At 41.3% G+C, this 65,231-nt stretch overlaps 1 protein-coding gene across 1 annotated transcript; it reads right to left on the minus strand.

Moving 5' to 3' along the window:
- Window positions 1-2,055: 2,055 nt before the first annotated feature.
- Window positions 2,056-33,653, minus strand: PGM2 (phosphoglucomutase 2). The gene is made up of 14 exons (XM_063135137.1): window positions 33,501-33,653; window positions 27,433-27,600; window positions 25,640-25,746; window positions 24,010-24,094; window positions 21,976-22,059; window positions 21,537-21,730; window positions 19,317-19,506; window positions 18,740-18,837; window positions 16,474-16,654; window positions 16,281-16,374; window positions 7,303-7,432; window positions 7,029-7,218; window positions 5,313-5,446; window positions 2,056-2,261 (listed from the first exon to the last, which is right to left on the minus strand). The coding sequence occupies exons 1-14, from the start codon at window positions 33,567-33,569 to the stop codon at window positions 2,159-2,161; spliced, it is 1,827 nt and encodes a 608-aa protein (XP_062991207.1). The 5' UTR covers window positions 33,570-33,653; the 3' UTR covers window positions 2,056-2,158.
- Between the last annotated feature and the right edge of the window lie 31,578 nt (window positions 33,654-65,231).

Below are 65,231 nucleotides of genomic sequence, written 5' to 3' on the forward strand. Positions count from 1 at the left end.
TACTTTGCCTGCTTTCTTTCCCAATCCATCTACACCTCTTGAGTCTTCCTTGCATACTCTCGATGTAAGAAGGGCTCTTGCTTTTTATAAAGACAGGACAGAGACATTTAGAAAAACAAAGCAACTGTTTATTTGTTATGGTGAGCCTTCTAAGGGACTCCCTGTCTCCTGCCAACGACTGTCACGCTGGATAGTGGAGACAATAGAATTGGCCTACTCTATTGCTAAATTAGAGTTAGTGAAACCTGTAACAGCTCATTCTACCAGAGCTGTTTCAACGTCGGTGGCTTTCACCAGAGGTGTTCCACTGACTGAAGTCTGTAAAGCCGCAACGTGGTCCACTCCATCCACGTTTGTCAAGCACTACAGTTTGGACACCCGTGCGAGGCAGGACTGCTCATTTGGGAGGACAGTGCTTTCAGAGATCTTCAGATGATGCACCAACCCACCTCCAAAGGTATGTCAGCTTGCTATTCGCCCATATGTGTGATGCATAGAGACCACGAAGAAGAAATGCAGGTTGCTTACCTGTAACTGTAGTTCTTCGAGTGGTCATCTATGCATTCACACAACCCACCCACCATCCCCACTTGGTGGTGTGAGACTTACAAATGACACTGTTTTATTGTGGAATGTACCTTATTTTATTTACTCTCATGTTTATGGGGGCACAACGTCGGACTCCTGTAAACTGAGGTAAGGGCGGGAACCCCATGGACATGCGCGGTAGCGTGGGGGAGGGGTTCCCGCCAAAAACGTTCCACTCAGCTAGAGAAGGTTCCGGTCTGGTCTCTGCGCAGGCGCAAAGCCCATATGTGTGATGCATAGATGACCACTCGAAGAACTACAGTTACAGGTAAGCAACCTGCATTTATGTATTTTGTACCTATCACTTGGTTCCAATAATATATCATGTAGATTTATGCACCAGGCTACAGAGCAAAAACACCAGTATGCTTAGTTGTTGAATTAAAGGGAAAGGCACAGGGGGTGGGAAAGAATGAATTTGTACTATAGATAGTTCTGCCTTCAGTTGGAGGGACCAGTCATGGAAACCAGTGGTTGGCTTCCTAAAGAGAAAGACCTATCATCTTGTTTTTCACCTAACAGTGAAAAGAATGGGGAAAACAGATAACTTAAGCAATATGATAGCATAGACCACCTCTTGCAAAACTATTCATTTCCAAAAGAATAAGATATTAGCACTGGCCCAATGCTTATTTGATGTTGCTAGAATTCCCAAAATGGCTAGCAGTTCTCCATAATTGCAGGAATACACATCTTGCAATGTTAAACCCTGTCAATGTTTTGTTACCATTTAAATATGCTGCCAATAAATGTTCTGCCTTTGCAGAATTATCTCTACTCTTGTTTCACTACACATTGACGGATAAGAAATATGGTAAGCCTGTGCTATTACAGTTTTATCTAAATGCCTGTTCACACGATGGAGTGTCCCAGTTTTTGGATACAATGATTTATTGTGTCTGATCCCACAAACCATTTATTTATGGTTATATTTACAGCATTTATTATTATAGCTCTAGAGCACTTCTAGTAACAAGGCACTGTACATAAAACAAGAGACACAGACCTTGCTCTCATGCTTACAATTTAAGAAGTAAGACATCCAAGGGAAGGGAGCAAAGTAGAAAAAGTGTGAGAGAGAGAATACAAGAGAGTGAAGAAGTAACTTGTCAACTAGCATTTAAATACATTAACAGAAGGTGCCAGATGGCTGTAATGAGGTAAAGGAAGCAAGCATTATAGACCACAAGATTTACAAATGGCAGAGTTCATGTGCTGTAATGCAACATCTTTAACATAGACTCTCCAGCCATCCCTAGAATGTTTTCTGTACCTCCAATGTATGCTATGGCATGGAATGTTGACTGTGTTAATATGCACTATTTTACTGAAACAAAGTTCAATTTTACCAGGAAATTGGTTGATTGAAAAACAATATATCAAGGAAAGACATACTTTCCCTTCTTAAATGTATGCAAATGTATGAAACATACACACATTTCTCAAAGGGATGAGATTACAGTCAAGTTTGTTAAATCATAGTTCTTTAATAAAATAGCTGCTTTACACATATTGACTAATTAACCATAAAAAGAATTCTGTTTGTATAGAACTAAAACAGACAGATGTATTACTCTGGCTTGGACTGCAGCTTATTCTTCTCTGGTTCAAAGAAATATTTTTCAATAGCATTGACCAGTTCATCCAGTTCTTTTTTCAACTTTTCAAAGTCACTAAAACAAAACAAAAAAGACAAGCTATAATAATTTTTTATTACCAGGTTTTCAAGATGCCTCAGTACAGAAGTTTTCATCTCTCCCTATAAAGCGGAAAGTGTGTGTGTGTAACATATTTATTTATTTATTTATTTATCATACTTATACCCCGCTCCTCAGCCAAAAAAGGCTCTCGGAGTGGCTTACACTTAGCAAAAAAGTTTACCTACTTCCACATATGCTACTGCCTTAATACTGTTCACCTAGACAGGTCTTCATGTACATACGTAGATCAGAAAAAAAATCTAAAAACATGAATTTTGGGGTTTTAAGTATTTTTAAAGAATTTAATAAAAACCTAGGTTTATGCCTATAACTCCCAGCATGCCTTGGGCAGAATTCCCAGCATGCCTTTGGTGGGAGGCCAGACTTACTGGCCTTTGGTGATTCTTAAAGTCAGGCAACTCAATTCCACATAAAAGGGAACAACCTACATAAATGGGCTGCATCCCTTTGCTGTGCCTCCTCCCACCTGCCATGTGTGGTTTTAAAATCATAACTAGATACAACACCGTGTCTGAGAGGCTGAACTCTGGACATGCTCAAAGGCACCCCGTCCTGATATTGCTGTTTTCTCAGAAACTGAGGGAAGCACAGGCGCAGTCTTCACCCTTAAGAGGGAGAGAGGAAAGGGAAGCACTCTGTGCATGCCTAGAAACAAGCTTGACGAAGGGGGGCAAGTGCGTGGCCCAGTCCCAGCCCTTCAGTACAGGCTCCTGGTGGAGCACACGGCTGAGGCAGTCCCAGAAGGATTTGAGGACATGGGCACCTGAGGGCTGCCAAAGGCATGCTAGGAGGTGTAGTACACTGCATGTCGCTGGGAGGTGTAGTACACGGCATGTCGCTATCTCTCAGTCCTAACTCAGCCCCCACTTTCCTGACCTCTCGCTAATTGTCTTTGTTCTCCTTCTAACTGACTTTCTCCGACTGCCACTAACCCCCGCACACATTCCATTCTAGCCTGAGCTGTCAGTCATGCCTTCATTCACTCTTCTGTTTCAATAGCAAGGTCAGGCTTTTACATAGAAATCATAAACTTTATTCAGTAATTCTTGCATCTGTCTTTGTGGTTTAGTTATATCGGGGGGGGGGGGGATGCAGCATAAAAAATCTCATCAAGTTAAAAGGCCTAGCACCGGCCTGCTACTTTAGGATGATTACCTCCCGGACATATGTCTTAGGGGGCCCAAGCAATGCTGGGTAGAAACTTGAAATTTGGCACCTTGATAGGTTTGGCTGTACAATATACCAGAAAAATCTAAAAACATTAAATTTTGGATTTTAAGTATTTTTTAAAGAATTTAATAAAAAACTGAGGCTTATGCCTACAACTCCCAGCATGCCTTGGGTGGAACTCTCATGAGTCTTCTCTTGCCACCAAACTATGATTCATGGTCATGACCAGTACAAATTGCTATTATTCTTTCAGGACATTCCATAAATAAAATTTCTTCGGCAGGAGATATTGAAAATTGTTTTGTCCTCTATGTGACTCCATAGCAGTGGCATGTTATAAACACTATTCACGGACCCGAACAACGCTGGGCATATCAGCTAGTTCATAATGAAGAAAAGTAGTGTGATTGAATTTCTAGATCTGCCTCTTACACTTCTGTTAGAAATTAAGGCCGGATCTACACCAAGCAGGATATAGCACTATAGAAGTGGTATGAAAACAGTATGTAAGAGGCAGGAGCCACACTACTGCTTTACAGCGGTATTGAAGTGCACTGACAACTGTTGGGGCCCACTGACACATACCATATAGAGCTTTCATACCACTTTTATATTGCTATATCCTGCTTGGTGTAGATCCGGCCTAAGACTGCAGTTAGAATTAAACAACACATTTAAACTTCCACATAGACTTCAATAAATTAGGAAGTAAGGAAAAAAAGGTTGAGTAACACCTTTCACACATTCTATAAAGCATGACAGGAGTGCAGATATTGTTATTAACATTTATAAATCAACCTTCCCTTACCTAGGTGAGCAGTTTGCTTAACATGTTTGCAAACTCCAGAAGATGGAGTTAGCATGGCCCTGTAGTCCTGTCTCCCAAAGTAATTCAGTGGGATGTCTTATTCATCTGTGTTATGCCTTAAGGGCAGGGACTTGGAAGCAATGATCTTCAGATACATTCCAGTTCTGTAACTCTCAGTACTAGGCTAAGATTCAAAGAATACATGTGCATGCATGGAGGTAAACCACTTGTTCAATTTTGTTAAGTTATTTTTTATGCAAGAGACCCCATTGCTGAAGAGGCACAAAATATTGTTCAGTTTAAGTAGCTTATCGTACTGCCAACCCAGCAATGTAAATCAAGAGTGGCAGAGGATAATTTATTTCCCCCTTTGGGTAATTTTCCAGTCATGCAGCCCTATTTTACATGTGGTCTTACCTAGCAAGATTACCATTCAACCAAAAGCTAACATTTTCAAGCTCCCTTATTTATCACATTTGTATCCCACTCTTCATCCAAGCAGCTGAGGGCAGCATAAATCAGGTTATCCCATTTTATCTTTATATTCACAACTATCCCATGAAGATGAGATAAAACATGACTTTCCCAAGGTCAGAGTGAGCTTCGTAGCTAAGTAGAGAGCTGAGGTCAGGTCGCCTGGTTCCTGTTCAACCACTGCAGCACTGCCTCCCTACTTAAAATAGACCAGTTAACCCTTAATATATTTTAACCACTCTTTTGACTCACTGTTAAGTACAAGGATAGAGTTATTACCACTTTATACTTATGGGTCAAGTATGCTTCTGAACTTTGGTGGTAGTTGGGATAACACAAATGGGTATAGCGGGTATTCCATGGTTGGAATACAATGGAGAGGGATCTTGTGGATATAACATCAGATAGTAGGCTGCGAGACAAATTACCTTATCTCAAAACAGTGCTACTCTAAATATAATGAAGTCCTTAAAACAGCTACTCTATGACAACATCTATAGAATCCAATATTTAATAATAAATTGCTACAAAATAATATTTCCAAACTATACCTGTTTCCTGGAGGTGCACAAAGCTCTGCGTAGTATTTGATCTTGGGTTCAGTCCCACTAGTTCGCATAGTAGCCACACATCCATTATTAAACGTAAATGTTATCATTTGACTGCTTTTACTTGAAGGGAGCACCTAACACCAGAGAACATAACTTCATCAGAATTTTTGCCACTTGATTGTATCAAATTTAGATGCATTGAAATGACAAGTCGTAAAAGATCAGTTTTGAAATAGGGAAGGCTTGGGATGGATAAAGGAAATACTAACCTTTTCCCAACTCTTCCTTATGAGGATCTTAAGCAGTGGGGAGATCAAGAACTACTTTCCCCCCTTAGGTTAAGAAATTTGTATGATTGGGCACTGAGATGCCAAATATGACATACACCCTTAAAGGCAAATATCTTTCTCCCCTAGAACATACTGTAACTATGAATAGGAAATAATCTTTGCAGATTTGTGCCAGTATACGTGGGATAGGTTAGTCTAAGAAATATGTTTACATGATTAAGCAGCATTCTATGACTTATTTAAGCCACTGTGGGCTGCGGTGTGTTCAGGTGGCCATTTTGAATATTCAAACTGTGACCACAAATTGTTGTGTCATCTGAACTCTGCAATTGGGGGTGGGGAGTGTTGACATGGTTAACAAACTACCCACACACTTAAAACAGCCCATGAGGTCTGGGTGACTTGTTAACCACACCGACAACCCACCCTCACCACGTTCAGATAACAGGACAAGCCACTGTTGTAGCTTGAATATTCAAAAGTAGCCCAGCATGGACCAGGACGCATCTCAGCCCATCATGGTTTATATAAACAATGGTAGGATGTGTTGATTGTGTGAACCTGGTGATTGTTTCGAAGTCACCCAATGAACTTAACAGTTGAGTCTCTCTGGTCCTGGTCTGATACTAACCACTATGCCAGACTAGCAAATAAGACCATAAACAATTAATCACCACCAGCATGCTGCTATTGGCGTGGGTTATTCTACAATGTGTCAAGCAGTGGCCTGCTAACAATGGTAATCTTACCTGTGTGTAATCTTACCTGTGTGTGCAGGTTAAGTTAAAAATGTACCTCGATTTTCTCTGAAAGTGAATATGAATTATGAAGAATACAATACATAATTGTCTATATAAGAGCTCATTTCCTTGTACTAGTGTCAAATGAAACGATCTTAAACATGCTTACTTGGGACTGTTACGGAGTCCTGTGGGGCACTATAATCAATCTACAAGTTTTTCAAATACTACAGGACTCTTTTTGTGTATTTGCTGGAACAAATTAATATTGCTATCCTCTGGAATGAAATCAATGGGGCTCAGTTCCAAGTAAAGGTATTTAGGATCAGGTTCAAAATGCATAAAGTAAAAGTTTCATGGAGAGGAGGACCAGGATCTCTTCTTGATCATCCCAGAGTGCAGGACATGGAATAGTGGGCTCAATTTACAGGAAGCCAGATTTCTGCTGGACATAAGGAAAAATGTCCGGACTGTTGGAGCAGTACAACAATGGAACCAGTTACCTAGGGAAGTTGTGTGCTCTCCCACACTAGAGGCATTCAAGATGCAGCTAGACATCCATCTGTGGATTCCTGCACTGAGCAGGGGGTTGAACTCGATGGCCTTATAGGCCCCTTCCAACTCTAATATTCTATGATTCTATAGAAATATAACAGAAAAACAGTGTGGCGACAACAATGACTTACAGCTTTTTTATCAGGCTGGTTACTGTCATAACCAGTAGTTAGATCCCTGACTCCAGACACCGGAAATCTTCCACACGTCTTTGGGTAAGTATTTTTCCCATCATAATTTCTAAGTTTCTCAAACAGTTCCTTAATGACCTTCTGATCATGACAGATAAAATATGAAGCTTTGGTAACATGGTAGCCGTACCTATGAAGACAAAATTGTCATATGTGAACTCCAGGTACATTGTATGCAGAAAATTTGTTAAGTACACCATGAAATTAAACTCACTCATTGTAAATTGTTTTCAGTTGCTGAGACAAGGACAAGTTCTTGGTTGCCAGAAAACTAGACATCTCCGCAGCGATGACCGCAGCACTGACACCATCTTTATCCAAGACTACAGGGCAGCACATATATCCTGAAGAGGAGAGTTACAGATAAAAGTTTGTTAACTTTATTCTACCAAAATGTTCTTGACAGATTCTTATGAAGCTATTCTTAAGAAGCTATTTCAGCAGGTATCAACAGATACGAGAAAATGGTCTAAGCTGAATTTGTATTGGATGGGTAAACTATCTTCCATTAAAATTAATGTTCTCCTGAATATAATATTTTTATGAATTAATATACTGAAAAGCTCAAACAATCCAGGCTAAAAGAATGGCAAGATCTTTACAGCACATTCCTGTAGCATTATAAATGTTTTAAAATAACACAGTTATGCCACTCATGTGGAAATAGAGGGGATAATTTACCTTTTCTAAATATTATGAAGCATGTGGATTGACTAATATATGGGATTGGGTCCATAAGAATGGAGTCAAAGAATTTGAGCAAAAAGGGACATATCCATTTCTGAATGATGTATTATCTCAGAAAAATACTGTTATTGCTGAATCCATGTGTTATGGCTATTTTAGAGGTGTCTAAATATCTGGAAAGCCACCTTGATGTAGTCATGAGAGTGGGAGTCAGGAGACATAGGTTCTATTCTCTTTTGTCCATGAGGTTCACTGAGTGACTTTGGGCCAGTCACTGACTACCTCACAGGGTTGTTATAAATATAAAATGGAGAGGAAGAGGACTATGTAAACTGCTCTAGATTCCTTGCAAAAAGGAATGGCAGGATATAAATGTAATAAATCAATAAATATCAAGGATTAATTGTCCCTGTGTTGTTACCCTTTATAGCCACGGTCTATAATGAGCAAATTAATGATAGAGGGATATTGGGAGGATATTTCTAAATGGGAAGAAGTAAATTTTAGTATCATGGAAGATTTTGTTGTAGGGAATTATGTGATTACTTTTGATCAGCACAAATAACAAGGTGCTAACCTTAACCAGAAACAGACAATTAAAAGGAAAAAAGTTAGGATATACATATAAATTAAAATTTAATACAAATAAAATTGAATTGATGATACTTTCAAAGATCACTCCTGCACATTAACAGATAAAGTAATGGAATGAAAACAGTGCTCATTAGACTTGGGCCATACACGTTTCAACTTGTTAGTCTTCATCAGTGGCCACTAAAAATATACAGAAAAACATTTGTTAGTGGCTTAGATAGAAGCAAAAGAACTTTATCTTTTTTACCTCTCTTTTCCTGTTCATATAACATAAACTTTTTTGGGACCTACCTACCTAGGCTGTTGAGCACTCAGCAAAAGTTTTTCAAAAAAAAGGGGGGGCCGACTTAAGTGTTCCCAAAATAAGGGATTTATATGCCAGTCCCCAAAGTGGTAGATAGAACACACCCTGAAATAAAAAAATGAAGTATTTAATTAAACCTTTACTCTACAGGTATGCAAAAATATATTTACCAAAAATAAAATAAGGAGTACTCACAAGTGTTTTGGTTTAGCCTCAACTCTCATGCATGATAAGGTATGTTTGAGATAAGAAATCTAAAGCGAGGCTTTCCTTTATATGCCCAATCAGTCAGGTAATTGTACTTATTAGCTGTGCTATCAGCATAGGCGGGGGGGGGGGGGGAGCCTTTAAAGATAAAAATCCAACAAATTGGAACAACAATGCCAAATAGCTTAAATGAAGAATGTAATTGGTCTTATATTTTATAACAGTGGATCTACACTATTTGGTATTATCTGCCTTTAATTATTTATTCATTGTGGTTTTGATATATTATGAGTGCCTTTGAAGATTTAGGCAGGGATTTTTATCTTTAAGGACGTTTTTCCCCTATGCAGATAGCACAGCTGATAAGTACAATTACCTAACTGATTGGGCATATAAAGGAAAGCCTCACTTTAGATTTCTTATCTCAGACATACCTTATCATGCATGAAATCTGAGGCCAAATCAAAACACCTGTGAGTACTCCTTATTTTATTTTTGGTAAATACGTTTTTGCAGTCCTGTAAAGGTATAATTAAGTACTTCATTTTTTTTATTATTTCAGGGTGCATTCCATCTACCACTTTGGGGAGTGGCATATAAATCCCTTATTTTGGAAATAATTAAGTCAGCCCCCCCTTTTTTTTTTAAAAAAAAAAACCTTTTGCTAAGTATTCAACAACCTAGGTAGGTCCAAAAACGGTTATGTTCTATGAACAGAAAAAGAGATATATAAAAAAGATACAGTTCCTTTTCTTCTATCTAAGGCACTAACAAATGTTTTTTGTATATTTTTAGTGGCCACTGATGAAGACTAACAAGTTGAAACATGTATGGCCCGAGTCTAATGAACACTGTTTTCATTCCATCAGTTTATCTGTTAATGTGCAGGAGTGTTCTTTTAAAGTATCAGCAATTCAATTGTATTTGTATTAAATTCATATTTATATGTATATTAGGGTGACCATATGAAAAGGAAGATAGGGCTCCTGTATCTTTAACAGTTGCATAGAAAAGGGAATTTCAGCAGGTGTCATTTGGATATATGGAGAACCTGGTGAAATTTCTTCCTCATCACAACAGTTAAAGCTGCAGGAGCTATACTGCATCTATACTAGGACCAGTTTTAAAAGAGGGCAGGGCACCTGCAGCTTTAACTGTTGTGATAAAGAGGGAATTTCACCAGGTTCTCCATATATACAAATGACACCTGCTGAAATTCCCTTTTAAATACAACTGTTAAAGATACAGGAGTCCTGTCCTCCTTTTCATATGGTCACCCTATGTATATCCTTAACTTTTTTCCTTTTAATTACATTCAATCAAGCAAGTTTAAGGACCAATGGACAGCTGAAGCTTTTTCTAGTACTTCATTTTTCTTCTTCCCTTTTTAATTTTGAAAATAATTTTATTTCTCTTTGATTCAAGTTACATAAGCTACCTTGTTTTAAATTTAGTTGCTTAATATACCTTAATTCATTGCTCATGAATCTTAATTTCTAGATCACCCATTTACTGACCAAATTTTCTTTCAGACATGTTGGAAAGGGAGCCTAGATTCCTTAGATGTACACTCTCCAAAGCCCTGTATATACTGATGGAGGCTTTGCCCAAGTTCAGCTATACTTAAAAATTCAACAAATTTCCTCCAATATCCTTTCAAATGTGTCTTTATTATTATTATTATTTATTTATATAGCACCATCGATGTACATGGTGCTGTACAGATAACACAGTAAATAGCAAGACCCTGCCACATAGGCTTACAATCTAATAAAGTTGTAGTAAACAATAAGAAGGGAAAGAGAATGCAAACAGGCACAGGGAAGTGTAAACAGGCACCGGGAAGGGTGAAGCTAACAGTATAGAGTCAGAACAAACTCAAAGTTTAAAAGCTATAGGGAAAAGAAAAGTTTTTAGCTGTGTTTTAAAAGCTGTGATTGAGTTGGTAGTTCTCAGGTGTTCTGGAAGAGCATTCCAGGCATGAGGGGCAGCAGAGGAAAATGGACGAAGCCGAGCAAGGGAAGTAGAGACCCTTGGGCAGGCAAGAAGCATGGCATCAGAGGAGCGAAGAGCACGAGCGGGGCAATAGTGTGAGATGAGAGAGGAGAGATAGGCAGGAGCTAGACCGTGAAAAGCTTTGAAGGTCAACAGGAGAAGTTTATATTGGATTCTGGAATGAATTGGGAGCCAATGAAGAGATTTCAGAAGCGGAGTGACATGGTCAGAGCGGCGGGCCAGGAAGATGATCTTAGCGGCAGAGTGGTGGACAGAGACCAGCGGACTGATGTGAGATGAGGGGAGGCCAGAGAGGAGGAGGTTGCAGTAGTCCAACCGAGAGATAACCAGTGCGTGAACGAGAGTCTTGGCAGAAGAGACAGACAAAAATGGTCGAATCCTGGCAATATTATACAGGAAGAAACGACAAGATTTAGCTACTGCCTCGATATGAGGAATAAAGGAGAGCGAGGAATCAAATATAAAGCCAAGGCTACGAGTTTCCTTGACCGGAGTAAGCGTGACATCGTTGACAGTAAGAGAGAATGAGAGGTGAGGAGAAGGTTTAGGAGGAAAAACAAGCAGTTCAGTTTTTGCCATATTGAGTTTCAAACGGCGATGAAGCAGCCAGGCTGAGATATCTGAAAGACATGCTGAGATACGATCGTGGACATCAGGAGAAAGTTCCGGAGATGAGAGGTATAGTTGTGTGTCATCGGCATACAGGTGATATTGGAGGCCATGAGATTGAATAAGTTTACCCAAGGGCAGCATGTATAGAGAAAACAGCAGCGGGCCAAGCACCGAGCCTTGCGGAACCCCTACTGAAAGGGGAAAGGAGGAGGACGAGCTGCCGTTAGCCGACACGCTGAAAGAGCGACCCTTTAGATAGGAGGCGAACCAGTTATAGACAGAGCCACAGAGTCCAAGGTCATGGAGGGAATCTAAGAGAAGATCGTGATCAACCGTGTCAAAGGCTGCAGTTAGATCAAGGAGAATAAGGACGGAATAATGGCCCTTAGACTTGGCAGTGAGAAGATCATTGGTGATCTTGGTAAGGGCTGTTTCAGTGGAATGCAAAGGACGGAATCCAGATTGAAAGGGATCCAGAGCAGAGTTACTAGAGAGAAAGTCAAGACAGCGAGAGTAGACCACACGTTCCAGAATCTTTGAGACAAGGGGCAACAGAGAGACAGGTCGGTAGTTAGACAGAGAAAGTCGATCAAGAGTGGGTTTTTTGAGAATGGGAGAGACAGTAGCATGTTTAAAAGCAGAGGGAAATGAGCCAGAGGACAGAGAAGAATTAATGATGTGAAGCAAGGACGGGAGGATAGCGGGGATAAGATTAATAAAGACGCGAGAGGGAATTGGATCACGGGAACAAGTGGAAGGCTTCGACGAGCGCAGTATTTTAGACAGTTCATCAGCTGAGACTGAGGGGAACGCCGAGAGAGTTGCAGGAGGAACTGACAGGTGAGGCACAGGAGCTGGGAGCGGAGCAGAGCTGGCCAGATCGGAGCGAATAGTGTCTTCCTTTAACTGTCCTCATGCTAGTCTTACCTTTTGTGTCAGTTTCTCCAGGAGAGTGATCTGCCATACTCTCTGGTACCAGTTTTCAATATAAAGCCCTTTACAATCTTTCCAATGTTTGGCTATCAACCATCTTGCCATTGAAAATAAATGACTCATTAATTAATTTCTTAGAAGCTTCATATCTAGTCTTATTTATGAATTTAACAAGACTAAATGAGAAGATGGATGAACCCATTGTCCATTATCAAACTAGTTTCTTGAAACTTTGATATTCACCTATTGTGTGGTATAGTAATGCAATAAATAAATATCCAGAATTTATTTACATGCCCAGTACATATTCGTATACGTTTCTGTACCTGAGCACTCCCTCCAACAATCTGGGGATGTCCCTAGGCTCAACATTAATAATTTCCTTGGTGTTAGACACCATCTGAAGGTCAGTTTTAACATTAATTCCCGATTTTAAACTGGTATTGTTTTGAATGGACACCTGGCTTTTAACTATTTCTAGTAAGGCTCTAATAAGTAAGATCTATCTGTTGTTAAAGAACCTACAGAAAGGATTTACACTTATTTTTATTTATTTATGTGGGGAAAAGAGCTACAAATTGGTCTACAACATATACTTTGACAATAGATAGGTGTCTACATATGTAAGAATTCGATAGCAATGGATGCAAAAGAGAACTTCTTTAAGCATTTCCATCATTAATAGTTAAGAAAGAAAAGGATAGGGGGAAAAGAATAGTGTCAAAAGGGTTAATGAGTGAAATTTATAGAATATTGGTGGAGAAAGGGTTGATGGATAGTTCAGGTAAAATGGTTTGGGAGACAGATTTAAACATACAAATAGGACAACAGAGTTGGGAGGGACTATGGAGACAAAGAGCGTTGAGAAATATGTCAGTAAGAATAAAAAAGAATTATTTTAAAATTATATGGAGGTGGTACCTAACCCTGGTTAGATTAAATAAGATAAATAATCAGCATTCAGCAAATTGTTGGAGAGAATGTGGGGGAAAAGGAACATATTTACATATGTGGTGGGAATGCAAATATGTACAAAAATTGTGGAAGATGGTGTTTTCGGAGATTGAAGAAATTGTGGGAATGAAGATAGAAAGAACACCAAAAGTTGCATTACTGTCACTATTTGAAGATTTAAAATGTAAAAAAGAAAGTAAGGAATTGATAACGAATTTGCTGACGGCAGCAAGACTGATTGTAGCTAGGAACTGGAAGATTCAAGGGGAATATTCTGTTGAAGAATGGTATAAAGAAGTATGGGACATAGCTATAAATGACAAATTGACTTGCAATATTAAATGGAGAAGAGGTATAGCTAAAACAAATGATTTTGAAGGAATTTGGAAACAGTTCCTAATATTTGTGTTTTCTAAGGGAAGTGGGAAACTGCCAGCAGAAGAAAGTATGAGATTTTGGAATCAGGAATGAGATCCCGTGGTGGGGGGTGCACTTATATGTTAAGTTTGATTATGTTATTTAGATATGATATTATGTATTCAATATTTACTCAACATTTATGTAGTATGTTGTTTTCTTTTTATTGTAATGCTGTATGTTTAAGTATTGTAGAAAATAAAAAATTATTTTTAAAAAAAGCATTTCCATCAATGCTACTCGCACCATATAATATCAAGAGAATAGATAATCTGACTCGTGATAAATGTTGGAGATGTGATGAGCAAAGTGTGGACAACATGCATATTTTTTGGTACTGTGATAAAATAAAAGCATACTGGACTTTGATTCTGCATCATATTGAGTTTGTAACAGATTATAAAATATCAAAGGATTCATTAAGGGTGCTTCTGAGTTATCTGAAAGGCAGTGTAGAAATCTCTGATGTAGATAGTTGTTAATTTGCTGACTGCAGCTAAAATTTCTATTGTGTCATATTGAAAAATTAGTATGGTTCCTCCATTGTCTGACTGTGTTTTCCCCCTGGATATGGGACATTGCTATTATGATGAAAATAACTTCCTATAGAAGAGCAAGAGAGAACAAAATGTTCGAGAATAGATTTATTGAAAAATGATGCATGTTTGGAATGAAAAATTCCAAGATAGTACTTGTCCATACTCATTATTTTCACTAATCTGAATTTATGTATTTGTAGGACATATTATTTATTTTTATATATGTCTTATTATTTTGTATATCTATCATTTTAAGGGGGGAACCAAAAATGTTCTTGAAAGATGATACAATGTGAAGCTTGGATAATACTTCCATTAAGACAGTTACAAATAAAATAGTTTTATCACAACACAATAAGCTTGGTGACGACAATGTTGTTTTCATCTCTGCTCATCATCTAGTTGTTTCAGGTGCTTGACTGTGACTGATAAAACCTATGCCCTTAGTTGTAATCTCAAACTGAAGAGTAATTTCAAATTAATTACCTCTACTAGTAAATTCACATCATTGCAATGTCAGAATGCTCAGGAGGCAAGTACGTGAGATGAGTGTTCAGGGACAGTAGCCCAGATTTTCATCTCAGTCTCATATACTGGCACTAAAATGGACCCATTGTAAGACATGTGTTGTTGGTAAATGCGCATGTGTCAAGGTAGTTTTTTAGCCAATGTCAACGGAAAGTTATGTCAGCAGCACATCTGCTTTTCAGCTAAATTGCAGCATGACTTGGGATCCCACACATTAAGTACTGCCATTTTTTAATTGATTACTGAGGACAAAATCCAACGGGGCCTCTGCTCCTGCCGATTCCCTTCCACAAGAGGTGGATCTCACTGATTCTGTTGCACAAGTGGGACACATTGTTAATGCAAGGGAGATTTAGCGCTTCCTAGAGGAAGCCCTGAAACAAACAGAAACATTTATTTCTGGAAGGAGAGTGGTCAGCGAAGCTCCGTTATGTGAGCTCTGCTGACCTGCATCCTTCCAGAAAAGAGCATTTCCATTAATTTCAGGTTGCCCTGGAAGCACTAAATTGACATTGTGCAAGCAGGGTGTAAGGGAAAGAGTGTGGCTGTAAGCACCCCCATTGGATTCTACCCTGAATACTATACTTATAACATTTGTTCCACACTGGAATTTTAGTCATCTTTAAAACAGATATCTCCTTTTAAAAAAGACATTTACAAACATTTACCATTTAAGCCAATTTCTCTAGCTCTTTATCAGACTAAGGGTGGATTGTATGCAGCTCACTGTGCTACATTTTATCAACTCTCAGAACCAGTAAGAATAAGACCGGGTTCAGACGACAATAACCAATGGTAGTTCAAATAGTCAATGGTTGGTTATTTAACCCACCATGGGTTATTGTGTTTTCTGGAGGGAGTTTTTTAACCAACAGTTGGTTATTTGACCAAAATAACCAATGCAAATAGCTAACGCTGTGCAGAGTTAGCTATTGGAACCACCATTGGTTACCGTGTTGTGTGGAGGGCACCGTTGGTTATTTCCTTGGCCACCATTGTTTATTTTGTCAACCACAGAGTCGCAAGGCAAGGTCAAAGCAGTGGCTGCCACTCTAGCCCAGCTGGCAGGATAGATTTTTGGCAGCAATGGCTGATGGGATACTAGTGGGAGGACTGAAGGGGGAGAGAAGGCGGGGGATGAGTGAGTCAATTCAGTGTAGACTAACAGTCAACTCAACACTGATCCTAATCCACACCGCGGTTGATTATTATCATGTTGTGCGGGGAGTACCCCCTACATAAACAACTGTCAAGCTGATTATTACTCCACCGTTGACAGTGTTGTCTGAACACAGCGTAAGTGTTAGATCAAACTCCTGTCCTTTTCTGTAAAAATATATTTTAAACAGCTGTTTTTTAAGCCTAATTTTATTTACTGTTTAATGAAGGAAAACACATTACCAATTGCTTCTTCAAAGGCAAATAAGACATTTTTTCCTTGGTCTATGAGCTGCTTGGCTCGATTTCCCATCCACTTGAATCCTGTTAATGTTTCCTGTATAGAACAAAGTTCAATGACAGCATGTCATTAGTCTCATGTACAGAAAAACGAAACATACTTTCTTTCAACCACCCCCAAACTCCAACAACTTGCCTCAAAGTGAAAGCCTTCCTTAAGTGCAATTGCTCTTAAGATTTTGGAGGATACAGTACTGGACAGCATGTATACATCTTTAATGGCACCAGGATCCTGTTTCTGGTTTTTCCAGCAAGTGAAGATCCACCAGCCTAAAAGAGCTCCCAATTCATTGCCAGAAAATACTTTCCATTTTCCACTAGGGGGAACAATCAATTTAGATGGTTAAGAGACAGCAGAAGGACAACTTATGCATACTTGAAAACAGGAACCGGAATAAAGAAATTATGCCACTTCAACCATTCCAAAAAGAAGGGGGGAAAGGATGTTGGGTATGTAGTTCTAACTGATTTTCAAAAGATACTGGATGTAGTAAGTACTCTTGAAAAGGAACTGAATTAAAATACGTTTTGTATCATTCACAAGATTAGCTACTGCCAAGAACTTTCACGGTGGGGTTATTATTTAGACAAAGAAGAAAGGAAAGATAACAGATAATATACATTTGTGTATGCATATTAAGGAAATTAACACATCACAAAATAATCTTCAGGTCAACGAAACATAAGGAGTTTGAGAACTCAACTGTTCTCATGTGCTTCAGTGCACATGAGAACAGACACCATACGGGGGGGGCAGTCATATCACACATAGACACACTATTATTATTAATAATAATAATAATAATAATAAATTATTATTTCTCTCCACTTGGATCGAGGCAGGGAACAACAATGAATATAAAACACATTAAAAACTGATTTAAAAAACATCCTTAAAACATCCTAAAAATATTCTAAAAATTTCACTGGGTAGGCCTGCTGGAATAGTCTTTATTGCTTTTTTAAATTCTAAAAGACTGTCAAGTTGCCGAATCTCCTCCGGCAGGCCATTCCACAGTCTGGGAGCAGCAGAAGAAAAGGTCCTCTGGGTAACACTTGTCAATCTAGTTTTGGTTGACTGAAGTAGATTCTTCCCAGAGGACCTGAGTGCAGGGCGGATTGTACGGGAGAAGGCGACCCCGCAGGTAGCCTGGACCCAAACCATGTAGGGCTTTAAAGGTAATCAACACTTTGTACTTTGCCCGGAAACTAATTGGCAGCCAGTGAAGAGATTTTAAAACTGGTGTAATGTGGTCACCCCTAGGTGTACCAGTGACCAGCCTGGCTGCCATATTTTGGACTAATTGAAGTTTCCGGACTAGGCACAAAGGCAGCCCCATGTAGAGCACATTGCAGAAGTCGAGCCTAGAAGTTATCAGCACGTTTACTGCCATCTTTAGGTCTTCCAACTCTAGGAAGGGGTGCAGCTGGTGTATAAAAGAACGCAGGAATGAGTCATGGGACTTTGCAAGCTAACTCAGCCACCTAGCACAGCCATGCCCGCCCCCCCCCCCCACACACCACAGCATAAGTATTTGGCAGGTATGTAAAGGGGCTCTAAATATATACTTATATATATATATACACAGAGAGTTCCTCTACATGAAGGAAAATCCTGTCCAATTACATACTCTATGCATGTACACCCCATCTGAATGTGCAAGTGTGTGTGCCCTGTTGACACATCCAGTGGTGACAGGGCAAGACTGCATAGCTCTGTGACTTCATTTCCACATTCTTTCAACATGGGTGTGCATGTGTGGATACGTGGGTTGCATCTGAACCAACCAACCAACTCCCCCCACAAAATAGTTCTTGCATTTACTGCCACGTCTGAAGCAACTTTGCAAGCACTATGGGGATGTGTACCTGGAACTGTCCCCAGTATCGCAGCGATCAGGAAAATCTATTTGTGAGGCTGTATTCATGACATGTACCAAAGTGGCAAGGGGCGTAGTGGATGAATGGTTAAATTTTCTCTTTTTTTTTTTTTTTTTTTAAAAAAAGCAGACAAATTTGCTGTCCAGTTTGTCTAACAGTACTAAGAAAATTAGTAGAATCCTACTAGAAGCTTCTATTGACATCATAAAATATTGTACAGTTAGGCTTTCTGTAAAGCTGTTTCCACATTAACGGAAGATAAACATCCAGGATTGCATAACTGCTAAGGAAATTGGGATTGGAAGAGGGATGTACAGTTGTAATCCCACACATTATATGCCAATCTAGAGCTTTTCAGGCACTCAAATATGCATGCAATCAACTGAAATGAAGGGGAGGGGAGACCACAGCAAAATACCCTAAGCATATAGCCTTTTTTTCATTATTTACTGTCAATAAGTCTCGGATGTTCCTAATAATGGACTTGTTGCTAAACATTGAAATCAGCAACACAGACAGACCTTTCTTGTTTCTCTGCAACAGCAAGCCGGTCAGCATCTGGGTCATTGGCTAAAATAATCCGAGCTCCTTCTTTTTCAGCTAGCGCAAAAGACAGTGTCTGGGAAAAGAAAAGAAAAAAAATAGTAAAGTACCAATTGTGCTTTAAAATAAAAATGTTTAAAAGAAAAGGTAAGATTTCACCATCTCAAATGCTGGTAATACAAAAGGCCTGTATGCTTATGACAGAGTCCTAAAAGTTTGGATAAAGCCTGGAAACTCTGTGCCACAGAAAGAAATGATTCAGTGCTGATTCACATATTATTTGAATTGCACAGCTTGAAAAAATGCAAATGCGTCACCTTTCCAATTCCCTGCAAGTAACATATGAACTAACTCTCAGGCTACTGCTGAGATTGCTGAGAGTGGGGTGGAAGAAGAAAAGCGACGCCAATAGTTTTCCCCTCAAAAGATATAAGCATATGCAAACTGAAAAGAAAATGGATACACATTCAGTAGTATGTTTATAAATCATCAGGAAAAGTTTGAAGTGGCACAAAAGAAATGTAGAAGGAAGTAATTTTACTAAATAATGTTTACCAGTACGCCTTTACCCTCCTCAGGATTTGGGTATTTTACTGTTGGAAATTCTGGATCAGGCTCCTTCTGTTCAGGAACAGCAAATGGAGGGCAAAAGTCAAATGCCTTAAAGGCTGACTGCACAAACTCATGGCCTACACCGTGCACAGCAGTATGGACAAATTTCAGCTTTGTCTCCTTGTTTATATTCCTGAAATTAAGTACATCAGTGACATTAAATTGGCATATGCTTCTCTCTTGTTATGAACAAAGAAATGTACCGTATTATCTAAGTATAACTGGGTTTTGAAAAGCTGGTTACAAGTTGCCTGGCACGGAACGTCAGGCCACACTAGTGCAAACAGAACATGTGTTCTAGCAATGTTGTGCAATGATTACCCTGGATGTTACAGCACTCATAGACATACAAAGAACAGCAAAGGGGTTATACAGAACATCTTGCACATCCGTTGAATTCCCTCTACGCAGGCACTGCTGACAGCACCTGCACAGAGATTCAATGGGGCAGTGCAGGAAATGGCAATGGATGAACTAAAGAAAATACACAGTCCCAAACCTTTGGATATTCCTTTCCTTGGAGGTGTCTTGACAGCGTCACTTTGCCGCTCGCTCTTTCAAAACCCCGCAGCATTGCAGCTGCAGGGTGAGAATGGCAAATTGCCATGGCAGGAGGGAGCATGGGCTTTCCAAGCAGCGCTGTTCAGCTCATTGAGCCCACTCTGCCTGGCCTTCCCATGCATCCCCCTCAACCTACTGTGGGCCTCAATCTGCCCCAGGAATGCCCCCAGCCTTGATGTGAAGCAAGGTCACCACTGACAAACGGTACTGATTGTCGTGTTTCTCAAAAACCTCCTGCCTTCTTGGGAGACAATAACGAGGCCTGCTAAGTATTCCACAAAGCTTTATTTAAGCAATAAACATCTCTTTCCATCGGAAGAGAGTCTTATCTCTTGGAACTTTCCCCTAGGAAACAATTGTCCTTTCAAGGAGAATGGAAAGCCTTTTCCCAAGATGCGTTAACTTCAGAGAGACTAGTTCTGAGGCGGCTTCTGACGCGATGCGAGCTGGGCCGACTTTCTCTTGCCTTCCTTTCGCTCTGCCCATTTTAGTCTGTGGAGTACCCTAGGATCGGCTAATCTGCCTGTGCTCTCTCCTTTGGAAGAATGTTGGCTTTCCACTGACTGTGTATTATTTGCCCTTGACAAGGTAAGCTCTGGAGAGAATTCACCACCAGCTGGTGAAAAGCCTGTGAGGGCTTTCTCCCCCACTGGTACAGGCTGGCCTGCGTCTGGCACCGACTCTTCTACTTTAGAGTCTGATTCTGATTGATTACCTGAAACACCTTCTTCCAAACCAGGGGGAGCAGGGCTAGGCATGACAGTGATCTTGGAGTGAATGAAAAAGCCACTGTAAGTCAGCAACCTTTTAAGTGCACAGTTTCAGGGGGGAAAGCCCGTGGTGGGTGTGAATTGGCGGCTGTATTACTGCACAGCCACCACGGGGTATAGAAGGTGTATAGACAGCCCCCTGGATGCCTTTATCCAACAATTGAGGAAGGAAAACTGGATCTACCACAAGTTCTCTTCCTGGTATTTATTTATTTATTTATTTATTACATTTTTATACCGCCCAATAGCCAAAGCTCACTATGTTTAAACTTCCTTCATAGGCCTTCAATTGAGGTTTTAGGAACATGAATTCCTCTTATCAGTGACTGGGGCCTAATTTACACAAGCAGGATATTGCACTAAGAAAGTGGTATATAAAAGGCAGGAGCCACACTACTGCTTTACAGTGGTATTAAAGTGCACCGACAACTGTTGGGACCCATTGACACATACCATATATCACTTTCATATTCTATATCCTGCTTGGTGTAGCTCCTGCCTTTTATATACCGCTTTCATACTGCTTTCATAGTGCAATATCCTGCTTGGTATAGATCAGGCCTACATTGCAGAGGAACTATTGCCTCCCATGTTTTAATGGCTGGCCTCTGCTCTTGTTGCTTTCTTAAGACAATTAATGTAACCTTTCTCCCCTTGTCCTCACATCCCTCAGAATCAGAAGTTTAAGCTCTGCCTTTCCACCATTGGACAACAGAGATTCTAATTTTCCTTTTGGGGAACCCGATTTCAACTCCATGTTAATTTTAACCCTGTTGCAATAAAACTCAATTTCCTCCCCAAGACGTAAGGGAAGTCTTCCTTTCAAATTCACCTGTGAAAGCATTGCTTCTGTATGTCCTTAAAGTAGTCGTTGTTAATAGACACATAAGGGTCATGGAGAAGGGGACTTTTATCAATCACACTGTCATCCCAAGCTTGCGACCATGGCTCTAGGTTTTCTTCAATTGCTTGAGCAATTCCTTTATCATGAGGTGCAATGATCTGAGAGCCATTTTCCCAATAAACCTAAACAACACAGAGAATATATTTATTTCAATGCCATTAGTGGAAATTTCAAGCTGACATAAACTGTTATAATTTATAGCTTGTTTTAAAAGTAATCCTGCCACCCTAACCACTCTGCAATTAACCAAAATTAGAACTAATGTCCCATCTTGAGCCATTTTGGCCAATGACTGATGTAATTGAGGCTAAACTATTATATCAAAATCCATATCAACAACTCAGAGAAAAGATATATAAGAGAATACCTTGTAACCATTATCTTGTTTGGGATTATGAGATGCAGTAACCATAATTCCAGCAGAAAGTTTCAGGTGAGTCACTGTATATGGCTATGGAAAAGCAGCAAAAGGGTAAAATTAAAAATGGAAGAAGACTGAACAATTGTCCCATATCCTTCAACGTTTTTAGGAAATATTTATCACATTTGCATCTTGCCCCTCCTGTAAGGAGCCTAGAGAAATGATACATGTAGTTATCAGAGTCAGAAAGAGCATCGGGAAACACATTCCCTCTTGTTTCCACCCTTCATCTGAAAATAATGGAACTTGCTCGCGCTGCAATCTCACCTATGTCTAAGCCTGGGTGCTTTGTAAAAGATGAAGAGCAGCCACAGCAAAAAGAAGACTTGAAGCAACTTACACACACAATACAGAAATCCATGATGGATTATAGTAATCATGAGGTAGCTGGACAACCATCTGTCAGGTATGCTTTAGGGTGGATTCCTGCATTGAGCAGGACTCAATGGCCTTATAGGCCCCTTCCAATTCTACTATTCTATGATTCTATAACATTAAACCACTCCCCCAAATCAATATAAACCACAATCAGCACAATAATACAGATAAAAATAAATACTATAAAAACATAATCTAAAAATAATGCTATATGAAAAGTGTTCATCCATAAAACACAAAATCCTTCCCCACTCACAACCTAGAATGACCACAAAAGCAGTCCAAACAATGGGGCCATAAAAAATGTCCAAATGCCTGGGGAAATAACTTTGTCTTATCCTAGTGCCAAAAAGATGACAGTATTGGTGCCAGACAAGCTTCTTTGGGGAGAGCATTCCAGAAACAGGACTATCACAGTAAAGGGCCGTTCCCAAACAGTCCCTGAGGCACACAGAGATGGGGCAGAACCATGGCTCAGTGGTAGAGCATCTGCTTTGCATATAAAAGGTCCCAGGTTTGATTCCCGGCATCTCCAGGAAGGGCAAAGAAAACTCCTGCCTGAAACACAGGAGAGCCGCTGCCAATCAGCGTTGACAAAACTGGGATAGATGGACCAATGGTCTGCCTCAGTATAAGGCAGCTTCCTATGTTACTAAGACCTCTGATGCTGGCTGTGGGCCAGGTAGGTTCATATGGAGAGGTACTGGGGTCTTGAGCAATGTAGGTCTTTATAGGTTAAAACCAGCACTTTGAATGTGGCCTGGAAATAAATTGGCAACCAGTGCAGCCAAGCCAGGGCTAGGCTTAACTGTTCACATCGCCTAGACCTGATCAACAACCAGAGCACCAAATTCTGCAGTAGCAGAAGATGAATTTCCAAATCATCTTCATAGAATCATAGAATACTAGGGTTGGAAGGCGCCTATAAGGCAATCGAGTCCAACCCCCTGCTCAAGGCAGGAATCCACCCTAAAGCATCCCTGACAGATGGTTGTCCAGCTGCCTCTTGAATGCCTCTAGTGTGGGAGAGCCCACAACCTCCCTAGGTAACTGGTTCCATTGTCATACTGCTCTAACAGTCAGGAAGTTTTTCCTGATGTCCATCCGGAAACTGGCTTCCTGTAACTTCAGCCCGTTATTCCATGTCCTGCACTCTGGGAGTTTCGAGAAGAGATCCTGGCTCTCCTCTGTGTGACAACCTTTTAAGTATTTGAAGAGTGCTCTCATGTCTCCCCTCAATCTCCTCTTCTCCAGGCTAAACATTCCCAGTTGTTTCAGTCCCTCTTCATAAGACTTTGTTTCCACTGACCCCTAATCATCCTGGTTGCCCTCCATAATAAAAGATTTTTTTAAAGAAAAGAGTTCCGACAGTTCTAGTAATTATACAAGCATCCCGTAAGCCGTATCTTCAAAGGCAGCCCACCATACAATGCATTGCACTAATCTAACCTAAATTATTATTAGTGCACAATATTTTAAAACTGGTTATAAGGTCATCATGTTACTAATTTATACAGAAGAGATCTTAGTAAGTTCTGTTACTCTACCTACCATTGTAACAACATGTAAGTAATGTAACTAGGGGGAGGAGGAAGGACCTACCACAAAAGGAGTTGGTGTTATACTGGAAAAAAGGTACACAGGAACACCTTGAGTGATGAATGCTGTTGCAGCAAGTCTTGCAAATCTATTGGAAAGAAAAAATAATTCAAAATTCAATATGGAATCCTCTCACAAATCTTGAGAAAGCATTACACTGAACCTAGTCGCAGTTCAGTTGTCATTTAAGTCCATCTCCATCCATGCTGCAAACAGCATGTATTCTGTAATGTATGAAGGGCGGTACAACTGTGTTCTCCACTGCAAGTACACATATTACACTATCTACCCCTTGCTGGACTCTTTCAATGTACAGATGATCATGGGGGAAATGAAGCCATCATGGCTTCTCCCCCTGCACGTACTGCCACTATTTGCATAATTACCCACAATGCAGCACAGGCTGCTATGTCATCCCAACCTGGCTCGGTGTGCAGCAGAGGTGGCTTCTTACCCACATCACAAACCATGGCTTGTAGTAGGGGTTGTGGCGTGGGTAAGAAGCTACCCCTGCCACACACTGCGTGGATGACACAGCAACCCACACTGCATTGCAGCTAATTATGCAAATCACAGCCACGCATGCAGCACACTCGAGGAAGAAGCCACAATGGCTTCTTTTATCCCATGATCATCCGAACACTCCCAGTGTGTAGTGGCAGAAAGTAAACTCCCAGTGCCTTTCATGGGTCACAAAATGCATGGTTCTTTCAGCATAGTGGTTAAGCTCAACATCAGAAAGATATGAAGTAATATATGAAGCAGCATAATCCTGACTATTCCAAGCCGGTTGTGTAGTCTGGCTCTAGTGTTCTTGTGTGAGTTATGAAATTTCAAAGATGGAACTCATGGAGAAACTTGAGTCATATTCCACACTAGAAAATAACACAAGATTTCAGCTGTAATCATTAGGGCAGTGCAAGCTTCGAGATTCGCTTCAAAAAGTCAAATCCCATTGACTATTTTATGAGGGAGCCACCATTTTATGAGGGATCCTCCGTTTCCCCTGCACATCCCAAGCGTACTGTAATAAAGGCCTACAACTCCCAGAATGCACTGCCTGGGAGGGAGGGACCTACAAGGAATGACATACAGTTATGTCTTCATTGCTGCAATCACCGCTGCTGCTGTGATCATCCGGGCGCCGCAGCAACCGGCCAGCCGCTGCAGTGATCACCCAGCCACCCATGTGCTTCAGGACATGCACATCCCTGGATGGGGCACTGCATGTTCCACAAGCATCCCCAGAGCTGTGCAGGGGAAATGGCGGATCCCCATAAAATGGTGTATCCCTCATAAAATGGCCGACGGGATTCAACCTCGAAGCCAAATCTTGAAGCTTGCACAGCTGTAGTAGTCATGCCTTCACCTGATCATAACCTTTTGGGGGAAAAGGCCCAAATTTGGCAGTAGAACACATGTTCTGCATGCAGAAGGTCCTAGGTTCAATCAGCAGCATCTCCAGACGGAGTTGGGAAAACCCTGGAAAGCCACTGCCAGTCACTATGTAGACAAATTCATGCAAAGAAAGAGCAGGGAACGGGAGACGGAGGAAGACGTGATAGAGGGCAAATACTGTCAAAAATGGCAAACAAGCCCATAACCAACTATTTCAAAAAAATGTCGTGTATACCTTTTGCTGCTACCTCCACTTGAAGGATGAGCCCGAGCATCATAACCAATTACTACTCCTTTTTTCTTTAGGTCACTGAGACTCTTTTCAAGATACCTACAGAATCCCTAAAAACAAAATTAAAGACAGAAGTATTAGCAGTTTGTGAAGCTGATACGTAAGTTTGGCACATCTTCTCGAGAAGAAAGAAGGGAAGAGGCTATTTCATGCAAAGCTAGGACATTATAACACATTCAAATGCATATATCATGGAGCTTCTGAAGAACCATCTTGCCCTGGCAGGACAGAAGATCATTTGATTTAAGGTCGCAGCACAAAAAGATTTGGCTTTCAAAAAGTTTCCCTCACTGTAACTTGCATTTTCTGTTCTACTGGTTGTTTTAATTGATGCTCATTGTTTGTTTGTTTTGAGGTAAATACCTTTGTTAGGTTTCCTGGAAAACAGCAGATAAATACCTAAAATAATTATAAATACACACAAACAAATGAATGTATTTTATTTTCCTCTTTCCTACAAAACCAAAGATTTTTTTCTTAAGTGAAATACTGTGAACAGGTAAAAGAAGAGACTTTGATCAGCAGAATTAATAAAATAAGTTAATGTAAAAGGATTTCAAACTTCAAACCTTAATTAATAAAAAACCCTTTGAGGACTGCATTCTAACAATCTAATCCTAATACAGGGCTGCATAACTCATAGTCGGCTTTCATATTCTATTATTCTGCCCCTACACTTAAACACACTTCTTACTAACAACCAATTCATATTTTATTTGGCTGTTTACAGATACAACAGCTCCTTCCTGCTAGCTTGCAAACTGAATATGAGTACAAGCAACAACAAAAAAGGTCATTTTGAGACACAGTTTAATTACTTCAAATAGGGTTTGATGGAATTTTTCAAAAAATATCCAAGACTTAAAAGTATTTTCAGTGACATTGATGGAATGCTGACCTCTCCGCTGGAGAAGCAGTATAAGGCCACTATAGTCCATCACACCAGTCCTATTCCAGCTTCACTGGCTGTCAGTCCAAGTTCAATTCAAAGTGCTGGTATTTACATTTAAAGCCCTAAAAGGCTTGGGGCCAGGCTATCTGAAGGAACACCTCCTCCCATATGTACCTGCCTGGACCCTAAAGTCATCCTCAGGGGTCCTTCTCCGTGAGCCCCTGCCAAAGGAAGTGAGGCAGGTGGCTACCAGGAGGAGGGCCTTCTCTGCTGTGGCACCCTGGCTGTGGAATGAGCTCCCTAAGGAGGTTCACCTGGCACCTACACTATATTCTTTCAGATGCCAGGTGAAGACCTTTTTATTCTCTCAGTATTTTAACAGTCAATAAATTTAATTTTAACTTTGCTGTTTTAAAATTTATTTTAAAATTATATTTCTGCACTGCTGCTGATTTTATCCCGGTTGTGTTTTTATATTGTATTTTATAATGTGTTTTTATACTGTTTGTTTTATATTTTGAATGGTTTTTAATTTGTGTGAACCACCCAGAGAGCTTTGGCTATTGGGCGGTATAAAAATGAAATAAATAAAATAACATAATAAAATAATAAAATAAAATAACATAATAAAATAACATAATTAAAAACAAAACAAAACAAGCCCCTTCCAAACACACAATTGTTTTGTTATTACAAACTTTGGGTGCAATTTAAAGACAACAAGGTGGGGTTAGGAATTATTGACAGTAAGAGAAATGCACTCAACACTCCGGCAATTGTAGCCATTGCTTGGAAAATATTAAGACACTTGCTTTTAAAAAGGACGTTCATTTAAAATTGGTACCTGAGTGGTCTGAATAACAGTCAAATCATTCATCCGGGATGTTCCTGCTCCCATGGTTGCTCTGAGTCCTGCTGTCCCAAATTCCATCCGTGAACCAAAGCATTTTTGGAGTTCTTCTGTGTTTCCTTTTGCAACCAGCTGCTTCACTATTTCTGAGGTTTTAGGATTCTGTAACAAGAATTCATCTGTATTTTATATTCAATCCAGAATTTAAGAAGGCTTTAATGCAAAACCATGCATTATTTGCTGTTTGTGTTATGGAAGCAATCCTTACACTGTTGATCTAGGGAATCCCAAAGTTCCTTAAAACATATCAGGGGGTTCTCCACAAGAAAATCAGTAATGGAGAATTTCCTGAAAGTCAGCTTGCTGTCCACCACCATGGTCAATGTTTCCCCACAAGGTGTAGCTTCAGGAGAGTATTGGATATGTTCTCAGCCATACTTTCAGTTCAAGCGGACAAAAGGCCCAACAACCTTGGCCAGCACCTTGCATGATGAAGTGTACAGCCTAGAACAAACCCCAGAATCTTCAGCAATGTGTAAATTGTCCTAGCAAAGAAAGCAATGTGGGAAGGTTTCCCTAAATGTACAAAGTCTGAAAGCTCTGGGTCTCAGATGTCTTAAAAGGCAGCACATCACAACTAAATTTCACACAATGCCTTGTTTTATAGGTTGCTTTTTTGCCTTAATGCCTCCCAAGGAAGTCCATCAGCATAGTATCCCTTTGCCTTCACGGTGTGGGGGATACCACAGCACAGCACCATAAAAATAACAACAGAATCCCTAACCCATGTGGGAGGAGCCTATGTTGTGGCTCCCCACACCCTGCATGCCGCTTCCAAAAGCTGGGGCAATGCTTGGGCATGGAGAAGGAGTCACAACATGCCTTCACTTATTGCTTTCACAGCTGCCTTGTTATTTCACAGCCTAGGAAAGAGTTGCATCGCAACAGCTCCCTCACCACATAGGCAGTTTGAGAAGGGGGCCATAGCAACAATGGATTATATTGTCAATTACAACCCCTCAATACCACATACCAGCTGAATGAAAAAAATATCTCATTATAGTTTTTTACCATGAAAATTGGCTCTGAAAGTTCAGCAGACTTTAGATGCCTAAGAGAGAAGCTACAGAAGAATTGTTTACATCACAATACAAACATGAGCATCAACCTATTATTATGGGATTTACAAAGTTTCTTCTATGTCCACCACATGTTAAGCAACTGAAGGGGCAGGTCCTGGAGGAGAAACTGGTGGGGCATTTCTGGCCTGCAGACCAGAAGTTCCCCATCCCTGATTAGAACAATACAACCGCTCTTGATATACTGAGGATACAGTCCAGAAGACTTCTCAGCTGAATTTAAAGATTGTGACTGAGCATAGTAGGGCCCAAGTCTTTAAAGGATCTTTATGTCAAAACCAGCTTGGTTTCGTAATGTGGCATCTGTTTCACTGGTTGACCACTGTCAGGATCAGCCTTCAAATCAATGGGCTATTATTACAGCACATATCCAACTCCTATTCATATCCATGAGGTTTGCACAAGAGATCTTTTTTTTGTAATTGCAGCCTTAATTTTGTAACTTGAACTGCTGATCCTTCATTAGCCTTACGGATTCTGCATATCCTGCACTAATCATTCAGTGATTAAAAATAATCTCTTGATTGAGTTACAAGAAGAGAGGGAAAGAGGAAATACAACAAGAGAATTTAATTTCCCACTGGTATTTATTCATTTTTGAAGGAATGCTCCAAACAAAGGAAGGACTGTAATGATCATGCTCTTGTGATGGGAAGTTATAAAAGTATTTGTTATTGGAGGCTTCCAATAACATAAATAGTTTTATAACTTCCCATCATGAGAGCCTCAGAGAAGCACAATATTATATATGAAAAATGCCTGAACTTCACAGCCATGCAGCTCCTCTGAAAGGAATATTTACAAAAAATAACCACATAATTCTGAATATGAAATTGGAATGGCTAAAGTTCAGATTATCCCATTCATTATTGTGTGTAGAGAAGAAAGGGGATGGATAATGATACTTAGCATTTGTTTTAAACACTTAGAAGGGCTAAATTGCTTCACACACATTATATCAATAATTCTTACAGCAGAACCATAAGTTAAGTCAGTCAGCACTATTTCCTGACTGTTAGAGCAGTATGACAATGGAACCAGTTACCCAGGGAGGTTGTGGGCTCTCCCACACTAGAGGCATTCAAGCAGCAGCTGGACAACCATCTGTCAGGGATGCTTTGGGGTGGATTCCTGCATTGAGTGGGGGGTTGGGCCTTGTAGACCCCTTCCAACTCTACTATTCTATGATTCTATTCACATGTTGCAGATTTGGGGTTGGTTGGTGAGGCTTGCCTAAGGTTTTAGGATACTGAGAGATGGAAATCAGTGGTATCCTAAACTTTGGCTATTCAAGAGCAGTGATCAGTAAGATGGCAGCCATTCTGCTTTATTTCAAGATCGTGTGAATCTTGTAACATATTACCAAGTTCTAAACAATGAAACTTATGGACCAGTATTTGCCCAGATGTTCTAGGTCGGCACTCTGTTCGACCAGGGATTGAAGTACTGATGTGTATAATAGCTTGCCAAGTTGGATCCTTGTTTTGTAATAGTAAAGAGAGAACTATTGAGTTTATCAGGACAGTGATCTCAGCTGAACTTTACTCTAGGTTTTGCAACCATCTTCTGATATAAAATCAAAGTTACATTCCTCAAGCCACTTACTCAGAAGTAGGTCCATAAATATAAATAGTATTTCAAAACTAATTGGTATGCATACCTGTCTTTGGACATTAAAAGTTTTATGACTGAACTGCATATAAGTGTTACACAGATTTAGAATAGGATCGCTCAATAACTATTAAGTCCCAGTGCTGATAGCACAAAGACCTTGTATTGTATCATCCCACCAACCTGGACGGTTAATAATAATTCATTAAAGACTGTTTGGAATGTTAAGGGAACTTGAACCATTACAAAGAATGACCACTAGCAGAAACTGAGTGGGTGGGGAATTAAAGCAACGAGGCATATAAATATTTTATAAAAATACATATAAATTTCCCTTGAAACTAAGAAAAGAAAAAACCCCTGAAATAACACAACCCCAAAAGAGGAAGAAAGCCACTGAAGTTAGGGAACCCTATTGAAATATGAGTGGTGCTGACTAACCTAATTTGGCTAACAGGACTAGGAAATAAAGCTTCTAGAGAGTTCCAAAATTTAATTTCAATAGTCTCTAATGTTATCTCTAGTCACTAATGTCATTTCTACATATGTGTGTAAAGTAGAATAGTGTAACCCATTCATAATGTAATATAATCACAATAGGATGAATTGGGCATATGACCCAGCTTTTTGCTTGCTGATAAAGGTTACACTGGGCAGTGACAGAAATTGTAGTCGCAGAGATAAATGCTCTTGCTGGGTTTTGAAGGTGAAGGCAGTGGCCACCCACCCACCCCTGCCCAAGAACACAATTTTGTTCATAGGCCCACTTGTATATTCCAACCCATAATAAGTGAATAAGTAAAACCTATGGGATGCTCCCCCTGCCCCCTCCTATTATCAGCAACCCACCCTTAATGCTTCTGTGAGCCTCCATCAAGCAATCTCCATGAAATAAAGGTGCAAGTAATGCCAAGGTAAGGGAACTTTAGGGTCAGGTACTTTAGGGCATAGTCCTATGGGAATCACTGTAAGCCTCCAAACGTGGAAGCTCATGGCCATCCAAAGCGGAGTGGGAGGCACAGCAGAGGTGATCTCTGTGTTCCTCCCGCTCTGTATTTTCGCTAGATGGTCGCCAGCTGCAAGCACAAGGGGGAGGGGAGCTCAGACTCCTGGATCAGAGTCCGACCTCAGATCCAGGAATCTGAACTATCCTATGCCCCCCCACCCCAATACTCTCTCAAGGGCCATGCCCCCAAACACTACTATTTTCACTACTTCTATACTGACTGCAGTACTTTTCCATATATGTACTGGGGGAAGGCAGGAGGGACTTCTGCAATGAACCTGCGACTACAATTAAGCGGCATAAAGGTGGTAGCGGAGTACAAATAAACATCCAGACTTAAGGAATGAGTTGACAAGTGCTTCATCTTGACATGGGACGGCTCCTCTCATATCAGGCCACAGCTACTTATTAGGATTAGGAAGAACCATTTAGGGGTAGGGAAGGCAGTGGAATACATTCAAATAAGTGGCCTTAATCGCAGCATGTAGGTCATTCCAGTAATTATCCACCCCCACTATACAAGTGTTTTTCATGTTGCCTCTGACATAATTTTCACCTAAATACCAAATCAAAGTTGTAGGGCTGGTTCCAGACTTCATTTGCAACACTTAGGTCCCATTGAAATCAATGTGTAATGTTAGCCGTGACTAGCTTAAGCCCTGCCGATTGGGATGATGTGTGGCAAATTTAGTCTGGATCCAACCCTTTGGAAACAATAGATCATCTAGTTTAGTGGGCAGCTTTTCTGGCAAGTAGCAAGTCAACTCCAAGGTAAAAGATAGTGGCCACCTTTGCACACATTACAGTACACTAGCAGCTCCAATAGCTCTACCTCTAATCATCTAGGGAGCAGGCAGAAGGGCAGTGTCAGAGAGGAAAAAAAGAATCCATGCCAGCCAGCCTGACTTTTATGCCACAGCCAGGCCACAGACATGCTGCTTCTGTTCAAGAGTGCTGCAAGGATCTACGCTACTGCTTTAAAGTGCTTTATAACGGTTTTGACAACTGTTGGGGCCCAGGACACACACCATATACAGCTGTCAAAACGTTTTCAAAGTGCTTTAAAGCGCTTTAAAGCAGTAGTGTAGATCGCCAAGTCGTATTGCCTGTGCTGCTCGTGGAAATCACCTACAGGTGGGCTCTCCCTCATCTAGTGACTAGTTTAACCCTCTGCCTAGCCTCATACTCCACTACCTCCATCCCAAAGTGTCCGGTATACATCCAGTTTAATTTTGTCGTTAAGGTTGGAACCAACGAGTGCCTGTGGGAAGAGTATGTTGACATTGTAATTAAAGAGATAAACCTATTTAAATAAAACGCACAATACATTAAATAATACAACTTAAATAATAATCCCCTGGGGTATGCTAAAGGCACGAGGCTACTCTGAACTTGCTAACCCTAACTATGGCTGCAATCCCTGAGAAGCAAACATCACTGAACTTGTGGGACTAACTTCTGAGTAAATATACATAGGATTGCACTGTAAGGCTGCCATGTTCAACATACTAGGAGTAAGCTTGACTCAGCACAGTGGGGCTTATTTCAGAGTAGACAGGTACAGGATCGCATGCAGGGCAAGACAAATGCTCGTGTAAGGATGAAATCCTATGCACGGTCACCTGGGAGTAAGTCATATGGAACTCAATCGGGCTTACTTCTGCATAGATCTGTAAAGCCTTGCACTGAAAGAGACTGAACCACAAGCCAAAAGGTCTCTGATTCAAACCCTTTATTTTTCCTTGCCATGAGCTGCCCAGATGCAAAAACACACTGGGACTCCTGCCCTTTTCAGAAGAGAGAATTTAAACTGGGCCACAGCTAGACCTAAGGTTTATCCCTGGATCATCCAGGGGTCAAACCTGTTCATCTAGGTGACACACAGGGGATCCAGTGCTCAGGCAGGGGCGAACCCTGGATGATCCCAAGATAAACCTTAGGTCTAGCTGAGGCCCCGGTGCCATACAAGCAGGCGCAGAGGAAACCCCTTCTTCCATGCTGCTCTTAATGGTGCAGAAGCCCCCAGGGGAGGCATCCAGCCAGCCTGGCTGAAAAGCCGAAGCGTGACAACTCCGAGCACAATTGGGCCAACCTGACCTGAGAAATATAGGGACGTGCTTCTGAACGTGCAAACGCGCTCTATAAACCCTGCGTGGCATTATTCGCGCCGTTGCCTAACAGGAGCGTAATGAAGCAGCTGCGCCGTAGAAGAGGCTTCCCGTCGCCGGCAGGAAGAAGAAGAGCCGCCCTCCGCCACTTCCTGCCCAGCTCCTTCCCATTCTCTCCCCACCCCGACGCCCTCTCACCTTGTCCCACAGCAGCCACTGAGCGGCGGCCGCCTGGACCAACTTGGCTTCCTCCGTTGCTGCAGCCATGCTTCTTCTCAGCGCCCCCGACCTCTCCCACACGCAGACCAGGCAGGAAAAGGTCGCAGCAGCGGAGACGCAAAGTTCTTCCCGGTTCCTTAGGTACACACGCGCACACCCCGCCCGGGCTGCCAACCGGAGCGCCGCCCCTCCGGAGGCGGAGGCGCTGGCGGATGGACCGACGAGCCGGCAAGTGGGATGGGAAGGGGGCGGCGGCGGCAGGGCGGAATCCGGGCCAGCTTAGTCAATAGAGAGGATGCTGCTTAGTTGCTTTGCATTTGTTAACCCTTCCTTTCATTCCACTTGCTCAGCTTGTAAATATGGAGCTTTTAAACACGTCCTCACAACAACTCTGAGAAGTAGGTTAGGCTGAGTGACCGGTGAGGTGCTAACGTTGGCCTTATCTTCAAGAGGGGCAAAAAGGAGGAACCTAGGAACTACAGACCAGTCAGTCTGACATCCATCCCTTGGAAATTTTTGGAGCAGATTATAAAGAAATCAATCTGTAAGCACCTTGAAAATAATGCAGTTATTATACTAGAAGCCAGCACGGTCGAGAACTGACCTCTCACACGAATCTAATCTCATTTTTTGATCGGGTAACCGCCCTTGTGGATCGTGGGAATGCTGTGGGCATAATATATCTTGACTTCAGCAAAGCTTTTGACAAAGTGCCCCATGATATTCTGATTAACAAACTAGCTAAAAGTGGGCTAGATGGAACCACTATTAGGTGGATCCACAGTTGGCTACAGAATCGGACTCAAAGAGAACTTATCAATGGTACCTTCTCAAACTGGGGGGAGGTAATGAGTGGGGTACCGCAGGACTCAGTCCTAGGTCCAGTGCTCTTCAACATTTTTATTAATGATTTGGATGAGGAGGTGCAGGGAAAGCTTATCAAATTTGCAGATGACACAAAATTGGGTGGGATAGCTAATACCTTGGAAGTCAGAGACAAACTTCAAAGTGATCTTAATAAGCTGGAGCGCTGGGCTGAAAAAAAAAAGAAAAATTTAATAGGGATAAATGCCAAGTTCTACACCTAGGAAAAATACACCAAATGCACAGTTACAAGATAGGGGATACTTGTATCAGCAACACTACAAATGAGAAGGATCTTAGAATTGTTGTAGATCACAAGTTGAATATGAGCCAACAATGTGATGTGGCTGCAAAAAAACCACCACAAATGCTATTTTGGGCTGCAATTTTCTTCCAAATTGTGCAAGGTACTGGTTCCCCTCTATTCAGCACTGGTTAGGTCTCATCTTGAATATTGCATCCAGTTCTGGGCACCACACTTCAAGAAGGATGCAGACAAGCTGGAGCATATTCAGAGGAGGGCAATGAGGATGATCAGGGGTCTGGAAACAAAGCCCTATGAGGAGAGACTGAAAGAACTGGTTGTTTAGCTTGAGAAGAGAAGACTGAGGGGAGACATGATAGCACTCTTCAAATACTTGAAAGGTTGTCACACAGAGAAGGGTCAGGATCTCGATTATCCCAGAGTGCAGGAATGGGCTCAAGTTACAGGAAGCGAGATTCCAGCAGGACATCGGGGAAAACTTCCTGACTGTTACAGCAATACAACAACAGAACCAATTCCCTAGGGAGGTCATGGGCTCTCCCACACCAGAGGCATTCAAGAGGCAGCCGGAAAGCCATCTGTTAGGGATGCTTTAAGGTAGATTCCTGCAATGAGCAGGGGGTTGGACTCGATGGCCTTATAGACTTTTCTCTTCTCCCAGGCAGTTAACAACATATGCTGAGTTTTGTTTTGTTTTTAACTGACCCCAGAATAGTTGTTTTAAATGGATATTGCTGGGTTTTATGCTTTTGATGGTTTTAAATTTCTGTATATTTGTTTTTAATGTTCACTGTTTTTAACTTTTGTAAACTGCCCAGACGGCTTCGACTATGGGGCGGTATATAAATGTAATAAATAAATAAACGCTACTATTCTGTGATTCTATGACATGGCGTCACTCAGTGAGCTTCATGGCTGATGGGCCATTTGAACCTAGGTTTCCTGGCTCCAGTCTGGCTGTGGCCACTACTACAGCACACCGGCTTCATCATGTCCCCGAATTATGCAGTAATAGGAATGCCAGCTCTCATGAGACTCTTCAGGAAGATTGCAGGAGCAAAAAGATGATGCTTCTCAAGGGGAGAAACCTGGTAAAATAGTAGTTTATTATAGCAATGGAGAGCAGCACCTGGTGCATCAGGGAAGAGACTGTTGTGTCGGGTCGCTCTCAGGAAGAGCTTTATTTCTGGGGTGGGGTGGGATAGGGTGGTGGTGAGATTTTTGAGCAAATTACAGAAGCTGTCAAGTGAACCAGAAAAGACTTGGCCCTATAATTTCTTCATGCTGAAATTTCTCTTGTTCTTCTAAAGACCCTGAGATGATAACTAGGCAGGCACAACTGTACACAGTAATTGATTGTAGAGTGGCACACACAGGTATGAGGTGGGGTGGTTGGGTAAAGGGGGAGGGAGTCTTGAGAGATTCAAAGTCTGAAAAGAAGAAACACAAGAGAGGCAGAAAGTTTAACTATTTAAGTGTATTGGTGTACAAAGAATCTCCAGATATAAAAATATATAAAAGATAATCAAAAGCCACACAGGATCAATTGTGCTACAGCTCACATTATGGTTATGACGTTATGTGCTGAAAACTCAGAATACTCTTAGGGCATAATCCTATGCATGTTTTTGCTCTCACTGCTCTCATTTTAAGATAGGGGCTGGAGTGGAACTTAAAAGGCTGGACCTTGATGCTTGGCTGCCTACCAAAATCCACTAGATCAATCGCTAGTTTTCGCTTCTGTTTGAACTGGCACAATATCATTAATACAATCTCTCACACACCCCATCCCACCCCCCAACCTGCTACAATTGCAAAATAAGTTTTAAATCAGTGTCAATTATGTTTCTGATTTGGAAGATACCTTTTTGACCTTGGGATCCTGTTCAAAAAGCAACATTACTGCATTATTACAAAGTCCATCTTGAGCCATCAAAGCAACCATTTTGGAAGGAATTTTCTTCTTCATGTGACCTGTAATAGAATAGTGTATGATTAAGTAATTCTGGTCCTGCAATGAAGGAATATTAGTCATCCCTTGATCTTTCTGAATACCAGAGTCAGTCACAGAACATCTAACTTTTCCCAGTTTGCCACCCTTCCTCATGGATGTAGAATCTAACTTCATAAGCTACTTCTATTCATTCAGGTTCTGTATGTGTAGTAAAGTTGTCTGGCAACACACAGGTGTGTGGTGCTCTACCGTGTACATATCTTGCAGAGATGGATGGGACCTTGTTTGGCTGTGGACTTAACCAATCCACATATCTTCACACAGTTTGCAATATGGCACACTATTTAGCTTCAAAATATGGCAGCCAGGTTGGTCACCAGTACACCTAGGGGTGACCATATTACACCAACTTTAAAATCACTTCACTGGCTGCCAATTAGTTTCTTGGCAAAGTATAAAGTGTTGGTTATTAGTTTTAAAGCCCTACATGGTTTGGGTCTGGGTTACCTGCGGGATCGCCTTCTCCCATATAATCCGCCCCGCACACTCAGATCCTCTGAGAAGAATTTACTTCAGTCAGCCAAAACTAGGCTGACAACCATTACCCAGAGGACTTTCTCTTCTGCCATTCCCAGACTGTGGAATGGCCTGCTGGGAGAGATCTGCCAGCTTACTAGTCTTTCTGAATTTAAAAAAGCTATAAAGACGGATCTCTTCTGGCAGGCCTACCCAGTCAAATTTTAAAATGTCTTAAAAGTTTTTGAGATTTTAATAATGTATTGGTTTTATGTTTTTAATCAGTTTTATGTATTTTATATTTTTGTATTCAGTGGTGTTCCCCACCTCAATCCAGAGAGAGAGGCAGGTAAGAAATAATAATAATAATAATAATAATAATAATAATAATAATAATAATTTAAGTGGATTATTACGATATAGCTAATTAAACCAAAGGCTAGGAGGAGGTGGATGGAACAGAAAGAATGCTATTGTAAAACAGGAATGATCAGCGTAGGAAATTCCCAGATGAAGTGATAAGCAGGTAGGCCAACAAATGCTTTATGCCTTCCACGGATTGGCTTCATTGATGAGAATAGGTGTGTCATTTAGAGAGGGCAAGTAGACAGTCCCTCTCATGTGCTTCAGACTGCACTGCTCGTGGTTGCACTGCTTTATCGCCCATTTAGCTGAGATGTTGGGAAGGAGGCTGGGGAGGCCAGAGGATTCCTTGTAAACTGGCCTCCTCAGTGCCCTTCCTTCCCTGTCCAGGGGAACAGCCCCTTTACTTTCTCTTTGAGGTCACCTTTGCCACCTTGGAGAGGCAGGTGGCAAGGTTCTCTGCATGCCAGATGCGATGGGACAGGGAGCTCAGACACTTGGGTCTGAGATCAGAGCGCTGATTCTGACCTCCGAACCAGGAATCTGAACTAGCCCTCACCCCTTAGGATTGCTTTCCCTGGGACACCTATGGCTGCTGAAATGGACTTCCTCTCACTAACTGCGTAGGACCAGTCTGTTAATATCTGTTCAATGAAGAGGTTTTTTTTTTTTAAAGTGTTGTGTTCTTTTGACTTAAGAAGCAGATTTACTTTGTTTATAAGAAGGGTGGGGGCAGCACTAGGTTTATGAGGTAGAAATTCTGTGGGCTTAAAAATGAAATAATATCAGTGTTGTGTTAGTACCCCCATCCACAAAACTTGGCATGCAACAGCAAGAAGCGGTATACAACTGCACATCATGATCATTTATTTATTTATTTATTACCCGCCTCTCCCTTTGGATCGAGGCGGGGAACAACATTAGAACAGGAATCAATACATCTTAAAAATTCTTGATTTAACATTGATCTGGATAGGCCTGCCGGAAAAGGCTAGTCTTTAAAGCTGCCTTAAAATCACACAGAGTTAATTTTACGAATCTCCTCCGGCAGGCCTTTTCACAATCTGGGGGCGACAGAAGAAAAGGTCCTCTTGGAAACTGATGTTAGCCTAGTTTTAGCTGACTGAAGTAAGTTCACCCCAGAGGACCTGAGTGTATGGGGCGGACTATATGGGAGACGTCGATCCCGCAGATAACCTGGACCCAAACCATTTAGGGCTTTAAAGGTAATGACCAACACTTTGTACTTTGCCCAGAAACTAATTGGCAGCCAGTGGACTGATTTTAATGTTGCTTACCCTAGATGTACTGGTGACCAACTTGGCTGCCATATTTTGAACTAGTTGAAGTTTCTGAACTAGGTACAATGGTAGCCCTAAGTAGAGTGCATTGCAGAAGTCAAGCATTGAGGTTACCAGCGTGTGCACTACGGTCTTTAGGTCTTCTGACTCTACGAAGGGGCGCAGCTGGCGTATCAGCCGAAGCTGATAGTAGGCACTCCTGGCCATCACATCTATCTGAGCTGTCATTCCACATGAGAATCTCTACTTGCTGATCTTTGGGCCAGGTTGTTATTGGAGTTGGGTAATGAAGATAAAGTTAAGAGATAGGGCACAAGCTCAAAAAGTGTCGAACACACTGGATTAGCACATGTCTAGTTGCCACTCTGTAATATTTACAGTTGTTTTTTGTAGGTCAATCTTCCTCTACAGATGTGATGGGCTACAACTTGTCCCAGCACTTGAAATGGCAAGCTGGAAGGTCTAGCTGCAAATATATCTTCTGGCACTTAGGCACCCTAGCTTGCCATTTTAAGTGGCAGGTTGCAATGGCCAAATGTGAGTAAATCTTGTGCATCAGTGCCTCCAGGCTGCTGTTTGAATCATTTTGTTGGGCTGATCTTTGCATGAGTACTGAAAACAGGACTGCATTTACCCTGAAGCGATTACTTTGCAGACATTCTGAGCCTTCCTACTGTATGCACAGAGAGGGAAAAGTAGGAACGGACTGTGCCCAATGATCCCTGCCCTCACCTGAAACAGCCTACCTGTGTACAAACTGTGTTTCCAAAGGCTTGGTACACATGATCGGGGAGTTTTGGGGGCCAGTGGGGGTGATTCTGCTTCCTCCTCTTTGTGTGTTCAATAGTGAAGCTCATATTACTTGCAAATCCTAGGCCAGATCTACACTGCTTTCATACCACTTTCATAGTGCTATATCCTGCTTGGTGTAAATCTGGCGGCAACAACAACAACAATAAAGCAGCAATTTAAACAAAGCCATGAAGTCCAGCAGGACTTAGGAGTCACTTCTAATGACAGATTCAACATGAGAGGGTCTGTACAATTTTTCTGCCACTTCTCACTTAGACTTCCGCTTTGGACCTGGTCTCTCTTGGACTATGGGATTCATTTGTGTGTGTTTTTAAAGACTGTCCAGCTTTTGTTATCCCTGCAGCCCCACCAAAATAAAATAAAAAAATCAGGAAATGGTGCCCTCTGCTGGTAGAAAACTAGCATGTGAGGGCCTATGGGTGTAATTACTGGCATCCCATACCATAATATGCTTACACCAACAGTGGTCCTATTGATTTCAATGCAACCTAGGACAGACAGCTTCACAAGTTATGAAGCTGCACAAAACCAGGGCTTCCAGGGCCCCACTGGATCAGATCAAAGGCCTATCTATACCAGTGTTCCAATCACACAGAATGCCCGTGAGAAGCCCACAAGCACCACCTGAGTGCTATAGCATCCTCCTTTTCCTCTTTCCCAGCAACTGGTATGTTACTTTTTGGCTTAGAAAATTGGTGGGCTTTTTAATGAACAATCCAGGAGGACATGTGGCATCGTGAGGGTGGGAAGGTGGGCGAGACTATTTGTTGGGGGGAAGTAGAGGCAGTGAAAAATCTTGTACTCACAGAGGGCTTCTTTATATCCTCCCCTCTCACATTTGCAACAGGTAAAAACAAACCAGCTGGCGATGGAAATGTATCTGTTGAAAGAATGGTTTCCCTGTTGGAACTTGTTGGAATGGGCAAATTTCAGAATTTTTCCGGAGGAAAACAGAACCGCTAAATTATTTTGAAAGAAGAGTCTGCTCCTTTGCTTAATTTGCAAAATTGTACGAGGAAATGAAGCAATTTTATCATTGCACCATTACAAAAAAAAAAAAAAAATGGTGGGGGAGGGAGATTGAATAAAACACATTTTGTTTATTTAAGATTTCATGAAAAGCCAAGCCCCTCAACTGACGTCTTTCTGTCCTTCCCCCAAAACTATTGCAACAGCCAAAATGTTGGAGAAGCAGATAATTGTAAAAATTTCAACATTTTGGTACAATTGCAGAATAGTTCCCCCCCGCCCAGTTTTATTGACTGTGAGAGTGTGTGTGTGTGTGTGTGTGAGAGAGAGCGAGAGAGACAGAGACAGAGAATGAGAGAAAAATATATTGATTTAATACTTTTGAGTACAGATGTACAGATTCTGAATTTCCAGCTGGAATTAAACCTGGGTGGACTAAGGGGCTCAGCTACGCCAAGCAGGATATTCCACTATGAAAGCGGTATGAAAGCGGTATATAAAAGGCAGGAGCCACACTACTGCTTTATAGCGGTATTGAAGTGCACTGCAGGATCTACGCTACTGCTTTATAGTGGTACTGAAGTCACTGACAACTCTCGGGGTCCATGACGCATCTTCACTAAGCAGGATATAACACCGTGGAAGTGGTATGAAAGCAGTATGTGGTATGTGTCAATGGGCCCCAACAGTTGTCAGTGCACTTCAATACTACTATAAAGCAGTAGTGTGGCTCCTGTCTTTTATATACCACTTTCATAGTGGAATATCCTGCTTGGTGTAGATGAGCCCTGGGTGTCAGAATCCCAGAACAATGACCAAACGGAAGTGCTCCATTCTGCTCATCCCTAGTCTACACACACACTTCAACATGCTTTCTTGGAAGTCAATAATATGCCAACTTCCCTGTAAGCCTTGATTAAGTTACCAAATTATAGACTGAACGAAAATGTCCAGACCGTACCAGTTATGAACAAATGCTTCACTACACATCTTCTTTAAATCATTTAAGTTAAATTTTACTCATTGAGGTAGTAGAGTAAACTTTTCTATATTTTTCTTTTTGAACATGTGACTTTGTGGGGAGCAGAATCATAAAATATTATTCTGGAAGCTAATCTAGCACTGTATGGTTACATGTTGCTCTTGAATTCATTCCCAGCTACCTGTTCTTGAATTGGTCTTATTTTTTAGTTGAAGTATATAAGAGTTGTGCTTAATCAGATCACTAGCCTATGTACTCCAGCATTCTGTTCCTGGAATGGCCAACTAAATGCCCACAGGTGTTATTGTATATAATGGTGCAAAAGACTACATTTGATTATTTATTTCTCAGAGGTTTCACTCAATGTACAAATTCTGTAGGTTCTTAAAACTTTTACGCTGCGCTTACATCTGCTTCCTCCCTTCAGTGGGAGAAGTACCTCCTTCAAACACAAACAATCAGGAAGCCTAACAATTACCTTCTATTGTGGCAACATCAACTAGCCATTTGGAGTTGTTGGCCAGGTGCCATAACAATATCTTTGCCATAGTTGAAGCTCTGGTTGACCAGAACAGCTCAAATGCCTAAGATGCTGGCAGCTTGCTAGTACGGTACCAAGCCCAAGCAGAAAGCCAACACCTCAATTGCATGGGCAGATCTTGTTCTTAGTGCTATGACACAATGTTGTTGTCCTTCATTTTCTGCAGTGGGGAAAATGGTTCAAAGAGTACCTTCCCTGGCCCACAATTCATTATAAAGCCATGCAAAAAACAATACTAGCTTGTTCTTGTTTCTAGTAGAAAAACAAGATGGCTGAAAATGTTGTTCTCTTCCTGTTTTGACATTTTCATGTGTGCAGCCCCCTCCATTTTTGACTTCAAAAAACAAAAAGATTTCTAATATAAAGTGTCTTCTCTTTTATCCCTTCTAACCTGCAATTTAAGAGGTTTCTATAAACACCAGGTGGAAGCCTTGATTATAGAGAGACTTCCTATTATAAATATACTTTTACCCCACAAGAAACACCAAAGAAATGCCACTCACAGGAAGTTCCTTCTCTAACACAATGGCATTATGAATCCCCAAGGATTTTTTTTAAAGTTCTTTTTCAAAACATTTACTGATACCATGAAGTCCACCACTTCCCCACCCTGTTTGTTTTTAAACCCCTGGTTCATGGGAAATTATCCTGGTGAATTATGCCCAATGTTAAGAGGAGAATGGGCAGAACCACACGTTAAAAGAAACACAGGGCACTACCCAAAACAGCAGCTCTCTGTCACACCTCCCCACTTTCTCAAGAACGTTTAGCACAGCTTGCCTTGTGTCCCAATACCATCATAACAATCCCTTCTGAATCTCATGGCAGATAATGACATGGAGCAAGGAACAGCTTAGGACTAAGGTCATGACCCAAGGTATGTTGTAGAGAAAGAAAAGAGTGAATTCAGGCTGGGGCTACCTTTTTTTGGTTGCAGTCCCTTGTTTCTCACACAATACAGTACCATCCCTAGATTTATATTGCACTGATTCCTAGTGTGGCCAGATGTCATCTTTCATACCAGAGTGTCCAGTATTTCAGGTGCTGTGCAGGACAGTGTCTGTTTTGTGTGTGTGTGTGTGTGTGTGTGCCTGTGCCTGTGCCTGTGCCTGTGCCTGTGCCTGTGCCTGATGTTGGAAACACAGGAAATGGGTTTCTTGTTCTTACTTTGATGAGATGAGGTGGCCTGTGGGTAGTCTATCTTTTTCTTTTCTTCTTATCTGATTAACCCAAAGGCAAGCTGGCAGCTTGCAACCCCAATGCTTCCTGGCTTGCTGCTTTACTGCTGCTAATGCTACAGCAGTGACTAAGAGGCTGTGTGTGTCAGTGAGAGTGTGAGCCTTTCTACTGCATGCTCATGTTTTTTTACTCATGGTAGTTTGTGTGTGCTTTATACAGCATCCTCCTCTTCCAGGGCTTCTCCCATTATTTGCAAACATTATAATGTTTTTTTTCCTAACGAGGAAAGTCTGGTATTTCTGTGAATGGCGGCATGAGACTCTCATGAATTTGCGCAATTCTGATATACCACAGTGACACCTAGTGGTTGTATAATGGTCCATATAGAAAGGCAGGGGAACACATGCAAAGGAGCTGACCTTAATCCCACAAAGAATGCGGAAGCAGAAGCCTTGGTAAAGTGGTGGATTAAAAGCCTTATGTAGAAAAGCCCTGTATGTGTGGCCACTGGGCCCCCATCTGACATCCAAAGTGGTCCTCAGGGCCCAAAAATGTTGTGCACCCCCTGGTTTAAACCAGAGCACCTTATAACAAAAACAAGAATAAGAATACATAAAATTCAACAACAACCAATAGAACAAATAAGATTGCAATTGAAAGGAGAAGTTATACAGTCTGTAGAAAAGTCATAAAACAAACCAGCAGCAACAGAAGTAAATAAACAGAGAAGCAACTCCCTCCCCTATCAAAATCAGTTAAAGCCTAAAAAAGCTAAGTTTTGTCTGAAGGACCACAGTGTCTGAAGGACCACAGTGTTGGGCTTGATGGAAATTAGGGCCCACAACTGAAAAGGCCTTTTTACTCGTAGACACCCCACCATCTTCTGTTGGCAGACCAGAATCTCCAATATTGAAAGGGTGCCTACAAGGAAAGGAAGTCCCAAGCAGTTTTAAAGGTAAGAAGCCATACCTGTCATTGAGGCCAGAAATGAATAAGGAAGCAGTATAGATCATAAGATAAGAATATATAAGAATATAAGAAGTGCCCTGATGCTGGATCAGACCAAGGGTCCATCTAGTCCAGCACTCTGTTCACACAGTGGCCAACCAGTCATCGGCCAGGGATCAACAAAGCAGGTCATGGTGGAACAGCACCCTCCAACCCATGATCCCCAGCAACTGGTGCACACAGACTTATTGCCTCGAATACTGGAGATAGCACACAACCATCAGGGCTAGTAGCCATTGATAGCCTTAGCCTCCAGGAATTTATCCAACCCCCTTTTAAAGCCATTCAGACCTGAATAATATGCTCTGATCTACCAAACAAACTCAGTGGCAAACCTGGATTTGCTGCTGCATGAGTGCGAAATGACAATTCCTGTGGAATTCCTTGTGTTCTTGAGTTGAAGAGGGTCACAACATTTTCTTTTGCAGAGGAACCAGGAGGAACAGACTTGTGCTAACAGAAACCTTGCTTGCAATCCCATTGCTTGCTTGCTGGTAGATCTTTTACCCTTAGGCTTGTACTTGATAGCCAAATGTAGGACAGAGCCCTTAACGCTTTTAAACCTAGACAGTGCAATTTATAAACTCAGGTCACCCAACTGGTTTCCCTGTAGACATTAAGCAAGAATATGCAAATAAAATGACAAGACTATAAATACCTATTATATGACTTCCTGATTTGTTTCATATTAAAGTACACTTCGTTAAATTATTAACAAGAGTTTTTAGAAACATGTTCATTTTCTTTCCAGTCATGGGTTCATGAACAACCTTGAGAAGAGAAATGCTGAGCACCTGGAGAGGAGAATAGTGTTATGACAAATCAAACATGACCCATCATTTTGCACTGAATATAATACAATACAGTTTAAGTAAATCCAAATTCATGGATTTGAATTTACTTAAACTGCATCTTGGAAGTTTCAGCCCATGTCTGGCAATCCCTATTGGAGTTCATCATGCAGGGTGCGTTATGGTAACAACCTGAAACATTCCCAAAGTTCTTTATGAGCTTTTATACATGAAGCTGTTAAACCTCTGTATCTACCTTTGGTTTCATCACAGAACTGAGATCCAAGTACTACATGAGGAGCTTTTCCTTTCCTGGTTTTACACTACATAACCTCCAAGTTGCACTGTAATTTAGTGGAATAGCTCAAATACACAAGAGGAAATCACTTTCACTTTTACAATTAAATCTCGCATTTTCCTTGTTCTAAAAAAAAAAAAAGGACCAAAAGTGTTGGTTAAACACAGAAGCAAAACTGGAGGGTCATGACATTGCCTAAAGAACCTGTAAACAACTGTGTAGAAAAGCCGTTGATAACAGGATGCTGCTGTTTTAACTGAGTGGATGAGGCAAATACTCGGAACAAAACAGCAATAATATCTCAACAACACTTGGCATGCAACCCAATTTATGCAGAAGTAAGTCCTGCCAAGTTGAATGGGGTTTATTCCTAAATAAGTGTGTAGGACTGCAGCCTTAAATTGCACTTCATGTTTGAGGGTTTGGGGTTTAATTGGTCATCTGTATATGAAAACTGTCAGGCTGAAAAATGGAGCTGAATCTCAATGAATACAATTGGTATTTAGGAAAGTCGAATGATTTATTATACAGTGATTTGTTACACTAACTCTGCAAGGCCTGTCCTAGATTTCAAGCACCCGCCCCAGCAAACTTGGATATTGGCCAATGTCTTAGACATGTCACCACAACTGAATGCCTTCCAGCCTTCTTCCAGAGATAATAACTCAGGCTGGACAGCTTTCTGTCTCCTTATCCTTCTGACTAAAAACCAAAACCGCTTTCAAAGTTTTGCATATAGATTCTTCTCACTTACATAACGTAAGAAGATTTTTATAGAATAGAATCCGTGTTTGCCTTCACAGAGCTTATGTCTAGACCTTGACAGCAGCTTCTCTTGGGGTCAAACTACTCATTACATTAATTATATAGCATGCAGCTGGCCTTTTCTGTGATTTTTTTTTTTTTTTACTCCAAAGTTCTCAAGGCCTCACTCTGAATTCGGACCACCACATGCAGGGAAGGGAGATTTAATCTGTCCCTCTTGAGGCACTCACCCACTCCTCTGTGGCAGTTAAAAAGAAAGTGGGGTGGTGGTGGAGGTGACCTTGTTGCTGAAGCAAGGCTTAGCTGCCAAAGAAAACCATCTTACTCTCATTCCTGTCTAAGAATGCAAGGGGGGGATGGTGCCAGTTCAAGGGCTGAGGGAACGTCACTGAAAAGCTGTAACCTGCAGTTCAGTCACTCACCATTTGGGGCCGCTGTCTACAGAGGATAATGGCTATCAATGGCTACTAGCCCTGATGGCTATGTGCTACCTCCAGTATCAGAGGCAGTAAGCCTATATACACCAGTTGCTGGGGAACATAGGTGGGATGGTGATGTTGTACCTATGTCCTGCTTGTGGGACCCTGGTCAACAGCTGGCTGGCCACTGTGTGAACAAAAGTGCTGGACTAGATGGACCCTTGGTCTAATCCACCAGGACTCTTCTTACATTCTTACAGATTCCCATCACTCCCGACGACATGTTGCTGCCCAATTACAGCTAATAGCTATGCTAAAATCCTGGAGTTTTGGGTGCTTTTTTATGAGCAGCACTTTTCACTTCGGGCCTTGCTAGACCTACCTGATAATCCGGTGGGGTGTCGGGGCGAGGCCGCGCTACAGCTAGCGCAGGCCGTCGCCCTTTTCTACACGTAACACGCGACAGGGAAAGGGAAAGCCCCGTCGCGTCCTCCATTTTTTTTTAATTAAAGGGCCATGTGCGCAGGAGCGCACCAACGTAAAGGTAAGGTTTTTTTTTTAAAAAAATAAAGGGTTCCCCGCTCCCCCTGCCCCTGATTTCCCCCCACAATGTCTGATGCCCCCCTGCCCGCTCGCTCGCCATGTCTGCCCACCTGCTTGCCATGTCTGCCCCCCGCTTGCTCACTCGTCCCCGCTCACCATGTCCGCGCCCCGCTTGCTCATCCCCACTCGCCATGTCCTCCCCCTGCTCGCTAGCACATCCCCGATCCACCATGTCTGATGCCCCCCCATCCGCTTGCCAGCCCACTCGCCATGCCCACCCGATCACCCGCCTACCATGTCCGATGCCCCTGGGTCAAGGGAGGGTTTAGCCCAGCCTGACCCCAGGATCCTCTGTGCGTCATCTGCACGCACAGTAGGGAGCCCGGGCCTCACACTGGGCTAAGTCCTCATCTAGCAACAGCCTTCCACTCTATGGGGAGCACTGAAGCAAATCAAGGAGTGCTTCCTCTAGGGAATTGGGTAGTGATTTTAATCTTGTCTTTTCTTTATGTGGTGTGTGATGGGTGCTCAGAGGGTGCCAGGTTGGCAAAGGCCTGGTTAGAAAGAGGCTGGTGTTCCAATTCCTGCACAGCCACAAAACTAACAGTGTGACCTTGGGCCACTCATTCTCTCTCTCTCTCTCTCTCTCTCTCCCTGCCTAGCCTCCCACCAAGGGTTGTTTCGAGGATAAAATGGTTGGGAAGAACCTTATACACTGCCCTGAGCTCTCTGGAAGAAGGGTGGGCTAAAAATGAAAGAAAATAAGCATGATGCACAAGTATGACTATATAAAGCTGCCAAATGAATAAGAGGATCTCCTTTGAAATTTTTGTAAAAAGAAGCCACTGGGAGGCAAGGCTAGAAAGGGCCTCAGTGCAGGGTTGTTGTTGTTGTTGTTGTAAAAATGAAATCCCCCCTGGAACTGCTATTTGCCCCACCAGGGAAAGGATATGTGCACCTATAAATTTTCTCTAATGACACAAATAGTGAGTGTGTGTGTGTGAAAGAGAGAGAGAAAGAGAGAGAGAGAGATTTTCATCAGGAAAATAGCACAAGAGGAAGAGGTTAACGACATACACACACCTTGTCAGTCTACTGTCACCATGGTCCTGATCCAAATTCCACTTCCATAGCAGCCTCCTTTTGCAACAATGTGTAAAATTAAAAGAGAGAGTAAATCCTATCGTATATCATTTGTTTCTTCTAGTTTTTTATTGCCCCCTCCCCCGTATCAGTATCAGTAGGGAAGGTTGGTCTCCTATGTTCCAAATGGCACAGCCTCTTCAAAATCCCAGGAATTTTCTTTACAATGTTGCTTTAAGAGTGCATTTGCCCCACAGTCTCAAAAGGCCAGTAACTTTCTCCAGCAGCAAACTGTATTGATTGCATTGGCAGTGCAGTGGAAATAAAAGACTTCTGAGATTAAATGTTCTCCTCAGCCCTTATCCTTTCGACTGGAGATGTCTGGAACTGAATCTAAGGGCTCATCTGCATCAAGCAGAATATTCCACTATGACAGCGGTATATAAAAGGCATAAAGGCAGGAGCCACACTACAACCTTATTGCAGTACTGAAGTGCACTGACAACTGTTGGGACTCATTGGGAAATACTATATACCACTTTCATATTGCTATATCCTGCTTGGTGTGGCCCCTGCCTTTTATATACAGCTTCCATAGTGGAATATCCTGCTTGGTGTAGATGAGCCCTAGCTATCAACGACACACCAGTGGGAGCTGCAACAAAACGGTGCAGTGTGAAGTGCTTCTGTTTGATGCTCCACCCAGCCACACCTTCTTTTGGAATACTCCGTTTCAACTCCCCCTAGTTTTATTCCCCCCACCCCAACAGTCAGTCATTATTCTATGCTCATGAAGCACACTCAGTGTCCCCACTGGGCTTTTTGTCCCCACCCGAAGATGATCTTAGCTGTCTGAAAATCTTTCAAAGCCTTTAGCAGTAACAATCATGGAGGAGAATTTGGAGAACATCTCATTTCATAATTAAAAGGGGCCCTAAACCAGACATTATGCTTCTTTGAAGGAATGTGTCAAGTCAGCTGCATGGATGTCATGAAGCCACTGAACCAGTCAGCCTCATCAAATGCTTGTTTTCTCTGTCTGCAGTTAAATTTGATATCAATGGACACTATAAACCACACATTAATTTGTTGTTGGCTTCCTTGGCTGGATGGGACTTTTAGAAATAAATAAATATTTATTGGCTTTATTGGAAAACAAAACATTGTATATTATTTATTTTACAATATTTATGAATCATTTATAGCAAAAATCTGCCAGTGTGATGTACAGAGAACAAGATTACCTTTCTGGGAACATCTGTTGGAAAAGATATGTTTTGGTAGGTGCTGAAAACCTTGAAGGGTTGGCCCTTGTCTAATAGGTACAGAGTTCCAGAGAATTGGTACTCTGACATTAAAGGCCTATGATAGACTGTACCTCCAAAATCCTAGGGGCCACTGATGAGTACAGCAACCAAGCAGGCCATTTAGGGGATCAGGGGATCTCATAAGTATCCTGAATTATGGAATATTGCAGAAGGAGAGCAGCGCTTAGGAATACAACTGAAAATTTGTGTTCTCTCATCAGGAATTCTCATAACTTTGTTCAGGAAACTATATAATTTGTTCAGACAAAGTGAAGTCTGACATTTGTTTAGTAGACTGCACAATAAAAACTAATGTGGATTAAATTGTGCTTTGTTTTTGTGTAAAGTCACCTTGAGGACCAGTCTCAGACAGCCTATTTAATACATGAATAAAATAGGTTAATCTGAGTGAACTAAGTTAGAGCAAGCAACCTACCCATCCACTCCAGAGAGCTAGAGTGCTCAAGAATACAGCAGAGACACTAAAGAGAGGAAAGTTCAAGTAAAGAGAAATTTGGGCAGGAACAGATTGTGAGAAGCCAAAAGCATATGCATATAATACACACACACACACACACACACACACACAGAGAGAGAGAGAGAGAGAGAGAGAGAGAGAGAGAGAGAGAGAGCTGTGCAAAAGTCTGAGCAGTAAGTGTTTGTTTGAAAATAACACATTATATAACACTGAAGTAAACACAAAGGAATATTAATACAATGAAAAGTAACAAAAACTTACTGTGTTTTTAAAACAAGTCAGTATTTTGTGTGGCCTCCCTTAGAATGCAGAACTGAAGCAATTCACTTTGGTAGAACATGGGGTAGTTTTTTCAAATAGTCCTGTGGAAAATTCTTCCCAGCTTCTTGCAGGATTGGCCATAACTCTTTTGATTTGGCTTCCTTTTGTTCTGATCCTGGTCCAAGCGATCCCACACAGCTTCAGTTATGTTGAGGTCAGCACTCTGAGGTGGCTAAAGTGTTCCATCTCAAGACCTCCACTCTAAGTAGGGCTTCATCGTGTTTGCTGAGTGTTTGGTGTCGTTAACATGCTGAAAGATAAACGTTTCCCCCCTTCCCCCCCCGCCGCCAAACAGTCATTTTCGTGAAGGTACAGCATGATGCATCAAGATCTGTTTGTCTTTCTCAGCATCCATAATTCTATCGATTTTGACTGTGGCCGGATCTGTACCTTGCGTCAAATCATTACGATCCCATCATGGTAATGCTATTTCCCTTTTGTGCATTTATATACTCACAATGACATTTGTTGTAGTATTTTGGATAATGTGGAATAAAAAGCAGGAAATGACCCATCTGTTAGGGCAGATGGAAAGCCAATAAACCAGATCAACATTCCAAGAATACACCTGCTCCATATCTTTCAGCATTTTACAAATGAAAGTACTGCCTCTCTTATAACATTTCTCTTCTCATACCAAAGATCACTGCCCATGAACCCCCCACCCCCATATGAAATGCAGAAGACTTCATTAAATTGCATTCTGTGTTCATTTTACCCTGGAATAGCATCTCAACTAATTGAAAAGCCAAGGTAATTTATGTTTCTTTGATTGAAGATATATTCCAAATGCATAATTGCCTGGTAATTTGTTATTGCCATTCAAAACAAAACCTCTGCAACTGCACTGTGGGAAATATAGCAAGCTGTGGATTACACAGAACCTTCTTATGCATTGCAGTCAAAAGATGCAGCCACCCTCCACTAAGATATTTCACTTCCAGGCATTCAGGGGAGGGAGTTAGACCCTGAAGAATGAAAGGCTAGCAACTCGTACTAAAGCAACATTTGAATAAGTCATCTCTCAAAAGACAAAAATAGGGACAAAATGGGGATGCAGCTTTACCAGGGACAAGTAACAAAAAATAGGAATTGTCCCTGGTAAATAGGGACAGTTGAAATTTATGATCCTTTAGGGTGATCCTTACTCAGCCCAGACACAAGATATCAAGAATGTGTCCCAATAGGTGGGAAGACCTCAGGCAAAAAGATAAAAACATGACCTGATATGAGTAGTGGTTCCTTAGCTACCAAACTACTAAGTAGGATTGCTCCCTGATCATAATTTGTTTGTATTTTAGGAGAACTTTAGAGAGGATCCAGATGACGCCATCTTCCAGGGGTAACCCTCCCATGTTTTTCCATGGCTTGTTCCATCTGTTACTGCAGAAAATCCATCGAGGAGGAAAAGAGTGAATTACTGCACAATTGGTAGGTCTAGTTACCGTTCTTCCATTTGGAAGCACTGGCAGGGGTGGATTAAAGATCAATCCTGAGTATACATTCAGGAATGAAGGGGGAAAAGTAACAGGAAGGAATTTTAGGGCCTTGTTGACCAAGCTTAAGTAAGGTCAAACTTATGATTTTTGGGCATTTCCAATTAACTCAGGGGTGGGCAATTTTGTGGGGTCAGGGAACCAATTTTGTTCCCCTGAACTACATCCCCCATGGGCCAAATTCCTGCTGCCACCCCACCACCTAATTCAGCAATAGCAAACCAACCAACCAACCAACCCTGGGGGTTTAGCTTAGATGTATTAGCTTAGACGTATCCCCAAGCCATTGGGAAGAGGTGTTGGACTAAAGGAACAGCACTTGTGAATAGTCATCTGAAGCAATAGGCAAAAGTGAACTTGTTTTCTTCCTTTTTGATATAGACATCAATTCTCAAACTTTGCTTCCTTACTTCCTCCTATTTCATCGGTAGTAAGTGTTCCCTTGTCTGAACAGTGCAACCATAATGGGTGCACTCAACTTCTACTTCAGAAACTATTTGTTTTCCCAGGAGCTATGAATTCCCAATGCAATGCTGTTTGATTTTGAAGTACATAGCTCTGTGTGTGTGTGTGTGTGTGTGTGTGTGTTTCTTTCTATGACACTTGCCTTGCACCAGTTACGCACTGAAATTATGCAGCTAAAAACTTACCAAACAAATAGAGCTCTAACAATATTGAGCTTGACAACAAGCTAAATTTGACCTATTTATCACTCTGTAACATTAACCTGACTCCACCCCCCGCCATCACCTCCAATTTCAGCAGCATGACGATGTAGTGGGGGGCAGTGGATAGTGGCGGCAGGCGCTATTGTGCATCACGTGGTGCAAGTTGCTCACCCCTGATCTAGCTCCTAACTTCCCTGCTCTCTCTGACATGCGGTGCTCCAAGTGAGTGACTTCTAATGGCTCTTTCTGTCTAAGAATGCCTTTAAGCCATTTGTTTATTGATAGCATCAGCTCTCATGTGATAGAACAAAGAGGCTTGCTGATTCTTACTTTGCTGCTCTGGCTCTTGTTGTCACAGAGGAAATGGATTATGGTTGATTGGAAGAGTTTTCACGTTTATATTGTTGGCCACAATAAAATAAAATTAGAATAAATGAGAGAACAAAGAGATTGTCAACCCTATCCTTTTTGCAGGAGGGTTGGGAATTCATAACTGCTCTCTGTTAGACACGACTTATTCTTTCTCAATCACTTATTCTGTTTATGGTTTCATCAGAAGGCATTCCTATGTATTCATATTAAGGACTTTACTTCTGATGAAAAGACTAGGGTCAATTTAGAAAGCCAGATATTCACAGGAGAATAAAACGGAGCGGTGGTGGGGATTTTTTTGGTATTCCAAAATTGTTTTCCTTTTGTTTTTATTTTGTCCAGCTTTCTGGAATTTCCAAGAAGCCCACCTGCTTTCTCCCAATAACGGATCCTTTAGTGGTTTCCTGGCTTTTGTGTGGGTTTCCTCCCATTCTAAAAGATTGAAGTGCATCTCTGAAGACTGAAGTATTGGCAGTAAAAGCTTGAAGCTACAGTACACTGGTATTTTTGGCTCCACCCCCTTTTGCCTTTGGCTCCACCCCTTTGCCATTGGCCCAGTCCACCACTGGAATGTGCCTCCACGCCTGGTTTGTTTAACTGGTTGTGCTAGCAGGAGAAGCAAAGAGGTAGCAAATGTGCACCAGAACACAAGTCTCCAGACAACATTTTATTTATTTATTTATTTATTTATTTATTTATTTATTATTTACAATATTTATATACCACTCCCCATTCAAAATTTCGGAGTGGTGTACAAGATAAAATAAGATAAAAACGGAATAAAAAACCTTAAAATAGATTTTTAAAGAAGCAAAATGAAAAGTGAACCATGAACCGTGGCTGGTCACTAAGGAAAGGCTTCCTGGAACAATGATGTTTTCAGGAGACGCGAAAGGAATACAAAGTTGGTGTCTGCTTGACCTCCAGAGGCAGGGAATTCCACAGCAGATAGTACAAAGCCAGTATAAGTCTTTATTGCTCTCTCAAACAAACTTAACCCCTTTAAGGCTGCCCCTGAATTTCTCACCACTCAGGGAATTGGTGAGTGCTTCAAAATATACTACAGTGTGCTCAAGAGCAGGGGAGAAGCACTTTCCACCTCTTCTCTTCTCTCACTGGCCTTTAAAGCCCATTCACAGTTATTTGGGGTTTAGCACAACTGATTTATTCATTTATTCCCCTCCTTTCTACCAAAAAATGCACTCAAGGTATCTTAGAGAACCAATTAAAATTGATTAAAACAATACATTAAATGCAATAAAAACATAACACTTACGGAATCTATCTATCTATCTCTATCTATCTATCTATCTATCTATCTATCTATTAAAAATGGCACCCAATCCACCAGACCCACATACAATTTAAAGGCCTTATCAAATAAAGTGGTCTTTGCCTGCCGGCAAAAGGATAGTAGACAGGGAGTGAATCTAGCCTCTCTTGGGAGGGAGTTCCATAGCCTGGGAGCAGCCACCAAAAAGGCCCTCTCTTGGGTTGCCACCACATGCGCCTCTGAAAGAAGGGCCTCTCCAGAAGGTCTTAGGAACTGGACAGTGTCATATGGGAGAAGGCGGTCTTTCAGGTAGCCTTCAAGTGAATTCAAGGGAACTTGATTGAGGATTGAGAAAAGTCATGCTCTATGTGGTGCCTCTCAGCCATTCCATAGCAGCTGAGCTTTGTGGTGGTGAACAGGAATATTAGCAAGGACTCCCCTCTCCCTACAGCAGGAGTGGGGAAGTTGTTGTTTTACTACATCTCCCATCAGCCCTGACCATTGGCCATGTTGAGTGGCATTGATGGAGAGCTGCAGACCAACAACATCTAGAAGACTTCAGGTTATCCACCCCGATGATCTACTGCACTGACATGGGACTGGGAGTGAGCTCACATGTCAGGTACATCTGAGCCCACCCTTTTGCAACTCTTTTTGTAAATTAATTCACCAATGTGATGCCTTCATTCTGGTTATATGCAGAGAGCAGCTGCAGTCTGTTTATGGCTTTTTGCGGGGGGACATCAGGATTACAGCCAACAGGATTGTGCAAACAGCATGTTCTTGCATCTAGAGCTCACTTGAATCTTGTCATAGCTTCCATGTGCAGTCTATCCTGCATATGTAAACACTTGTCATCTGTATTATCCAGGGAGGTTTCAGGGAACGGCATAATGACACAGCAGTGCACAGAATGTTTATTCTTCGTGCCATGCTGCACACTTCATATTTAGAAGGCATTCTAATGTAGCCTTTGTGGAAATGGAAACTTGGAAGCAATCTGTGTCTTTTCTGCTGCATCGGGAAAATGCTGATTACCCAAAATGTAAGGGAAATGAACAACAACCCCTACATAACAGCCACACCACAGGAGTCTTGTTTATATATCCCAAATGCTAATAGTGAACTCATTTTCTGAGTGTGGATCATAATGTAGCCAAAATGGTGTCGTTCATGCAAGAGGGAGGTATTAGCAGGCTTGGGGGGGGGGGGGTGATCCAGAGGTTTACAGAAGCACAAGAAATCTTCAGGAAAAAGTAACCTAAGATGGTGGTGTAAAACTCCAAATCGCCCCTATGAGACCTGAGCATGCTCAGTGGGCATGGAATCTGACGGACTGTTTGGAGTGGGTGGTGGTTAAGAAAACCACAGAAAGGGAATGGAATGTCTGGAACCCTGAATTCCACACTTGTAATGTTCTGTTGCAGGGCTTTCTTTTCAGCTTCCCCCAGGCTCTGAAATTCCTCCCATGCGAGGCTCAGCTAATCCTATGGGCTTCTCTAAATGAGCTTTCTAAAGAGCAGAGCACTCATTTCTGTCCACTCATGGAAGTTTCCGGGTCAGTTAAATGATGCTGTAAACAAACAGGATGTCTCCTGTGGTTTCCTCCTCTTATTCCATTTTAAAATAGACCAGAGAAAAGCTGGAATAAATCCTTAATGGTGGGAAATCGGCAGCATATAAAGCTGGCATTGTGCTAGGAAATTTCTGAGGAAGGAAGGACTTTAAATGGAGGGAGAAGAGGGCAAAATGCCTCCCTGTAATAAAGGGAGGCACATCTGATCCCCATGTGTTTACTCAGAAGTAAGTCCCATTGTCTTTTGTATCTAGTAGAGGGCAGGGCTCCTGCAGCTTTAACTGTTGCGATGAAGAGGGAATTTCACCAGGTGCTGCAGACATACAAATGACACCTGCTGAAATTCCCCTTTCTACACAACTGTTAAAGATACAGGAGCCCTGTCCTCCTTTTCATACGGTCACCCTAGGCCTAAAGTCACCCAGTGAGCTTCATGGCCTAGTGGGGACTAGAACCCAATTCCCAGTCCAATATTCTCACCACTATGCCACACTTATATTTCTGAATGTGGCCCATTGTGTACATTGGTGGTTCTTCCTTTTTATAGGGAACACTTTTGAGATGAGGGGAAAACCTGTCTTTTTCTCTGGACACCATTAGCTTGGCCTCTACTGGCAGGAATCCTGCAAGTGAGCACAATGCATCTCTGCCTGTAGAATGCCCAGAAACCCATTAATGCAGCAGCCAGATTGATTTCTGGAATCAGAAGGTTCAACCATATAACACCTGCTCTGGTCCATTTGCACTGGCTGCCTGTATGTTTCCGAGCCCAATTCAAGGTGCTGGTTTTGACCTATAAAGCCGTACACGGCTTGGGACCACAATACCTGATGGAACGCCTCTCCTGATGTGAATATACCCGGTCACTATGTTCAACATCTAAGGTCCTCCTCCGGGTGCCTACTCCGAGAGAGGCTTGGAGTGTAGCAACGAGGGACAGGACCTTTTCGGTGGTGGCCCCCAGACTATGGAATGATCTCCCTGACGAGGCTCGCCTAGCGCCAACGCTGCTATCTTTCCGGCGCCAGGTTAAGACTTCCCTCTTTGCCTAGGCATATGGCGGCACATCTTAATCACCCACATATTTAGTTTTTTAATGGTTTTTAATGCTTTATGTGTGTATGTTCTGTGTTTTAGAATTTAACATTTTGTATGCTCATTTTAATCTTAATTTTAGAATTTCTGTAAACCGCCCAGAGAGCCCTGGCTATGGGAGCAGTATATAAGTGCAATAAATAAATAAATAAAATAATATATATCTGTATCAACTTCACACTTGGAGGGATTGCTTAGGCACAACATACTTCGTAGTCCTCCTCCCTGAAGAGGCCCACTTCCTTGCCACTGTCATCACTGCTCCTTTCGCTTGACCTTTCCCCCTAAGGCCAGTATGCACCACTGCCCAGAAAGGAAATGCAAGGAAAGGGGAGGATCCTTCTCGTTCTTCTTGCTCCTATCTCTGCTCTCATGCATGGAGAAGTAGGTGAACAGGCAGCAGCTACAAGGAGGAGGAGGAGGGCCAAGGTGCTCTCGGGGCCAGTAATGGCTCCTGCTGGGGTGTGGGCCTTGATAGACGCCTGGTGATGCCAATTCCTGGTGCCAGTAAAGCAGAAACCCATTGTAGCCATCACCCCATTGGGGAATCAGCTTTCCAAGTACTTACGGCATTGTTTGTAATCACAGCACCATCAGTTTTTCATGGCAACCCATATTAGGCCAACTACAACTATACTCTCACGAGCCAAGCTGTGTCATTATTTATTTCTGAGGGCAACTGCGGCCTGGTTTATACATGACATGGGCTACAGGTAAAACACTTAACACCTAGTGGCATTCCACATTCACCCTTTCCTATATAAAAGCACGTCCCACAGGCCAGCCTGCCTGGGCTGCTGATTGTGGGAGTGCTGAATGGATGTTGTCATTTCATTTAAACATGACAAGGCACAAGTGGGCAAGGGCTTTTCTTGCAGCTCACATCATGTATACATTGCTATTGTCGATGCGTTCTGCCAAAGTAGCCTCTACCAAACTCGTTGACAGAATGAATGCTGCTTCTTGTGGGAGGGGTTTAAAAGAACAAGGGCCCAATCTGCTTGGAAGTCCTCCTCTACCTGGCCCATTGGGATGAATGTGAGCTGTCCTAGGATAATATGGCCTCTGATCATTTCAATGGGGCTTATGCAGGAGAACATGCCATTTGGTTCTACCCAAAGCCGCCATGGAATAAATGCACGGGTTTCTCTGTAAAACTGCCTGCGTCAGTTAATCCAGGATTGCTGATAACACCGAAAATATCTCAAACATTCTAGTCCAGTCACTGACCATAAGACCCGTAGGAATTTTGAGATGGACAAGTTTTCTCTTCAAATGCTGTTAAATTATATTTGTACATCAAAATATAAATATCTTTTGTCAGGAAATAACTAGATAATTTTTTAAAAAAATGGTTTTAATACTAGCAAAATACAGTCAAAATAGTCAAAATATTCACAGTGAAAGATCCTAGAGGAGTAAAAATAGTCTTGTCTAATAGGAAATTGTATAAGGAATCAAAAAAAAAAATTTGTTGTATTTAGTATAGGTATACTGACAAGAACAGAATATTACAAAATCCAGTATTAGCTACTGCGCGTATATGCCCAAAACAAAATGGTGTCCTACAAAATTTATGCCCGGGTTGCCAGATGTCTACCCAAGATTTTACCCTTCCTTCAGGCATGCTCTAACAGCATTTGAAGAGAAAACTTGTCCACCTCAAAATTCCTATGGGTCTTATAGTCAGTAACTGTATTATTCCTTCAATCTTTCCACTTTTTTCTACATTTATCCCTGTGACATAATTGCATACCAAATACACAAAAGGGTTTCTCACAATTGAATCAGAAAAAAGAAGTATGGAGCCCTTCTTTTCCTGATAAGAACTGGCTCTATGTTAATATCACAGACGTGTTCTGTGCTAAATTAATATCACCATCTGATGAGATTTATGGCTGGTGATGGCAGATGGGATCCCCTGTGAATTTTACCGCTTCCAATGAAACTAAAACCGGCAATGAATCTTCTTGTCTCACTTGGGATGTGACATGCTAGTGAGAGCTTGTAGGATCTGCAGTGTGAAGGACAAATAGTAATGGAACAGGACATACCAAGAACATTGCACTTAAAATTACATATAAAGGCACATTCTGAACTGCCAGAAAAGGGTTTCAGGTTGTCCATGTTGTACCTGTAATGGAAACCAAATTGGAATCCAAATTGCACAGGCTAGTATTTTTCCTCTCCCCAATTCCCACATTCCCGCTCCATATTCATCAACTCTCATGGCACAGCTCCTGGGCTCAGCATGAGATGCTATATCTCTTTATCCTCAAACAATAGAAGGAAGCATAAACTAAGGGGTAAATTAAAGCGGAGGTAGCTAGACTGTCATCCACAAAACCTCGTGAGACAATAAATGCCTTAGTCTTTAAAGTGCTACAATATGACATTGTTTGTTGTTATTTCAAATAAAAATATCATAGAAAATGTAATTGTACCTAAATGTTACTAGTTAATCAGCTGGAAAGTAATAACAGAAGATGAGCCGTGATGGATATGTGCAAAGGCCCATTTAGTCCTGCTTCCTGTATCCTACAGTGGCCATCCAGATATTCCTGGGAAGACCATGAGCAGGGCATGAGGGCAATGGCCCTTTACTACTGTTGTTTCCCAATAGCTAGCATTCAGTGGCATGGAAAGTAATTAGATTTAATAGAACTATGTAGATAAATTGACATATGATGTGATATTAAGTTTCCAGTGAGGTGTAGTGGACCATAGGGTGACCCTATGAAAAGGAGGACAGGGCTCCTGTGTCTTTAACAGTTGTATTGAAAAGGGAATTTCTGCAGGTGTCATTTGTATATATGGAAAACCTGGTGAAATTCCCTCTTCATCACAACAGTTAAAGCTGCAGGAGCTATACTAGAGTGACCAGATTTAAAAGAGGGCAGGGCACCTGCAGCTTTAACTGTTGTGATGAAGAGAAAATTTCACCAGGTTCTCCATATATACAAATAACATCTGCTGAAATTCCCTTTTCAATACAACTGTTAAAGGTACAGGAGCCCTGTCCTCCATTTCATATGGTCACCCTAGTAGTGGATAGAATATGGCCTTGGATTAGAAAGAGCTGCGTTCAAATCCCCTCACAGTTATAAAATGCACTATCTCTCAGCTAAAATAGCCTTCCTTAATGTGGTACCCTCCAGATGTTTAGAATCAACCATCTTCACCCACAGCCAGCATGAGCAATGGTGAAGGATGATGGAAGTTGTAATGCAGAAGATGTGGAGGATACCAGGTTGGGTGAGGCTATCTTTAACCTTGACACACAGGCTGACATAATACACATATGATAAATAAATATTCCAGGGGTAGGCAATATTGTACCTGAGGACACACATTTTCTTACCAATAGCTGGGATTGTTATGAAAAATGTTTCTGTTGATGCTGAAAAGTGTGGGTTCAAAGCAGTCAGGTTATTTGTCCTTTGCCAAGCCTCCAATGGCAGCCATTTTGTGGTAGTGGCCAGGACAGTTTCTCAAATTACCAAATGTAACTCAAAAGGTTCCCTATCCCTGATTAATAGTCCCTTCTTAAAGGGACTATATAACCTTTCTAACCCATTATCTTTGCGGAAGTACAAAAATGTTGAGAGAATGTGTAAACTCAAAGACTATTGAAACAAAATCCTTACTGTTTAGGCTAGTGGAGATAACTATTCAAAAATATGTATACTGGATATTTATTATTTATTTTATTATTTATTACATTTATATAGCACCCCATAGCTGAAGCTCTCTGGGAGCCTTACAAAGATTAAAACATTGAACATCAAAAACAAATATACAAAATTTAAAAACCATAAATAGCATAAAAACAGACAATATCTAGTTAAAACAACTATTCTGGGGTCAGTTAAAAAACTCAGCATATGCTGTTAAATGCCTGGGAGAAGAGAAAAGTCTTGACAATGTTGGCACCAGGCGAGCCTCGTCAGGGAGATCGCTCCATAATTGGGGGGCCACCACAGAAAAGGCCCTGAAAAGAAAGTATTTTCACATCAAGGTCCAGTGCAAATCCATGATCTTTATTCATTCAAGGGAAAATGTTTTTTCCAATACCTCAACAATCTGCTACTCTCCCTCCCTCTCTCTCTCTCTCTCTCTTTTTTTTTTTACCAGTCTGTGTTATATGAATTCTTTTTGGAATAATAGTCATGCGCTCAGAATTTTAAGAACAGTTTTCATCTCTTCATTACACCATGCAAAATTCCGCATATATCCAGGAAACAGTTAAATTAAACATCATCGGGGTGCTGAAATTTTGAGGATTGGCTAAAGTAAGCAAAGGGATGCCTATTCATAGCAGAACTGCATTCCTTCTGTGCACAGACTGAGCAAACTAGCCAACGTAGTAAACTGGGGGCTTGCATATTCTTCTCTGTGTTGCTGTTTGATATGAGTTTAGAAAAGATTAAAAGTTAATGATTTACTTATATGTATATAATGGATAAAAACCTCCCTGCCTCTTAGATCACAAGCTAAGAATCACTGGTGCAGTTGTATCAAGGGCATAACGGCAAACCCACAGGCAAGCTGTTTATGAGTGTACCAAAGGCTCATATTCTACCCTCTCCTCATACATATATACCCAAATATGCTTCAGGGCCTTTCATTCACAGTTACATTCCAGCAGCATATTTCCTGCAATGATTGGGTTTGTGGAAGCCATCAGACTGCCACACTCCTCTACCCTTTTGCTGTTTTGTTTTTTGCTTCTTATGTTATGGGCTTCCTTCCATCTCGCAAGACATTGGGGGAATCACCATTTTGTGACAGAATTTTGATGGAATGCTTTAAAAGTGGTCTCTAGCAAAATTAACAATGCAGAAAAGGGGGAAGCAGCAAACAGAAGAAGAAGAAGAAGAAGAAGAAGAAGAAGAAGAAGAAGAAGAAGAGAAGGAGGAGGAGGCGGCAAAGCCTCAAAAGTGATATTGAAATATATATATTATATATGATTTTTATAAAATATTAAAATGCCCTTATAAAATAGTAAAATTGTTCAATGAATTTCAATGAAGACCTTCTTCAGAAATACAACACACACACTCCTGGTGAGATGTTGTCTTACTTAGAAAACTGCATTCTTGTGTCCCTGAAGACGGTCTTTACAAAAATAATTTGGACATTTTACTATTTTAGAAGGCAATTTTACTATTTTATAAAATTCATTTTTAATACCATTTTTTGAGGCTTTTAGTCCTTTTTAGCTTCTCTAGTGAAACTGACCAGAAAAAAGGCATGTATATATCTAGACTTGAAATTTAGTTTAGTTTAATAGTCATTCCTTCTGTCTAGGGAATACTGGGAACTGCTAGGAATCATGAACAAAAACCAAACTACACCAAACTACAATATCCAGAATTCTTTTGGGGAAGCCAAGATAGCTAAATTGATAAGAAACCAATGTGGTTGTTGTGTAAATATTCCTGAAGAACTAATCTGAACCTGAATTTTACTGAATTGTAAATGTAGGAATATTGCTTCAGATACATTCTCAATCAAAAATGAATTTAGGATTGGGAATTTGGGGGAAAATTCATGCTCCTTATAGCAACTGCTTATGTCTCAGAAGGACACTTGTGTCATATTTGAAATCATAGCTTTAACTTAGGGGTAGGCAACCGAGTGTTTTGGACTACAACTCCCATAATTCCTGACCATTTGCCATGCTGGCTGGGGCTGATGGGATTTGAAGTCCAAAACATCTGGAGAAAATCAGGTTGCCTTTCCTCTGCTTTAAGTCATATTCTCTTTACTGAGTTAGTACACATAAAATAATCAAAGTTATCCCAAACAACAAAGCACATTTCAGATGCGGCTTAAGGATGGTATGAAAGAGGTTCTCTGGTTAAGCATGTTTTTGAAACACAAATGCACTTGTTCAGCATCTAGCACCACATCCTAGAAAATATCCTGCCTGAGGACAATAAATTATTCTTCCCCAATTACCATTCCAGTTAATTTCAAAAGGAGGCTGCAGGTGGCATGATTTTGCATGCATAGAGATAGAGAAAGGTTAGAGTCATACACAGCTTGTGAAATTTCCAATATTAAATTGAAAGCCCCATTGGCTATGATATCCTCTATGGATGCAGAGCGGCATCACTCTATCCCTTGGCATCTCTGTGCTCACAAACATTCTAACTATTGTGGGTTATCAAACAGAATCTTGTAAATCAATGCAAATTCTCTTGGGAAAGCAGAATGTCAGTCTGTGTGGGGAAAAACAACTCCCATAGGGCTAAAGAATAGGGGAAGCTATGCCCTGTGCAGGAAAACTGGAAAACTGAGTGGTTTGGTTCACAGGAACAAACAGGGGGCTGTGGACCTTGTGAGTGACCATTTTGAATATTCAAGCTGCAACCATGGCATGCCATGTTGTCTGAACCCAATGAGGCTGGTTTTTTGGTGTGGTTAACAAACCACCCACAAACCTAAAACAGCCTATGTTTTTTGTGTGGTTCGTTAACACACCAACAACCCGGTCTTGCCGGGTTTAGACAACATGACAAGATGCAGCTTAAATATTGAAAAGCCGCCCACTATGTGCTGGCATGAATCATGCCCCTCCGTGGCTTAAATAAGCCACAGAGGGCCATGGTGATCATGTGAACTCTGTTAATGACTGGTATGAAGTTCCAAGAAATAAGGAAGCAGTCCCAATGTGGATTAAGGAAAGGTAATGCTCTGAGAACCAGGAATCTATTCTGAGTGATAAATATGATTTTATTAGATTGTAAGCCTATGCGGCAGGGCCTTGCTATTTACTGTTTTACTCTGTACAGCACAATGTACATTGATGGTGCTATATAAATAAATTAATAATAATAATAATAATAATAATAATAATAATAATTTATAGGGTTGAAGCATTGGGACTGTTGATTAGCAAGGACGAGGATGTCATCTGCCTTTCCCCACACTTTACTGTTCCCTCTGAGCTTGGCTGCAATCCTAGCAACAATATATTGTTGTAAGCGATCCCTCTTGTAATGCAAAGTATTCTGCATTGGCTTAGTCTTGAATGGGCAATCAGGCTTTACAAAACACCTGCTCCTGGTGGAGATGAAAACAGCTAGAACTGTATTTAAAAAAAAAAGAACATGGATCAACACAGCTGCCTGTATGTTTTACTCTTTTTGGAGGCATGGCTAAGTTAGCACTTGCACTTTCCACCACTGTGTATTGGTCTTATTATACAGTTACCTGGGCCTGTTGGAATTAATGGGTGCAACACTATCACTAATTTAATTATGTTGTGCTTGCCCAAACAACGTCTAGAGTAACACCAATAGCACTTGCGGGTGTGACAGGTTTCCCTGGTCATATATGCTAGTACTCTTGCATTGGATACTGCCCAAAGGAACTCCTTACAGGGGTAAAGAAAAAAGTTGTGCTGAATTGCTTGTTTGTATGGACAACTAGATATAATGGAAATGTGTGTGACAGGATTTTGTTGTGTATAAGGCTCTAATCATCCCAGGGATGATCACTTCATGGGAGGATAGCTTTTTCATTTATATTTGATTTCATTTTTCAAACATTGCACCATTGTGATGGCACTTTTTAAGCCACAGTGACATGTGACCAATGGTGTTGGCATCACTGAGATGTATGTAATGCTGAACTTAATTATATGTTTTTTCAGTACAGGTAATGATGGTGCTAAAGCAGAAATAATCCTTTTCCTTCCTTTTTCCTTGAGCTATATTTTGTGGTTTCTACTACTAAGAACAATATTAGTTAACAACCATGATCCCCACACATAATGCTCTAGAATATATGATATGTGAATTGCGGCATGAGTTTGCCACGTTACACCTATGTTTTGCCTTCAACGCTGGTCAGTAGTTCTCGATGCTATTGAAATGTACATGAGTACAGAACAACAATGGATCTACAAAAGATGTAGGAGACATATTGATCTATGAGGGGGGGAAATCCAAAAGTCACAGTAGAGTAATACCTTTATCAGGACCACCCAAAATGTCACAAAATAGTGAGCTTGTTTTCAAGTCCGCCAAAACTCTTCTTCAGCTGGATGTTAAACAAAACATTCACAATTTGCTTAAAAACTTGCCATGTGGGAACTACAATGTTATGGGACCTACATCTCCATCATTCTGGCTCCATGGTGAACTGAATTTTCCCATGCCTCCGTTACTGCACATTTCTGCAGGGATGTTGTAAGCATCACCTTACTATATGTATGGCCAGGTACTACAGAATCTTCATGTGGACACAGTCACCATATGTAGTGGGTTTTGAGGGGTGAGGTAGGTGACTGGGAACACTATAGCACATAGATGTTTGATCTATGATATACTTGATGTATCTCAGTGTCAAAGCATTGTTCTTGAAGTGAAAATATGTGATACGATTTCAGTAGGCTCAGGCTTGCCTAATTAGGCGTAGGGATGGTCAAATATGAGATGAATAGTGCTTAGGTATGGTG

The sequence above is a fragment of the Elgaria multicarinata genome, chromosome 10, assembly GCF_023053635.1.
Source record: "Elgaria multicarinata webbii isolate HBS135686 ecotype San Diego chromosome 10, rElgMul1.1.pri, whole genome shotgun sequence".
Classification (NCBI taxonomy): domain Eukaryota; kingdom Metazoa; phylum Chordata; class Lepidosauria; order Squamata; family Anguidae; genus Elgaria; species Elgaria multicarinata.

What these genes read in the sequence shown, in the direction of transcription:
- PGM2 (XM_063135137.1), bottom strand. Translation starts at nt 33,569, where the DNA reads ATGGCTGCAGCAACGGAGGAAGCCAAGTTGGTCCAGGCGGCCGCCGCT. An exon ending in CTGTTATTCAGACCACTCAG is followed by an intron (nt 25,747 to 27,432) that starts GTACCAATTTTA and finishes TTTTGTTTTTAG; the next exon opens with GGATTCTGTAGGTATCTTGA. An exon ending in AGGAAGGCTTTCACTTTGAG is followed by an intron (nt 16,375 to 16,473) that starts GCAAGTTGTTGG and finishes TGTTCTATACAG; the next exon opens with GAAACATTAACAGGATTCAA.